This window comes from Marmota marmota, unplaced genomic scaffold, assembly GCF_001458135.2.
Source record: "Marmota marmota marmota unplaced genomic scaffold, marMar, whole genome shotgun sequence".
NCBI lineage: Eukaryota > Metazoa > Chordata > Mammalia > Rodentia > Sciuridae > Marmota > Marmota marmota.
In genome coordinates this window covers 11,637,597-11,705,064 of record NW_025999880.1, presented here as the reverse complement: position 1 = coordinate 11,705,064, position 67,468 = coordinate 11,637,597, and the positions used below count along the sequence as shown (strand labels likewise).

Genomic DNA, 67,468 nt, shown 5'->3' with positions numbered 1-67,468 from the left:
CGGACACACTCATGCACACACACACTCCCCAATCAGCAGGTGACAATGAGTGAGGATCTGGAAAATTCAATTTGGAAGGGAGAGGAGGCAAATAAAAGAGCAGGGGGCCGGGGTTGTGGCTCAGTGGCAGAGAGCTCGCCTAGCACGGGTGAGGCACTGGGTTCGATCCTCAGCACCACAGAAAAATAAATAAAATAAAGGTATAAAAAAAAAAGAGCAGGGACTGTCACCCTTTCTGTTCTCTGTCCCTCTCCATGCCACCAGGGCCACAACAAGCAGAAACCCTCTGAATGGGGAACTAGGTTCTACCAACATGACCCCAAGGTCAGCCAGCCCTCACAAAGACACCTGCTCATCTGTCACAGGAGAGGGTCTGGGTTTGGGGGTGCCACCACCAAGGACTCCTGATGCCAAGCTCTCACTTACAGTCTCCCTTGGGGGTGCCAACAGCACTGCTCACCTACACCCTACCTCCCCACTGCAGCATAAGCACAGGAGAAGAGCTGGCACAGGTGTGACCCTGTTGGCCCAGAGCTTCATGAAACCCTCCCTGGTCCCTCTGGCCCACAGAACTTACCCTCCACCACAGATGCTCTGCACAGGCACACACGACACAGACAAAGAGCAGCCCCACCCCCAGAGCGCACCCCAGCTGGTCTCATCACACCAACACCAGGATCCCCCTGCCTGCCTTCTGCTCTCCTGCCTGGAACTTCCTGCCCTTGCTGGGCCTAGCCAACTCCCGTCCAGCCTTCAGCTCTCAGCTCCCATGTCACTTCCTCCAGGAGGCCTTCCCTGACTCCCAGAGAAATCAAGCCTCCTGTGTTCTATCTTTATGTAATGTTCTCCATTCTGCCACTTTCTCTGTGTCCCTTGTCTGGTGTCCCCTTTACTACACTGCCTGCTTCCTGAGGGCAAGGCTGTCAACACTGACCACGTGGGGCCAGGCACCAGCCCACGGACAGCCAGGCACACTGTATTTATTTGGTGAAAGAAATGCCCCAACATACCCAGAAAAACAGCCCATGCTCCCGGTACAATGCCAATACACACAAGAAGACACACAGTCACCATCTTCACTACACCTCCTCTAGAATGCCAGCACCATAAGCGAGGGGTTCCCATCTGTTTGTCCACTGCGCATCCCTGGGGCCGGGCACAGCACCTGGCAGCGCAGCGCTCCACAAACATCTGAACCACACAGAGCACACAAGCTCCCAGGAACAGCCTGTCCCCCCACACAGTGGCTTGTTTCACAGATGACATTGGGGAGGGGGTTTAAGAGGAGTGGGGAGGTTGGGGGTGGTACCTGCCATCCCGATGGGCTGCGCCACCTTCCGTCACAGTTTTGACGAAGATGCCCAGCTTCTCCAGGCCCATGTCGGCCCCAGCCCCCATGCCGATGATGCTGATGCCCAGACCTTCAGAGTCTGCTGGACAGAAGGGCAAGATGTCAGGGACAGCAGGACATCCTTCAACCTGAACCCTCACTTTAGGGAACAGCTCCCCTCCAGGAGGCAGTCCTCAAGCTTAGAGGATGACCCCCAACTGGGAAAGGGGCATGGTTCTGTCCACCCCTCTTTGCCAGGACACCAAGAATAGCACTTGGCTCATTCGCTCCCCTTTGCCCCTTTTAAAGAGCTCACAGGCAACAGAGTATGCCAAGGGCAGTGGGAGTGAGAGACTACTACACATGCAGATAAGAGCACATGGCCGGATACTACAGTGATGCAGCCACGTCATGCTTAGAGCAGCACAACACACAAGAGCTAAGCTATGGAGCCAACCTAGTGCCCTTCAACAGATGAACGGATTGTGATATATACACACAGTGGAGTGTTACTCAACCAGAGAGGACTGGAATTTTGGCATTTGCTGATAAATTGATGGATCTGAAGACTATGATGCTAACAAAATAAGCCAAGACCCCAAAAGTCAAAGACTGCATGTTTTCTCTGATATGTGGAAGCTAGTCCAAAGAGAGTCGGGGGAACTCGGGGATTCCATTAAATACAAGAGAGATGGGTGGACTAGATGATGGGGATTGAGTTGGAAGGAGGAGGAACGGGATAAGGGAAGAATAATGGAATGAATCTGACCTAACCTTCCTAAGTTCCTATATGAATAGACAACAGTGAATTTCACCATTGTATGTACCCACAAGACACTATTTAAAAAACACTAAAATTAAATACAGAAAGATTAGTAAAGGGAAGAGAATAGGGAAAAGGAGGGAAGAGGGAAGGGAAAGGGCAAGTACTGGGAACTTAATAGAGCAAATTGTATTCCATGCTTTTACTATTATATCAAAGTGAGTCCTAATGTTATGCATAATTAAAAAGACCCAATAAAAAGAGAGAAAGTGTGTGGCTGGAATGGGGTCTGTGACAGGACTTGGCCTTAATCCTTTGGTCCCTCTCCAAGCAGTCTCATCTATACCCAGAGCTTCACTGACCAAAAACCTTGTTTTCTCTTGCCTACTTCCTCAGCCACATTGGTCCGGTCTACCTCATGGGCCTCTGATATCCAAACTGGTGACCTTCCCTCCCTCAGACACTCCTCCAGGGGCTGGCACCACCACCCTCCTACTGCCAGACCTGGGAAGCACCCCACTCCCTCATAGCCTCCGATGAGCCAAATCCCACCAGGCCCTGTTGATCCCCCACCCCTGCTCTGCCGACACCTGGTCCACACCACAGTGGTCTCTCCATTCACTGCTGATCCTGCATCACAGCCTGATGTGGTCTTCCTTCTAGAATACCTTCCCCATGCCCTGCAATAGCTCCCAGTCCATCTCAGGGAAAAGGCATGGTCTGGGGGCCCTGTCTTCACACCCTTCCTGCTTTCACTGTGAAAATGCATCCAAGCCCCTCTTCTCTCTCCCTCACCCCCTGAGTTCCTTCTCTTCAAGCTCACTCAAGTGTTGCTCCCTTAGGCACTGCCCGCTCTCTGGTCAGGTTCTGTTAAATGCTTTTACAGTAGCAACCCTCTCTTTCCACACCTGTTACGATTCCTAAGGACACAGTGGCTGCTCATCTATGTCTACTCCCTGTTGTCTCCCTGAGGGGACACCTCCCTGAGAGAGGGAGCCTGGTTTGGCACCAACCCTCCAACAGAGCCCAGGGCCTAGCACAGGGTGGTTTGTTAACTGGATGAGTGGGGCAGGGAGCACCCCTGCTGGGCTGGAGTGCATGAGCAGCTGTGGGGCACTCGTGAGGGAGGCAAGATAGGGCTGCCAAGGGTCCAAGTTGCAGGAGAAGCCCAGCATGTTTGTGAGAGCCCCGGAGTGCTCCTCGGAGGCTGGCACCAGAGAGGAGCCTAGGTGAGCCCAGGTGGCCTAGACCAGGCCTCTCACCCTTCTCCAGCTCCACAGGGAACAGCTCCAACCTCTCCACCCGCTTCTCCAGTTCATATTCTGCAGAGGCCGCCATGGGATCCACATCCTCATTGCGCCGGTCATAGTCCTCGTTGGAGTAGGTGCTGAATACCTGGGGAAGGGCAGCTTGTCAGAGGCTCCAAGAGGGCAAGGGCAGAGCTGGCATGAAGAGGCTGAGCCCCACTGATGCCCCCTGCTCCCCTCCTGCCACAGGCCTTTCCCTTATCCTCATCCCCCAGTCCTGGGATGACCCCGGCTCTGAGCAAAGTTCTTGGGCCTGCAGCAGGGGCAAAAAAGAAAGGCACCCAGCCTGCCTCAGCCACACTGCAGCCAGAGCTAGCGCAGCAGGTCTGTGCAGAGCAGACGGGCACTACTGGAGGGACTGTCAGGCTCAAGAACCTAGATACCCAGAGCAGAGCGAGAGAGTGAAGGACAAGACCCAAGGGTCAGACAGGTGAGGGTGGACATTAAGACAGAAAGATGGGAACAGCTGAGCAAAGAGGGAGAGGAGCGGGATAAAGGATGGCGACTGTGCTGGAGGATGCCAGGTGTGGGGTGGGGGCAGGAGGGAGTGATGGGAGAGGCAGACAGGACCCCACTCTGCCCTGCACCTGAGGTGGACTGGGGGTAGGGGAGGGAAGCAGGAAGGATCCTCTCTACTCCTATGGAGAAGGGCAGGCCCTCCAACCCCAGGGGCACCTCAGGGGCAACAGCAAAGGCAAAAGCTGGCCCTTATGCCCAGGCCTGTGTCCCTCTGGATTGGCTGCTGAGTTGTGCCTCCTGTAACCAGGAGACCCAGGGAGAGACCCTAGGACCCATGCCCTGAGAGGACCAGGGATCCTGGGGAAGGGGCAGCCTCTCTGCCTCTGCCATGGTATCCTCGGTATCTCTTGGCTGTCCCCCTCCTCCTGGGTATCTCTGTCAAGGGGAACTCCCCAGCTCCCCCCTTCCCTCAAAGGACCAGAGAAGATGGGGCAGGAGCTCTGTGGGAGTGCTTGGTTCTGGTCACAGGCAGGGTGCCCCCATGGGAGTGTAATGAGCACTGTTTGGGGTTCCATGACTTGCTTGGCTTCACTGCCTGTGTTGACAGGTTGGCACTACTTGGAGCCAAGTGGGGACAGGGGAGGGAAGGAGCAGCTCTAGCAGCTGGCTGGGCCTGAGGAGCTGCAGTGGGACAGCGTTTCCCCCAAGAACCCTGCCAGGGCCCCCTCTGCTCTAGGAGCCGGCCCCATGGGCACTCTTGTGTCCCAGCCTTTGTTTGGGCTTGCTCCATGTCATCCCCACCCCCAACCACAGAGGCTCCCTGGCATGGTGGAAGGGGGAGGGGCACTTATAGGACTAAATAGAAGCATAGCTGGGAGGGGCCTATGTGGTCACTTAGTCCAATGCCCTCAATTTTACAGCCTGAAAGGCACTCAGGATCAGGCCCATGGGGATCATCTGGCACTGTGCAGTGGTAAGTGGGCTGTTTTCCCAACATCTGTCAGAATCCCAAGCCCCTTGGAGGAAAAGGACACCCATTCCACATATAATCCAAGACGCTGGGTCCGCTGGCCAATTCACAAGGGTTAGTCAGTGGCTGGGCAGGGTGGGACCATACCAGCTGGGCTCTGGCAGGTGGGTGACCAGTGACTTTGTTCCCATCGCACAAGTGCTCCAGGCCTTGGGACAAGGGCTGCGGTAAACCTAGACTCACTTTTGCATCTGAGGAACCTTCACCTCTGCTCCAGGGTAGAAGGTCTTCCATTCCTTTCCTGGTTACCCCACTACCACCACAGACATCCCACTGCAACCCCTAACACACCTTTCCATCTTGTCATGGGTCTTGCCCTCCCGTCTTTCCTCAGCTCATCAAACCTGTTCATTTTTCTTTTTTTCTTTCTTTCTTTTTTTTTAACTGGGGATTGAATCCAGGAGCATTTTACCACTGAGACATATCTCCAGTCCTTTTTTATTTTTTGAGACAGGGTCTCCCTAAATTGCTGACAGTCTCACTAAGTTGTTGAGCCTGGCCTCCAATTTACCATCCTCCTGTCTCAACCTCCCGAGTTGCTGGGATTACAGACATGTGCCACAGTTCCCAGTGCCTGTTCACCTTTCAAATCCTGCCCCCTGCAGGAATTCCAGGCCTCAGGTTCAGAGGCCCCAACCCAATAACCCCTCCTATCAAATGGCCCTGGGCCCAGTCCCACCACCCAGGTGACAGTCTGAAACTACATTCTCTGTAGTCCATGGAATACTCTGCTTCCATAAGGGCAACAACTGGGTCACTGGAGGGAGAGGGAACCCTGGACTCAGGATCAATGCAGGGTTGGGGGCAGGGAGAAGGAACCTGCGGCCCCTGCATCAGGGTGGGTAGGAGGAAATCCCCAGCATAGCCAAAAGTCACTCAGCGCCTACATAGTGCCCTGGCTCTCATGCGGGGCGGCCAGTCTCACAGTCACTAGGGAGTCGGGAAGCACTGCTCTAAATCATGTGCTATTTTTTACCAAAAAATCAGGGTAAGGTGTCAGATATAGACAGGCCCAGACCTCACTCCATCTCTGAGGGCTTCCAACTGCTGGTGGGGGCAGGGGTGGGGGCCTCCTGACTCCCTCCCAAGAATACCACATCTTTCACACACTTCAGGATCCCACTGCCTTCAGAGGGGACAGGGGATGGAAAAGGTTCCTAAGGTCCGAGCCAGGGCAAGGGGCAAGCCTGGGAGGAGAATAACAGCCACTCTCCCTTAACCTTTTACTTAGGCTAGGAGGTGAGAGAGGGCAGAGGGTGAGAACCCTGGGCAGGGAGAAAAACTTGGGCAGCTTCAGTGTCCAGGAGTAGTTATGGAAACTGCAAGCAAACAGATGGGGCTTGGCTGGGGAAGGTTAAAAACTGGGCAGGGTCCAGGCCAAGGAGAGTCCCAGGACTTGGATACTTCCACTGGGCAGACCTGGGGCCAGGCATAGATGAGTCTGGGGTGGTGAGAAACATCAAGGCTGAATGTGCCAGTCAAAAGTGGAGGGCAGTGGGGTGGGGGGCTCAGGTTCTTACTTCTTCCCAAGAGACATCCCCTCCTCACCAGCACTACTTTGAGGATCTCAGAGCACAGGCACAGGCCACAAACCAATTACCAACAGTGGTGGTGAGGATGGGAGTGCAAATTGAGACCCCCAAAAGGGGAAGTTCCCATCCTCTTTCAGGGTACTCAAAGAATGTGGCAAGAGCATTTGGGGCCTGCTAAGGCCACTGGAGTCTGTTCTATGGAGCAGCCAAGAGCAAAGGCTTGTGGGCCTCTGCCAGGCACCCTGGGGATCTCCCAGCCCCACCCCTTCTCCTTCATGGTCTGCAGAAGGCCTTCCCCCTCAAGGGTAACAGGAAGTTTCCCTTCCCTATGCAATGAGGGACCTGGGAAGCCAGCCCAGCATAGACCCCAGGGAGCAGAGCCCTAGCGCCAGGGTCTTTCCCTCAGCCTCAGTCACATGTCCATGGCCCTGTTCACCCTCACGACCTGCTTCCCTCTTTCACTTCTGCAAAGTTGGGGTGGGAGTACAGACGAGGAGGAGGGAGGCACACCGTCCAGTCCCCTGCACCTTTGTTTTGGGAAGTTTCTGACTCCCTACTCCCTCACCAGACCTAGCTCCCCTATGGGGGACAGCAGCAAGTGTTTCTAAGCCCCCTGACCCCTCTTTCTCCGAATGGAACAAGTCATCTGTGGGGAGTGACTCCTGAGGACACCCACGCCCTTTCACACCATCCAAGTCCCAGCCTCTGGAAGGCTCTGGAGGAAGGAATGTTTGGGAGAGGAAGGGAAAGCAGGTGTCCCATAGCCCACACGGGGCAGGGCCGGTTCTGCTGGTGCTAGGCGGGGCAGCAAGGCAGAGGAACCTGAGGGCAGGTCGGGGCAGGTCGCCAGGTCACAGACCCGAAAATCGAAAATCGCCTCCCTCTGACAAACAGCTGGAACTCCCCCACGCCCCCCTCAGGGTGGGAACTTCTGGGAAGGGGGCTGGGTGGCAGGGGCTGACTCAGCCTGCCAAACCCCCGCAAGGCGAGGCGGGGGCGACCGCGTGCACGTGGCAGGGGCGGCGCGGGCAGCAGGGGATTCACTCACTTGGATCGGCGCGGTGCTGAAATGGATCTTCCGGCTCGGGGCCGGGTCCTCCTCCTCCGAGAGCCCCGGAATCTCCACGCACCCCGACTCGGGCTCATAGGGGGGCTCCGCGTCTTCCTCGTCTTCTTCATCGTCCTCCTCCAGGGCACTACCCCCAGAGTCCTCCCCGAGCCCACTGTAGGCGCTCACGTCCACCAAGTCCGCCTCCGAGAAGTCCTCCTTCTTGGACTCCTCTGCCTCCTCTGGGGCCACGTCCGGGACCCGCCCATTGCCCACTCCCCTCTCTGGCGCTGCCACTGTAACCGCCTCCTCCTCGGGGGCCGCTTGGGCCTTGGGTTCCTCGGGTGCCGGGCTGGCTGTGGTTCCCGAGGTGCTGCCATTCTCCAGGGCCGCATGGACCGTCACCTCGGCCTGGATCACTTCCCCGGGCGCTGATTCGGCCTCCGACTCCCCGCTCTCCTCCACCTCCACCGGCTTAATCTTGCGCACCTCCCGGGGCTTTGGGGGCGGCCGGGCGGGGGCCACTCGGTGCTGCGGAGGCTGCTGCCCTCCCGGGCCGCGCTCTTTTTCGGCAGGGGCATCCCCCGACGGGGCGGGCGGCNGGAGACCGAGCGGCTGCCCTTCTCGCCGCCGCCGCTGGGGGACTGGCACCTCTGGGTCCTAAAGGGATCGGATTTCCGGGGCCGGAGCCTGTGAGCCCTCCCCTTTCCCTCCACCCCAGCGTCTCGCTTCCCCTGCCTATGGTTGGCTGGGAACCTTCCGCTGTCCCCAGACCATGACCAGTTCTCTTTAGCCTTTCCATCCCGATCTCTGCGGCTTATCTCGACCCGCATAGGCGCACTCCCATTTAAGTTGGGGAGAGGCAACTCAGCCATGGTGGTCTCAGTGCGGCCCCTCTCTTTCCTCAAAGGGAGGGAATGGTGGGGAGGGGCAAAGGATCATTTCTTTGAACGTCTTAGGGCTCCTCAAAGTGCTTCAGGGCTATCAGCATCAAAATCGCTGGGCGACTGGTAAAAATACTGATTTCTAGGCCCTTCTCCAAATCTTGTGAAAGAGAATCTCAGAGACTGGACCCTGGGATCTGCATTTTAACAATTTCCCAAAGAGAATCTTTTTTTTTTTTTTATCTTCGAAGGTGTAAAACCTTGACCCACCGTTTTTGACCTTGCAGTGGTGGAGGAGGAATAATAAAAGGGGGTGGCCCCTTTACCTAAGTGGCAAGGGATCCTTAAACCTGGCCTTTACTCTTGGAAAGTCTGAAGAGAGTGTCCTGTTACCTGCCTGCTCTGCACCGAAATCGAATTCGTGTGTAAATACCCAGACCAGGATACTCTTGTCTCTCAAACAGGAAGAAGGGGTTTGGGAGGAGGAATTCTAGAGGCCTGGGGCCAAAGTTTCCCCAAAGAGAGTTCTAACTTGGCTCTGATTTAAAGGATCCTGGCCACTGCCTGCAAAGGGAGGAGGGGTGACAGTGACCTACACATGCCCTGTCCTGGAAACCCAGAAAGGTGCCTTGAAGATCCCCCATTCCTCACATTCACCACTAGTGGCCTAGGGTTGCCTTTTATCTCTCCACAGCTGTCTGAGTCCTGGAGGTGAAGGTCCACCCTCTGGACAAATCCAGATGTGTTGATCCAGTCTGCAGATCCCAGACGAACAGAGTGGACTCTAGGACCCAGAGAACAACCCAGGCACAAAGCCTCCCCCCCTCTCCTGGCTGCTTCCTGCATCTCGGGCCTTCCTGCAGCCTCTGCCTGCCTCCCCCCCTTCCCTTCCATCCTCTTCCTAATCTCCCACTGGCTCAGTCTTGGCCTGGTAGGGCTGGCGGAGGGAGCTCTGGTACCCCTCCACTATAGGTGTGGGTTTTGCGGGATACTGACCCGTCAGCACGTGCTTAAGAGCTCTGCATGTGGGGGATGGGGTGTGGGGAAGCCGCCTGGGAACCCTGAATATTGGGATGGGAAGGGGCCAGGAACCACAAGAGTGGATCTCAAGACTGGTGCCAAGGGGGAGGAAAGATGTGGGTTCTGAGCTGGAGCCGGAAATGAACCCAGACTTCAGGCTTTCCAATGCCATCTACATCTTTGTCCCATCATACAGGAGATGATCCCCTCCCCAGTTTTGCACTTCCAGATGGTGCAGAGTGAGGACGCCCACCTCAGGCTCCCATCAGTACCACCTTTTTAATGCTTTTTAGAAGGCCTCTTTCTGGAGAAAGCTTTGGGTCTTGGGTTTCCAAGCTTAAGTTTGGGACTTGAACCCCTACCTCAAACCAGCTCTGGCAGTTGGGAGAGGACTAAAAGCTTACCCAGGTGGGGGCTGGGAATTTGGGCAGTGTCCTTAGAAGCTCTTTTGTGGATTGGAGGAGGGCGAAGGCCCCTGGGTGTTCTGCCCAGAATCTCCCACACCCTTTGTAGTGAGTCATCTTAACTAGTCCCAGCCCAAGGGGTCTGTGCCCACGCTTCTGGCCAGGTGGGGGAGCCCCCAGCTTCTGAGGGTGGGAGGAGGAAATGAAAACCAACTGTCAGATGCAGGCACCCTGGGACCCCCAACAACATCTCTGCAGCAGCTTGGAGTGAAATAGAATTACTAGGATGCTCGGGTCTTCCTTGTCCAGAGATTTATGAGGGTGAAACCCCTTTAAGGGCTTTGGGATGCAAGAGGGTGGAGCCAGCCCTGACCTTGGGTGACTGAGACTAATGAGCTGGATTCTTATTTCATGGGCTCCTGGTTAGCTGAGCAACCTCCAGCTAGGATTCCTGAAGAAGCTTTTAGGGAGCTTTAAGTGCTTCCCCATCACTCTTCCCTGAGGTCAGGCACCAAGCTGCTGGATTGTAAGATGGGTGGGGAATGGGTGTCATGATCTCCTTCATCCTCTCTGGGATCAGTGATCCCACCGTGAGGAGAGGGCTACATTTGGGAGAGTTACCGTCCAACTGAAGGCTTTATACCCTACTTCACTTCTCAGGCTCTGATGCCCACCTGTTCCCTCTCGCTCAGCACCCCAGGGTAACTCAGCACCCTATTCTTCCCATGCTCCTAGTGGAAGAGACCTTGATGGTCAAGGTGCCTGGTGGTCTTCTGATGGACATTCTTTCATTTCCTTTGTGCCTTGGGAGTGGCTCCCAAGGTTCTGACTTTGGCTTTACAACTTACTAGCTCTGTGATCTTGGACAAGTCATGTAATCCCTCTGTTCTCCGAGAGGATAAATCAAGTTCCAGGAGAGGTGACAATGACTGCAACCCAGACAACTAGATACATGGGAAAGGTGAAGCTTTCCCAGAACTTGCTAAAAGGCCAACGGCAGATATAATTCACCCCAACTCCCTCCCACCTTCCCACACACCCTCATATGATGAGAGCCTTTGGGAAGATGCTCTTTGAGGACTGTTCCTTGAGGCTTGCTTGCTTTAAACATGGGGTGTAGCTGCAAAAACAGCAATACAGGCAGGGAGAGGCACGATGTGTGATAAGTCCCGAGACTTCAGCGCCCTGGGCTGAGGCCCAGGCTGGGTGCCAAGACTGGCTTCTCTTCCCAGCCCTGGGGCCTTGAGACAGCCTCCAAAAGTGTTTTTTCCCTGGGCACGGTCATCTGAGCAGAGACAGGTCTAGACTCTGTCCTTCAGATGTTTTGTGGTAAGCCAATAGTCCTTGCCCCAATTTCTTCCTTTATCTGCCGGGGCACTGGGAAGGTGTACTTGTGTGTGTACACTGACATAGAGCAGAGCTCAACTTCAGCATATCAGTGTTAGTGGGGCCTTTAGAAGCCCCTGTCTGACCCTTTCACAGGGGAGTGAGGAGGGCTGAGCAGTGGCTTACTCATTTTGAGGAAAGAGACCAGGCTAGGGTTCACAAGGGTCACCCATTTGGTAGGTGACCTTGGATTACTCATTTCCCCTCCCTACGCCTCAATTTCCTCAACTGGCCTAACTTGAATGTCTGATCATCTCCTGAGTATGGGTGATCCTGAGTGTTCCACAATCTGTGTGTGGAACAGAGCAGGACGTGAGATTTGAAGCCACACCATTTTTGTTAAAATCCCCAAGCTGCCACTTTCAAACTAAGGGACTTAAATGTAATGTACCAAGCTCAGAGAGTTGTTGTGAGGATTAGTGGTGCTAAATGCATAAAGCACAGAGGAGCTGGGGGTGTTCGCTGTTATTGACGGCACATATATCTGGGGGTGTGTGTATGCACACACATGCACACATATGGGCAGGTGTGACCAAGAATGAAAATTGGTATCTGCAGCTCTAAATCTGTTTTCATGGAACTTTGGGCCTCTAATTTTTTTTTTAAGGCCTCTTTCGTGAAATTCTGAAATACAAGTACCCCCTGCCTGCAGTTCCTCCAAGTCTCTTGGGATCATTCTTGCAGTGAAGGTCACCTCCTTTTTCTACTTCCCAAAGGGTCTTTCATTCCTGTTTGTCCATGCATCTGCAAGGAGAGGGGTGGTGAGGACCTCCTGTAGCTGAGAGACTCCTCCTGCCTCTTCTTTCTGGTTTGCCCCCTTTCTTTCCATCAGTCTCCCACACTTCAGTCTAGTGCCCCTTGGAAAGTTCAATACATTTGGAGACTGGCAAGAGGAACTGAGAAGGAGTTAGTGTGTGTGTGTGTGTGTGTGTGTGTGTGTGTGTGTGGTGTGTGTGTTGGGGGGAGAGGGTGGGACAGAGGAAAGATTTCTCCAAATCATCAGTTGTTTTAAAGGAAAGCCTATATTTAGCTTGGCTTGGAGGGCCTGTAAATATGTATTTTGCAGCGCAGACAGCCGTAGCCATGGGCACTCCAGAGACACGCAGGGAGGTCAAAAAAGAAAAAGAACCGGAAAGATTAGGCAATATATTTTGTCATCAGCAGATTCGAAGAACTCTTTCTAACTGCCTGCTCCAACTGCTAATAATACACATTTCTATGTTTTGATGGTTTCTATTTTTCATCTGCTCTCTGGATCTTGTGCAGTGGGTGCCTGAGGAGGCGACTGACTCTCAGAGTCACCTTCTTCTGCCAGTTTTTTCATTACCTGCCCTGGATCCTGCCATCTTCCATCTTGACTGGGTTAATGTGGCATCCAGCACATATATAGCCTCTGGCACTGTCCAGATATGGGTCCCCCAAACCCAGCTCCTTGCACTTCAGATGGCCTCAGTCCCAGGATGAGAGATTCAGATACTTCAGGACAGTTCTACTTCAGAGAGGGAGAGAGAGAGAGGGAGAGAGAGAGAGAGAGAGGTGTGTAGGGGGAGTTCTACTTCAGAGAAAGAGAAACTTTCTAATTAAAAAATAACGTATTAGTCCTTATTTTTTAACGTTTAGTTTAAAAAGTTTCTTTATATGTATATATTTTTTAGTTGTGGGTGGACACAATACCTTTCTTTTATTTATTTATTTATTTTTTAATGTGGTGCCAAGGATCAAACCCAGTGCTTCACATGTATTAGGCAAGCGCTCTACTACTGAGCCACAACTCCAGCCCCTGAAAAGTTTCTTTAAAGATAAGAAAAGTGCAGAAAATCAGAATCAGAATTAACAAATGCTAGCGGTGTGACATTTTTTGCTTCAGGTTTTTTCCCTGTAATACAAAGTGACCATTCCAGTTTGAATGAAGTTCCGGTTCCTTTTCCCCTAGCCTTGCTTGCCTGTCCTTTCTACTCTCCCAAACTTGGAACACATCCTTGGTAGATCCCAATTTTGTATTATCACTTTTTAATAGTAGCAAACTAACATAAAATTCACCATTTTAACCATTTGCAAGTATACAAGTCAGTGGCATTAAGTACATTGACATTGTGTAACCATCACTACCATCTCCAACCTTTTTTTCATCTTCCCAAACTGTGACTCCGTATCGGTCCAACAGTAACTCTCCCAGCTGCCCTGGCAACCACCATTCTACTTGCTCTATGAATTTGACCACTCTTGGTACCTCATATAAGCAGAACCATACAGAAATTGTCTTTTTGTGACTAGCTCATTTCACTTAGCGTCATGTCTTCAAGATTCATGAGTGTTACCACATGTGTCAGAATTTTCTTCTTTTTAAAGAATAGACTTGCTGGTCCTGCTGGTGCACGTCTGTAATTCGAGTGGTTCAGAAGGCTGAGACAGGAGGATCACAAATTCAAAGCCAGCCTCAGCAACTTAGCGAGGCCCTAAGCAACTTAGGGAGACCCTATCTCTAAGTAAAATATAAAAAGGTCTGGGGCTGGGCCTAGGGTTGTGGCTCAGCGGTAGAGCACTCGCCTCACATGTGTAAGGCCCTGGGTTAGATCCTTAGCACCACATAAAAATAAATAAATAAAATAAAGGCATTGTGTCCAACTACAATTACAAAAAAAGGGTGGGGGGCTGGGGGTGTGGCTCAGTGGTTAAGTGACCCCAGGTTCAGTCCCTGGCACCATGAAAATAAAATAGCCCATAATTTCATATTTTTTCTACACATTTAAATTTCATAAAACAGTAGTGCTTTCTGTCATTTCACAATTAAGGTGATAACCATCATACTGTGTGTATGGATTTGTGCCTTTTCTGTCTGAGATGTTTTTCACAATTCAGCCATGTTAATGCTTCTGGCTTTGATTTGTCCATTTTAATTTCTGTTTGTTATTTTATAATGTGAATGAGCCACAATTTCTGTATCAGTTCCTCCACGGAATGGTTGTTTAGATCATTTCCATGTTTTGCTGCAATGAACATCCTCAGACAGTTCTCTCAACCGTCTTTAGAGTGTCTCTTAGAAGCAGAGCTGGGGCAGGCACGCTGTCCACCTGACTAGTATTGCCAAACATCTCTACAGCAGCTGAACCTATTGGTTTTTCCATCACCAGCATTTGTACAAGATGTCCTGTCTGGCCTCATCCTTGCCAACTTTTGCTCTTGTTAGATTTTTTATCTTTGCCAATCTGATGGATGTGAAGTGGTATCTCATTTGAGTCTGCATTCCCTGCCTATGAGGTCAAGCTTCTTATCATGTTCTTTGGCCCTCTGAATTTCCTCCGGATGAATCACTTATGTTCATATCCTTCTCTGTCCTTTATAGCTTTTGATACAAGTTACAGAAAGCCCAACTAGAAGTGGTTTCAGCAAAAAGGATTCTCTTATATAACAGGAAGTCTTTGAGTTGGTTCATTCTGAGATTCAACTGTGACTTCAAGGACCAGGTTCTCCCATTTCTCCATTTTTCTTTCATGAGGATAATCCCACCCTCATCATGTTTGCTTGTCTCTTAAACCAGCTCCCTCATGATCCCAAAATTGCTGCCTCAGCTCATGTATCTTATATAGGCAGCAATATCCAAGGCAGAAGAAAGTGAACGCTTTCTTCTTAGACTCTTTTCCAGAAGCCCTCCCACCACCACCACCACCAAGGAAATCTCCATCTTGTCTTGGTGACCAGAATCACATACATGTCTACACCGAACCCAATCACTGACCAGAGAAATGAATTTTTTTGGCTGTATTTAGACTAACAGTTTACTGCTGAGACCAGGCAAGGCTCATTCTTCCCCAAAGCCCAAACTCCTGAATCAGACCAAGATTCTAGTGTGGAGAAGGGAAAGTGGCATTCAAAAGGCTTGCCTTTTCCTTATTGGTTTCTGGGAGGTCTTTATATATTCTGAATACTAACCTTTGATCTGTTTCATGTGCTGCCAACATCGCCACCCAGGCTGTTATTTGTCATTTTAATAGCAGAAGGCTTTTCAGGGGGTCCTGTAATAAAATCAGACCATCTTTTATAACTTGTGTCTTTTGTCTAAGAAATGCTGCTTTCCTATCCATGGATCTCCTACATTTCCCCCTAATTACCTTAAAGTTTTGTTTTTCACTAGCAGATATTTAATCCATCTGGAATTAATATTTATGGATGATGTGAAGAGTTTTCATATGAAAAGCCAATTGTCCCAATACTCTTCATTGAATAGTCTGTTCCTCTCTCACTGGGCTGCAATGCCGCTGCCATCATAAATCAAATCCCCACATATGCTTGCATTTGTTTCTGGGCCCTCTATTCTATTGATCCCTTTGTCTAGCCGGGCACCAATACCACACTGTTTTAATTACTATGGCTTTCAAAAAAAATCCTGGTATCTGTTAGGTTTAGGACCCCGTCCTGTTCTTCTTTGGACTTGTTTAGCTCTTTATTAGCCCTTTGCTCTTCCATCTGAATTTTAGAATTTGTCTACCCAGCTCTGGGGAACATCCTGTTGGGATATTTATTGGACATTCATTGAATCAACAGATTAATGCGGAGAGCACTTTTTTTTTTTTTTTGTGCTAGGGTTTAAACCCAGGGCATTCAACCATTGAGCCACATCCACAGCCCTTTTTTTAAGAATTTTCTTTATAAACAGGGTCTCACTGAGTTGCCCAGGGCCTCCCTAAATTGCTGAGGCTGGCTTCAAACCTGTGGTCCTCCTGCTTCCTGCCAGGAAACTCAGTCCGGGGATGGACACTGGGATTACAAGACTTCGACACCCAGACTAGTGAGAGAATCATTGAATGAAAACGACATTGAGGAGTCTGGTCCCTAAACTCAACCATACTCTACTTCTCTCCATTTATTACTTTTATAGGCTACAATAACTTTTTTTCCCCACAAATACTTGAAATTGTGTAAGGTTTTCTTCTGGATTTTCTTTCTTTCTTTTTTCCTTTGGTACCAGGGTTTGAACTCAGGGGTATTTGACCACTGAGCCACATTCCCAGCCCTGTTTTGTATTTTATTTAGAGACAGGGTCTCACTGAGTTGCTCAGTGCCTCTTCTTTGCTGAGACTGGCTTTGAACTTGCAATTCTCCTGTCTCAGCTCCCTGAGCTGCTGAGATTACAGGCGTGAGCCACCACAGCAGGCTTCTTCTGGATTTTCCATCATTTAATTTTTTTGTGAATGATTTATTTTTTTAAAATGTATAATTTCTAATAAATTATTGCTAGTAGAAACACTAGAGTTTTGTATTTTATTTGCAGCTGGATGCTGATCTTTGTCCAGCAACCCTGCTGAGCTCCCTTAGTAACACTAATAATAATAATCCATGTAGAAATCCCTTGGGTTTTCTATGTAAATAACCATACCGTCTACAAAAGATGTCAGAGATTGTGTCTCTTTTATGTTCCCAATACTTTTATCAGTGAGTGCTGGCTTCTAAATTTGACCTGCCCCAGCTCTCAGGCCCTGCCAGTGGCCTGGCCCTGGGCAGCTTTGCCTTGCACTGTCCGCTATAAATAAATAAAAGACCCCTTACTTTCTCTAGAGCTTTACAGTTTACAAAGTACTTTGGCTTCCATTATCTCATTGATCCTTCTTACGCCCCTTTACAGAGAGGGAGTGCCTCCGTAGAAATGGCTATGGCACTGACCTCCGACAGTCTCTCCCCTACTCCGTTTCTCCTGGAAGCTAAAAAGTTTGGGCAGGAAGAGTCTCTAGCATTCTCGAACTCAGTGATGATGGCTTGGGTGGAGGGTGGGGGTGTCAGAGATTCAAGAAACCCCTTAGAGGGCTGGAATCCACTGGTAAATACGGGGAGAAGATTCTGGGTGGATGTAAGTCTTTAGGCTGGTGCTCCAGAGTGCCTGCAGGGTTAGGGGGATATGGAAATGTCTTTGGAAGTCGTCGGATTGACACAGATGATGGGTGGGTGGGGGACAGGTGGGGAAGAGATCATTCTGCCCAGCCTCCTGCTTCCGTGCAGGTTCTCTTCTCCGTAGGGAAGAACATTCTCTGAATTGGGAAGAGGAGGACGACATGGGGCGCGCGGCCTTGGGTGCCCTTCTGCGTCGCCCCTTCAACCATCGCGTTCTGCACGCATGCACCACGATCGCGTATCCTCAACCCGGGGCGGGGCGCCCTGCCGCCCTCCTCCTCCCTCTCGCCCCCGGGCTCTCCGCTCAGCTCTCGGTTCCGCCTCACCAATGCGCAGGCGCAGGGCTGGCTGGAGCTGGCGAACGCGCCCTCTCGTGGCTAACTGACGAGTCGCACCCTTTGTTGTTGCGCTGGGGGCGACGAAGAGGATGGGGGAGAAAGATGTGGGTGGAGCCTGGGAAGCAGATGCGAGAATCAGATCACAGTGACGAAAATGCCTTTCCTTTGTCCCTCACCACCACGTATAATCCCCTGTTTTAGATGCAGATAAAGAAAATATGGTCCTCAAAGATCAAGAGACTTAGGGAGACAGGCTCATGGATCCTGGAGTGGGATGAGAGAGTTGGGGATATCGCGCATGCATTCATTCATGCAGGGTTCGTTGGGAGGGAAGAGACAGGGTAGGAAGCTGGGGAGATGGACGCGGATGGCAAAGAAGCGAGGACAGAAAACCAGCTAGGCCAGGGCAGGACTGGGGTCGCAGTAGAGAAGCAGAGGCTATGGAAGCTCTGGCTGAGCCTGCAGAGACAAGGCTGAGAAACACACAGGCAGAGACCTGACCCTTCTGTATGGTCCCTCCGCTCCTGGCCGGATGCTCCCACTGGTGAGGAGAGCTAAACCGAGAGCTAAAGACCGGCAAAGTGGACACCAGGAGGGACACTAGTCACATGGGTTAAAGCAAATATATTTAAACCATAAATTCACAATTAAACTAATAGTGAAAAGAAAGCTAATTAGTCACAGTTTGGAGGATGCTAGGAAATCAGCCTATTATTGTGAAACTGGTCAATACAGGAAACAAATCAAGCATTTACCCTGTTTTTTATGTTTTTTTTTTTTTCTATATGAACTGTGCCATTCAGGTAACCAAATCATTAGTGAAGGGCAGTATCATGATGATGATGATGATTAATTTAAGTACCCATGGGCACTCTACCACTGAGCTATATCCCCAACCCTTTTTATTTTTTTATTTTGAGATAGGGTCTCACTAAATTGCTGAGGCTGACCTCGAACTTGAGACCCTCCTGCCTCAGTCTTCCTAGTTGCTGGGATTACAGGTGTGTGCCACCACACCTGGCTCAGTTTCTGTACCTAGAAGTATTCCAGCTAGTAAAGAAAAGAAAGATCAAATTTTAATATCATCATTTTCCAAGGGGGAGGAAAAAACATCTAAACTAAAAAAGCTGATGGTGCATGATCTGCCTCCAGATGGAAGACACTTGCAGCACCTATAAAGTGGTTCTGCAAAAGAAAATTGAACCTAAATCTGATCAGGCTTCTGGATCCAGCTACAATGTACAGGAAATACCATTTACAGAAAGTGCAGAGGTCAGAGGAACATGTTAAAGAACACCAGAGAGTTGCAATCAGCAAAATCAGAAAACTGCAGAAGAGCTGACTCTTTCAAGGAATGAGAGAGTGCTAGGGAAAGGAGGGAAGGAAGAAGAGAAGCCAGGAGGAAGGAGGAGGGAGGGTGGAGAAGAGAAAGAGATGGACAAGGAACTTATGGATTGGAGGGGTTTTTGTTTTTGAGCTTGCATTTATTTATTTATTTAGGTGGTACTGGGGATTGAATCCAGGGCCTCACTCATGCCAGGAATTTGGAGATACTTAAAAGACACTATCAATCAGTTGTATGTCCATCTTATTTAGGTTCTATTTCAAACAAATACATTGTAAAAAAAAAAAAAAAAAAAAGAAAAAAGAAAAAAAAAAGAAGAAGAACATAGCTGGGTCCCTAGGCATGTGCCCTTAGTCTCAGCTACTTAGGAGGCTGAGGTAGGAGGATGGCTTGAGCCCAGGAGTTTGAGACCAGCCTGGGCCACATAGTGAGACCTTATCTCTTGAAAACAAACACATGAAATTTGTATGAAATTGAACATTGAAAGTTTGATATTGGGCTGGGGATGTGGCTCAAGCGGTAGCGCGCTCGCCTGGCATGCGTGCGGCCCGGGTTCGATCCTCAGCACCACATACAAACAAAGATGTTGTGTCCGCCGAAAACTAAAAAAGCAAAATAAATATTAAAATTCTCTCTCTCTCTCTCTTTAAAAAAAGAAAAGAAAGTTTGATATTAAGGGGATTGTTGATTATATTAATAATTTATTATGTTTTGTGATTATGTTAAAAGGAGCCACTATCTTTTACAGATATGTACTGGAACATTGACAGATGAAATCAAATGGGAGAGGGCAATTGGAAGGAGCATAGATGACAGTAGATTGGCCACAAGTCGATAAATACATAGACGCTATTATATTATTCTGTATACTTCTTTTTTGGGGGAGGTACTAAGGATGGAACTCAGGGGCACTCCACCACTGAGTCACATCCACAGCCCTGTTTTGTATTTTATTTAGAGACATAGTCTCACTGAGTTGCTTAGCACCTCACTTTTGTTGAGGCTGGCTTTGAACTTGCCATCCTCCTGTCTCAGCCTCACAAGCCACTGGGATTATAGGCTTCCACCACCCAAGCCCAGCTCCGTATACTTTTTTAAAACTCCCCAAATAAGAAGTTTAAAGACCCTATGACCCCGCCCATTCCAGCCCTAGGCTTCAACAGAAAGTGCTATGTGTTACCACAGCAAGTTGGGATTCAGGCAGCTCTGAGGGTAGGGAATCCATCTGGTAATCTAAGGGACTGAGGAGGCTTCCTGGTTACTTTTAGCTGGCTCCAGAACAGTCTCTGGCTCTTCTGAAAGAGGGCAGTCTTGGGGAGGATCAGAGGGGAGTTGGCTACAGCTTTTCCATTGAGGTAGGGTGACCTCCTCAGGCCTGGTGACCCTGGGTGCAGGCACTTCTGCCTTAAGACAGCTGAGGGTGTGAGTGTGTGGCTCCAAAAATAGCAGGGGCGGCAGCAGGGGGGAGGGAGAAGAGTCACATGGGGAAGCTCAGGGGCTGAGGCTTGGGCAGCTGCCCAGCTCGGGCACCTCCGCCTGCCCCAATGGCCCTCTGCCTCCAGAAGCGCTCTTCCTCTCTGCCTTCATCTTTGAGAAGTCAGAGAGATGTCAAGGTGATTCAGGGACAAACACCTGCCTGAGATCCACAGCAGTTGCTGACTCTGGAATTTGGTAGCTCTCCAGAGACAGGTGAGGTGGTCAGGTGGAAAGAGAGAGGACAAAGATGAAGCAACCTACCTGCCAGTCCACACGCCAAGCCCATCTGCAGGCCCACACCTGGAGGCCCAATCCAGGGCAAATCCAGACGTCCTTGCCCGGGTTGCTAGGTTGTGGGGTGAGGTGGGAAGCACCTTTCACTTTGAGGCCTGCAGGCTTGCTTACCTGAATACCAAGGACAGTGGAACACTGGCAGCCCTGGGGTCCTGCCTCCTTCTCCAGCACCTGGAGAGGGGGGGGGGCCCTCAGCCTTCTCTGAATGCAAGGCTTTGGGAAAGAAGAGCCCCCTGGACCAAGGTCCTTTGGCAGATACCGGAGGAAGGAAGCATGCCCTGCCAGCAAGCACCTCAATGGCTGCTTTGATGGAGCTGGGCACTGGGCTAAGCACCTACCATACATTCAACTCATCAGCAGCATGTCTTGGGAAGTAATACAGTGCTGTGCCTTAGTATTACCATCTGTAAAGTGGAGGCAGTAGTAATGCTGCCTCATAGAACCACCATGGTATGCAACAGGGTAATGGTTGTAAACCTATGTGAACCCTCTAGCACAGAGGCAGGCAGTTCAGCTCTCCTGACTTTGTGTGCAAGTGTCACACAGCCTGGACTTTGCTCAGCTCTGCCTCTTCGGCAGCTGGTACCTGGTAGATCCGGTGTCACAGATGTGCTGCAAACATGATCATGCAGAAGTTCCACAATGACGCTGAGAGGCGAGCACTATTCATGCAGGCTTGTACTTGTGGACAGAGGCCTAAGAGGGCAAGTGACTCACTCAAGGCCACATCTCGGGGAGCCTCAAGGTGGGGCATATGCCCAGACAAGCATGCCTCCAAGCCCATTCAGGTAGCCCCAGCTGCATGAACCAGAGAGGGCGCCTCCTCTGCTCAGAGACAGGCTCCATGCAAAGCTTGCTCCTCCCAGACCTCCACACTGGGGATGCTTGGCCAGGAAATGAGCACAGGGTGAACAGACACTTCCATTTGCTGTTTAGAAAGCTGTCACCCTGTCCCTTACACATACTAGTTGCTCAGACCTGTGTCAGGTCAGGGATAGGAAAGCACAGTGATCACAGTCCCCTAGGAGCCCAGAGCACCCATATCACCCCAGCTGTGACCTTGGATTGGACACAGGGATGCACACAGGAGCTAAGGGGAACCTTGCCTCAGAGAGGAGGGAACTCGTGCATTGAGCCAAAGTTGGCTGGTTTGGATGGTGAGGTGGAGGGAGGGAGGGAATTTCAGGCAGAAATTCCCTGGAGGAGCCTGTGTGTGTGTGTGTGTGTGTGTGTGTGTGTCTATAGTGTAGTGGAGAGATTTAGACAGGATGGACCTGAAAGCTACTAGGAACTCAAGAACAATGGGGGCCACTAGGATTTTAGAAGATCTCAAGTAGGCAGGTGGGTGGTTTAGAAATCACTGTGGCTACGGGGAGGGGGCTACCGACTGGAAGGACACTGTGAGGAGGGTGTCCACCCTAGATTCAGTGCCTGCTCTAGGTGGTAATGGGGAGGGCCCCCGAGGCTGAGGCTGGGACCCAGCTGCTCTGGGCCACCTCCCTTCGTCCCTCCCCCCTCCCTCCCTCTTTCCCTCTCTCCCTCCCTCCTCTTCTCCCTGCCTCTGTCTCTGTCACTCACAGGGGCCAGCCAGCCTGGGGCAGCCATGGTAGCAGCACTAATCTGGATTCCTCTCCTTGTGGGCAAGTTGGGGACTTTCTCAGGGGGAGGTCCAGGATGAAGGGTGGGTTTTCGGATGATGAGATGGAAGAATGGGGGTCCTTAGGGGAGGATCTGTGGAGGGCAAGGTAGGGCCTGAAGGGCTCTGGGGTGCTGGCATCAAGGCAGGCCAGTATCCAGGGGCTGGGAGCTGGCTCCGGGGTGTAGGGCCTGGGAGGTCTGAGGCCTGAAGTTGTCCGGGGGCTGAGGTGGGCCTGAGTGCAGAGGCCATAGGGTCATGCATGGGCCCTTTAATGGGCTGGCTGGGCTACCGCTTCTTCCAGGCCCAGGCTAAATTTGGCCCTAAGAGGGAGGGTAGGGCAGCTGAGGCATGTCCTCTTTGTTAGATTTCCCATGGCCTCTAGTGTAAGCCCTGATCTTCCCTGCATATTAGGGAAGGCAGGTGGGGGTTCGGGGTTCCAGATGGCTCCTTTGAAGGCTCCTTCATCCCACTGTCCCTACCAGCCTCCTAGACATTCAGCATGGGGTTCATTTCCAAGTGTCATTAACAGATGCACCCCACATACCCCTCCCAGTCAAACACTAGTCCCTGCCCACTGCAACCCCAACAGGGGCCTAGATTGTTGAGGGGGGAGCCCTCCCGTCAATCCAACACGTCTTCCTTTGCTCAGAGACAGCAGAGGCAAGGGCTTGGTGGGGAATGGAGCTTATGCTCTGACAGGACTGAGGCCATCCGTGTGTTTGGGGTTTGTGGGGTGCCCTCAGGTCTCCTGGCAGGACTGGGGGGCACGGAGGCCCAGCAGACCACACTTCACCCGCTGGTGGGTCGTGTCTTTGTGCACACACTGGATCATGCCACCTTCCTGCGTCTTCCGGAGCACATCGGTGAGAGACCTGGTGGGCACCTGACGGGCTGGGGGGTGCCTGGCCCTGGGCTCTGGTCAGGCATCCAATCCCCTCTTCTTTCCTCCACCAGCTGTCCCGCCCACCGTCCGCATCACCTACCACGCCCACCTGCAGGGACACCCAGATCTGCCCCGGTGGCTCCGCTACACCCAGCGCAGCCCCTACAACCCTGGCTTCCTCTATGGTACCGCCACCCCAGAAGATCGTGGGCGCCAGGTCATCGAGGTGCCAGCAGGGACCCCCAGAACCTCCCGGGGGGCGGGTCACCTTGGCCTCCTAGGGGCAGCCTTACCCACAGGAATTGAGTTCCTTCATGGTCACTGACATAGAATTTCTATTACCTCTAACTGAGTTTCCTTATCAGTCTTCTCTGCCAGGCCCAGCTGTGCCATGGTCCCCGATTAACCCCACATCCCCCTTTCTACCCCCCAGGTCACAGCCTACAACCGGGACAGCTTTGATACCACTCGGCAGAGGCTGGTGCTGCTGATTGGGGACCCGGAAGGTATGGTCAGCTTCCCAGCTAATGCCAGTCTTGAGGAACCTCCTGGGAGGAGTGGTGGTTGTGGAAGGGAGAGGCTTGGACAGTAGGAGAGAGTGGGGGGCCAGGAAGGATGTGACATTGGTAGCTTTCAGGGAATGAGTGCTGGCTGGGGGTCCAGTCTCAGGCGGTGCTATTGTCCACGCTGCCCACAGACGGTGAGGCTGGGTGAGTCATTGAGGCCATGGGGGTCGGGCCAGGGCGTTTGGCACCTATGAGGTTCAGGGTGCTGGGGGCAGGAAGGCGTGTGTGGGGATGTGGGAAGGAGCTTAGGGGAGGCTTGGGAAAGATGTGGGGGTGCAGAACCGGGGGCTAGGGCAGCCTAAAGTGTTCACCTGGCTTCCCAGGCCCCCGGCTGCCTTACCAAGCTGAGTTCCTGGTGCGTAGCCATGATGTGGAGGAGGTGCTGCCCTCGACGCCTGCCCACCGCTTCCTCACAGCCTTGGCAGGGCTCTGGGAGCCCGGGGAGCTGCAGCTGCTCAACATCACTTCTGCCTTAGACCGTGGGGGCCGTGTCCCTCTTCCCATTGAGGGCCGGAAGGAAGGGTCAGTGTGCAGTCCAGCAGGGCTTCCTAAAGGACAGGCTGTCCACTTGGGATCAGGGTGATGGGCATGAAGCAGGGACTCCCCCTAATTTCCAGGTAGGTCTTTGTCCCCACTACACATCCTCGCCATGTCCGTCCATCTCCTCCTGGAGTCACACGGCCATCCACTCCCCTCCAGCCAACCCTTGCTTCCTTCTTGTCCTTCGTGGGCCTAAACCCCAGTTACCCTGAATCCTGCACTTCCTGCAGGTCCATCCAAGAACATCCCTGGGGGAATAGAGTGGGGTGCTCTATGTCCTGTCACCGTTACCCCAGATCTCAGGGAGAGGAGGCTGGGACCTCTCCTGCTGGGCCCCAGCTGCACCATGCTTCTGCCCCACCCTCCATCCCATCCCCAGGTCCCAGCCTACAATCAGGTCAGCTTCAACACCCCCAGCAGAGTGGTGCCCAGGTGCCCCCCCCACCACCACTCTGCTGACTTTGGCTTTCACTTGTGCCCAGGGTGTACATCAAGGTGGGCTCTGCCTCACCCTTCTCTACCTGCCTGAAGATGGTTGCCTCCCCTGACAGCCACGCCCGCTGTGCCCAGGGCCAGCCTCCACTTCTATCCTGCTACGACAACCTGGCACCTCACTTCCGTGTTGACTGGTGCAATGTGTCCCTGGTGAGGAGTGGGTCATTTATTTCCATTTTTATTCAGGTGGTTAAAACCAAGCTTCTGCTAAATCAAGAAGAGATAGCTCCCTCTTGCTGGATTCCCCTGCATGCCAACTCTGTGCCAGGTATCTTACACTGTCTCTCCTCTTAGACAAATGCAAACTATCCTGGAGTTATCATGCTCAAGACACAGAAGCTCATCATTTGCCTAGATGATAGCTTCTTAGGGATTTGAGTACCTATATGGATGAAAGAATAACCCCTTTGATTTGAGGTAAAGAGGAGATCTAGTGTAGAAAAACCAGGGGGCCTAAAGTGTTCACCAATTAACAAGGTTTCACAAGCCTTCCCAAATGTCTGTTAAGAAAGGTGCTCCATTAATCCCAATGATCCTGCACCCAGGTAAGCAGTGAACTAGCTCCAGGCCTGGGGCTGGGGCATGGTCCCCTCAAGTTTCTCCCTCCATTCCTGCTGCTTCTCACTCCAGCCTTTCTGACTTCTCCAGCTCGGTGTGTATTGTATATCCCTGGTCTCAGTCTCAACTTTAGTTTGTGCTCTGTCTTGTTCACACCACACAAACACACACACACACACACACACACACACACACACACCCTGAAGTTCTACCTTCTGCCACAAGAGAGCGACAGAGTCTACGATCCACATCTGGAGTCTCCAGCTCCTAGTGTCCAGATCTGCCCAGCCCAAAAGCTAAATCCAGTAATGACTCCCCACAGGGGAGTCCCCAAACCCTTTGCCCACTGAGAGCTTCTGTGTGACAGCTTTGTCTGCTTCCCTCTGAGGTGCCTCTTTGCATACACACCTGCAACAGAAGCAGAGAGTTTCCAAGTAATAAACCAGGGAGGCTCACTACAGTGCTTTGGCATGTTAAGGGTCCCTAGAGATGCCAATTCAGGCTAGAAACCACTGGTGCTCTCTGTTCCTGGGAGTGGACCAATAGACAGGGACTCATTCATGGTCCCACAATCAGGGACTTGTCATTGATGACATCTGAGCACTCAGTGTGTGCTGGGCATTGTACACTAAGCATGATTCAGCCTGTTACCCCGGGAGGCAGGTACACTGTGATCACTCTGAGTTTACAGATGAGGAACCCAGGAACAGAGGCAAACCTCCCCAGTGAACCACCAGACTGAGTCAGGATTCAAACCCAGGCAGTCAGACCCTAGAACTGGACGCTAACCATTGTATAATCCTACTTCTCCTAGCATTGGCCTCTCGTCTCCTGGTCAAGTGTTTGTCCTGCTAGTCACATGAGCTAGGAGCAGCAGGCTGGAAGAATCCTTGTGGTTGCATAGGGGCATATAGAGTAGAGCCCTGTAACCTCTGACCTGTCCCCTGGAGGTTGCTATGTCCAGCCAGCAGCTCCTGGGTCAGCTGTGGGCTCTCTGTGCAGGTGGATAAGTCAGTGCCAGAGCCGGTGGATGAGGTGACCACCCCAGGCGACGGAATTCTGGAGTATGACCCATTCTTCTGTCCACCTACGGAGGCCACAGCCCAAGAGTTCCTGGCAGATTTCCTGGTCACTCTCCTGCTGCCTTTGCTGGTGGCCCTTCTGCTTACCTTGCTGCTGGCCTATGTCATGTGTTGCCGGCGAGAAGGACGGTGAGTGTGGGGAAAAATGGAGGGCAGGGTGGCACTCACATCCAAGGGGCCCCTGTGGCTCTTGGGCTGTGTGGGACCCTCTCAAAGAGTGAGGTTCTGAGCTAGAGGAAGAGTGAGGGGCCCCTTTCTGGGCAGCTGGGACTCTAGGCCTGCCTAGCCTGGGACCAGATTATGATGAACACCCACATTGCAGCCCTGGGGACACCAGGGGTGAGCTCAGAGCAGGACTAACCCTCTCCCTTATTCTTCCACAGATTGAAGAGAGACCTGGCCACCTCTGAGTAAGTAGGAGAAAGCTGGGGGCTGGGTGGGAACCCCCCTTGACTGTCCCATTGGGCTCCCCAACCTCCATAAGCAACAGAGACAAACTAGATTACTCTTGAGATGGAGGGGGTTGCCCTTGACCTTGGAGCCCTGGCCCCAGGCTGAGTGGGTGCTGGGCCTGATCTGGCATTATTTCTGGTCATAGAAGAGTCTGCTATAACAAAGGGCAGGGGGACCTGTTACTGTCCTGGGGAAAGTGCTTGAGAATCTCTCAGGTGGGCGCGCACACACACACACACACACACTCTCCAGGCTGCACTCCACTACACAATCACTCCATCAGTCTTTCTAGCCTCAGATTCTCCCCGTGCAAGGAACTAGATGCAACTGTGACAGCTATGGACGCTTTCGGTTCTGCCTGTCCTTCCCCAATCCATCTCATTTTGTCCCTGGTCCCCCTACACAGCTTTGCCCCTCCTTCCCAAACCCCAGCCCTCTTCCCCTCTTGCTCCCTGAGCCCCAGAGAGTCCAGGAGGCCAGAGAGGAGTAAGTTGGGATTCCTTTTTATTCTCACTGCCCTGAGCCTGTGGCACCGGGCACTCCTGCCTGCTTGGCTGGCCTGCCCTGTTAATGGCGGCGGCATTTGGCCACCCTGCGAACCCCTTTGAAAAGCCGCTTGTGGCCCTGTTTGGAGCCCAGTAGCGACCTGCGCTGCCCAGACTGGCGCTGCCCAGATCTGCCGTGCCCCGGCCGCCGCCGCCGCCGCCGCCGCTGCTGCTGCCGTCTCTTGGCCTTAAGCTTGGAGGCCCGCTTCTTGCCCAGGCGGAAGGAGCCCGAGGTTCCCCTGCCGGTCACCCGCTGGAGCATGCCGTTGTCCACCAGCTTCTTGAGCTCACGCTTGAAACGCCAGATGTTGTGGGCCATGTTGTAGCCGTTGTTGGTGACAGCCTTCTTCAGAGCCGCCAGGGATACGCGACGGCGTGTCCCCTTTTCTGCCATAGCCCTCATGATCACCTTGGACATGCTGAGCTTCCGGTGGCCTTTGGGGGAGGTGCAGTGTGCGTTCTCACTCTTGTTAGGGGCTCCTGATGCGCTGGCCTGCTGGCCTCCACCCATGGCAGCGTTTGAAGCCGAGGGTACGGATGGGGACTGCAGCAAGGTGACTTTCTGCATCTCTCCCTGGGATGGCTGAAGGGAGCTAGGTGCAGGGACCTCCAGGGTGGCGGCTGGAAGTCTCCACTGTGCCGCTCTCGATGGTGGGTGAGCTGTGTCCTGGCTCCTGTTCTCCTCAGAGGCTTTCTTGAAGGGCTTTGGCTTCACCTTGCCCTGGGTGGCTAGAAGGAGGACCAAGGATGATCACCCACGGTTGGCCTCCGCAGTCTTGTGCTGTGGGGTCAGGGGGTGGTGGGTTTATCTCTGTGGTGACCTCAGGGAGGCATTGTGAGGCCACCAGAATCCTGCAGAGGTCACAGTGGCCCCATAGTTCCCTCCTGGGCAGGGTAGACAGGAGGAGAGCCTGAAGTGTGGGTATTTGACATTCCAGGTGCCCTGTGGGTGAGGGCTGTGTCTTCTGGGGACCACATGGAAGGGTCCAGCCCAGATTTGCACGCTTATGTACCTGTGCCCGAGAGGACTGCAGGGTGTCCTCAGCCCTCAGCTTTAAACCACCGGCTTGATCTCACCATCTCTGCTCACTGGGTCTTTGTTCCTCTGAGTCGGGAGAATACAAACATTTAAACATCAGAATTATACCAACATAATTTTTATGGGGAATGTGCTTTCCAGTGTAAGCAGAAATGAAAATCCTTGATCTATGTAAGTCGATTTTATTCCTCAAACAACTTTCTATGCAAAGCAGTCAAAGGGCTTTGCTTTTATTTTCTGTGTTCATTGTTATTTTACAGACTCCCCCCCAACCCGGTAGTTGAGATCAATGATTTTCCATATAAATTTCACAGGGAGGATTTCATTCCTCAGTTTTGGTGGCGGGGGGTGGTGATGGTGGTGCCAAATTTGATTAATTGTCTCTGTTGTGATTTTGTCTTGTGACCCGTCTTTTCTTTGCTTTCTGCTTTGGGTCAATTATGTAGCTCTGATATTGTCGGGGAAATCTGCTTCCCTGGTCAATCTGGAATCAATAACCAATTTTGCCAAGTGTGATATTAGCCTTTATCATCTTGGGTTTTGTGCTGATTTATTTCCACAAAATTCCATTTTTCCGCTTTGTTCAATGTCTGCCATTTTTCCAAATTATCCACAAATTGTGATTCTGCGGCCTATTTTTCACCTCTATCAGATTTAACTGGTAACAAATTCCTCCAGGCCCCAAAGACACTGTGCCGGATGCACAGCATACAGGGTCACGTGTCAGCTGGGTGAGACCTCGGGCCACGTGTGTGAATGCCGGTCTACACGTCCCTCTGTTCTAGTGCTGATGTGGAAGGCCTGGGGGGGAAGGCACCGAGGGGCCTGGCATCTGCTTTGGCTCTAAGAAAATATCCCCAGAATATTTTTCCACCTGTGTGTTGCCAGAGTAAGGAGCGTCACTAAGTGGCTCTCTACCTCAGCACCCACACACGTCTTGTCTTGCTCTCTCCCCTCAGCCTCTCCTTGCTCAGGAATGGAAAATTGTGTTTTGGAGAACTCCATTTGCCAAATTCCAGACTCAAGAGCTCACCTTAACCTTCCCCTGGCCTTAGACAGCACTTCTTCCCCTGACTGGGTCCCACTCCCCCCTGGGGACTGTGGCCCATTCTGTGTGAGGTGGCACACGTTTCTGTAACCTCTCAGGCTCTAACTGGGGCCCTCACTGAAACTAAAACAGGGCTGGGGACGATTTTCCCTCCCCCACCTGATCAGTAACTTGGTGGCAAGTGAGGTTTCGCTTCAGCCTGCCCAGGACCCCAGCCACCCTTAAGAAAATCAATTCTTATTGTTTAGAATGAGAAGTCCCTGCTCTGAACCAGCAGGAAACCAGGTAGTCCGGGGAAATGTCACCACGCTGGGCAGCCTGAGGAGCCAAGTGATGAGATGCCCGTGTCTCAGCAGGACATGGGGAAGGTGTTCCGGGAAGGGAGACAGGTTGGCAAAAGTAGGAAGTGAGAGAAAGCCAGGGAGACGGTAGGTTTACCAGACGGACAAAGAGACAGGAGGGAAGGGAGACGGTTAGAAGATCTGTGTTTGGAATGAGTACTGAGAGAAGGAGCTGAGTGCTAGAAGGGACCAGGAGTCATCAGAATACAAGAGCAGAATGCAGTCAGGCTTGGCAGAGCACACCTGCAATACCAGTAACTCAGGAGGCTGAGGCACGAGGATTACAAATTTGAGGCCAGTCTCAGCCATGTAACAAGTCCCTAAGCAACTGAGCGAGACCCTGTCTCAAAATAAAAAATAAAAAGGACTCAGGATGTAGTTCAGTGTCAGTGTACCCACAGGTTCAATTTCCAGTATGGAAAATAAAATAAAATATAACAACATTAAAAAAAAACAAACAACTAAAAAGCCAAAACAATATAAAGCCTAGAAAACACTGGCCTCTGCAAATATATATCCACTGTGGATGTATTTAAGCCTGTGTCTCATTATCTACCACTGAGACACAATCTCATTTAATCTTCAGAACAATTTAGAGGGTGGGCATTATTATCCCAGTTTACTGTTGGAGAAACTGAGGCACAGTGTGGTTAAACAACTTGCCAGGCACACACAGCTTTGAGTTCAGACTGTCGGCACCCAGAGCCTGTGCGCCCATCACTGGGCACAAACAGACATCATGGAATTTCCTGTTTGTTCCCTGATCCCACATGCTGTGTAAGCCCCCTTCCCACTCCCCACCAAGAAGTGGTGGGGCAGCCTGCAGGGTGGCTCAGAGGCAGTGCCAGGCCCTGGGGGACTAACCCTGACAGTGACTCCTTGCCCATGTCTCCAGCATCCAGATGGTCCACCATTACACCATCCACGGGAACACAGAGGAGCTGCGGCAGATGGCAGCCAGCCGCGAGGTGCCCCGGCCTCTCTCCACCCTGCCCATGTTCAACGTGCGCACGGGCCAGCGGCTGCCTCCCCGCGTGGACAGCGCCCAGGTGCCCCTCATCCTGGACCAGCACTGAGCACTCTGCCAGGTAGGTCCAGCCGGGCAGCGCCAGCCTCGTTTCTGGAAACAAGATGGCCTCTGTCTCAAAGATGGGGTGATGAGGTCAGGGCTAAGGCAGGGCCCAGAGACCAGCCAGTTCGTGGCAGGGGGCGCTCAGCAGGGTCAAGGTTATACCTCCCGCTGCTGCTGAGCACTCAGGGTCAGAGGTCAAGGTGGGGAAGCAGGCGACCCAAACCGGGGTTTGTCTCTCTCTGTCCTCCTGACTGTCTCCCCTGCTTCCGATTCCAGCCCTGATCTCAGACTCCCTTTTCTCTCCACTCAGAGAGCTGCAGACCCCTCCCACTGGCTGATTCTTGCTCCTGGCCCAGTTGGACCCCAGGCTCTGAACAAGCAGAGGGATGAGGTGGGGAGGGCTAAGGGTGTTTGGAGTCAGGACCCCCAGAATAAAATGCCTGCTGCCCTGCTCATCTGATGCTGCCAGCATGCTTTTCCCCACAGCCTCCTCCCAGCAGCCTCCTCCTAACAGCCTCCCAAGGTCCTCACTGTCTACATTTCCCTTTTGACCTTCTGGGAGTCCCCGGAGGCTGCCAGCCAACTCTGGGCTCCTAGCATTTTGCTGTTTGCTCAGATTTTCAGGAAGAGGGAAGGATCTGCTGCTATATGCAGCCCTCATATGAACCTGACAATGAGAGATTCCTGGATCATTACATCCGTTTTATAGATAAGAAAACTGAGAACTATGGAGAGGAAGTGATTGACCCAAGGTCCCAAAGCAAGCGGCTGGAGGACTGAGGGGCTCGCCAAGCAGAAGATCTCAGCTCTGATCTGGAAACTTAGTTAACACCTGTCACAGTCCCTTGGAGGGGGTCCCTTTGTAGGTTGTGTCGAGAGAGAAGCCAATCTAGAAATGGAGAGAGGTTAGGAGGCAGGACAGAATGCCCCAGGCTTGAGGGCTCCCCTCCTGGTGGCACCTCCAGAGAAAGGACAAGAGAATCTGCACAGCTTAGAATACTCGTTGAGTTGAGTGCCACAGAGTGCCTTTTCCCCAGGAGCCTGGGAGAGCTCAGCTGGCTGTGCAGGGGCCCGAGGTTATTTTTCCAGGTGGCTACAACCAAAGTGGGCCAGCTCACTGCCATCTGTGCCTCCTCCAGTCTCAAGTTTTACCACTCCCATGTGAGGGCAGGTCTGAGATCAAACCGGAGAGGTGACCCAGATAAAGCAGAAGAGCAGGGACAATGGCTCAGGCTTCTCTAGGTGGCAACTGCAAGAGAATCCAGCCAGGGCCTGGCACCCAGCACCCTGGCCCGCCTCACCCTTTCTCTGCTGGGGAACGCCAGCATTCCTTCACCCCAACACCTCCCTAAAGGCTGCAGTTCTGGTCTCTGCCCTAACGGCATGTTCTCAAAGAGGCCTCCCAGCCTGCCTTTGGCCTTGGGGCCCCCTCACAGTCCTCCTTGCTCTCTGAGAGATGCCCCCGTGGGCTCCCTGCTTCGCTCTGTGTGTGCTCAATGAGTGCTTGCTGACAGATGGCTCTAGGTGCCCCCTCTACCCACATGGGGGCACACACTGCGCCAGCTCTGTGCCTCTGCCAGCCTCAATGAATGCTTATGGACTCAGTGCTCAGTGCATTCATTAACTAGCTAATGGCCATGGGGCACTGGGGGTGGGGGAGGAGAGGCTTTAGATTGAGATTCCTGGATCATTACATCCGTTTTATAGATAAGAAAACTGAGAACTATGCTCAGCCCTTTGCCCAGAGAGAAGGAACAGCCTCCTTAAGAACTAGGCGCAAACCCAGACAGACCAGGGCGCCTCTGTTTCCCCTGGGCCCATCATCTGATGGAGAGCTCAGGAGTTGCAGGGAATCTGCTCAGACCAGAGGCTTGGAGCAGCCAGCCTGCTGCCTGGGCTGGCTCCCTCCCGCCCTGGCCCCCTGAGGAGGGGGCTGCAGTCTCCCCAGTCACCGTCTGGCCCCAGCGGCAGGCAGACCTTGGGCCTCCTCTGTGCTCTTCCTGTGCTGGCCAGGGATGGGGGAATGCGAGGCCAGCTCCCCGCCCCCTGTTTCCCCGGCCTGGTCTTGGGGTCTTGGCAGCACCTTCCTCCCCGCTCAGCTCCAAGGAGCACACGGGAGTCTGGCCGCCTGCCTGAGAGGAAGTGGCCCAGACAAGTAGCCGGAGGATGGCGTGACTGCAGAGGACGGAGAGCCGTGCCCAGGCACACACACGCGACAGCCAGCTGCCCAGCGGCGCACAGGGAAGACTCAGTCACACTCAGTGCTGCGCTGCCAGCCCCTCCCAGAAGGGCAAGAGTCTACCACAGTCACACCCCACTCCCCACAAACCCTGGCAGAGGGGCAACTGCCCCCAAGCCCCACCTCCACCCCCAGACAGCCCCACACTCTGCTTCCCATCTCCAGTCCCACTGTTGGCTGGGCCTGACGACACGTGGCCTGACTCTCCACATTTCCTCAGCCCCTTCAATGGGCCAGACCTGTGGACACACCACCTACAGTAGGCCTCAGCCCCTGGAGGCACACTTCCCCTGAGCAGGACTGGATGGGGCTTTGCCACACCTTGTTCACTCATGAAACAATGATCATACCTGCCTTGAGCTGTTGGGGGACTTCATGAGGACAAGGGCACCCTCATGGCTCCCAGGAGTTGGGGACCTGATTATACACAAGCCCTCTGCAGTCTCTCCAAGGCCAGCTGTCCTTGAGGTCTCCCTGCCTCCCTTAAGACCCAGGCTAAATGGACTCCATGTCCACCTAGGCCTTCTGAAAAGTTCAGCTTCTCCCTGTGAATTAGGGCGGACGCCTAAATTCGCACCCTCCTTGGTACAGAACTGCTATGTGGTGTGGCGCTGTCCTGCCCACTTGAAATGTGCCCGGTCCAAACTAAAGAGGTGCTGTTAAGTAGAAGGAAGAAATTATATTTGGGGAGATACTGGGCTCAATAAAAAACAATATTAAAAGTAATTTTGCTTGTTTCTTTTTTTTATTTTTTTAACGTGGCCACTAGGAAATAAAAAATGACATGTGTGGCTCACATTCTATTTTTAGGGGAAAGTGCAGGTTCCATGACTCCAGATTACTTTATCTCTGCTCCAGATCGACTCCGGCTCAGAACTCAGTCATGCTTTCTATTGAACCTGCTCACTCAGCCCTCCTGCTTGCATCCGGGGAACCCTGGTGGGGAGTGAAAGAGTTTGTCCCACAGAAGTGAGTCCCCTAGAACTTGGATGTTAGCCTCCTTGCTCTAGAATATGCTTGGGTCCTGACAATGACCTTCATCGTCCTCCTTTTTTTATAATTTTTTTACTTTATGGATGGACACAGTGCCTTTATTTACTTACTTACTTAATTAATTTATTTGTGTGCGGTGCTGAGGCTTGAGCCCAGTGCCTCACCCGTGCTAGACAAGGGCACTCACTACTACCACTGAGCCCCAACCTCCGCTCACCATTGTCCCCTTCCTTGCTTCTCTGCCCTTCTCTTTCAGTAGCTCTTCTTCTTGGTCCCTCATGGTCCTATGCGAGGAGAATACCAATTTTTCCTGCACCCGTGGGTATCAAACTCATCTCCTCCCTGGCTTGGTCTCGCACAGCCTCTGCTCAGTGTTGTAATTTCCAAGGGTCTAAGGATCTGTCACCTTCCCAGATAAAGGCCAGCCCTCTTCCCCGGGTCTTGCCTCTTGGGCCATCCACATGCCCCCCAGCCCAACTTGGTACCTTCCAGAGCACACACCCAGAGGGCCACAGAGACACGGCTTCTCACTAGCACCAGAGCTCCCACTGGTGCTGGGACTTCAAGGTGATAGTCTGTCCCCACACTCACCCTCTCCTCATCTCCCCACACCCTCCCTACTCATATCCCGTCTATCCTTCTTCACACAGGAGGACCCTCCTATGCCTATGGACACATATGTCCCAAATGCTATGACCCATGCCTTCCACAGCTCACATGGCATCTCCTCCACTGCCCCACATGCGACAAAGCTGCCCTCATTGTGTACAGACCCCCCCCCGCATACCTCTCCACCACACACCCCTCCACACATGTGTGGGACCTCATGCCATGGATAGGACACCTGTGGGTGGGCAGAGCGAGGCACATTCCCATTCATGGGCACCTACCAGGAGACCCAAGTAGGGACCCCCAGAGGCACCTGCCTCACCCCCTCACATCATTGCTCAGGCCTCCCCAAGTGGGTATTGGTTTTGTGAACAGCCCCACGTTGTCCCACATGCAGCCCCCACCCCCATGCCAAGGCTTCCACACTCCAGCGAGTCAGCCCTCCCCCCACCCCTCCTCCCCGTCAAGAGCTCCAATGTCTAGGAAAGTCAGAGGACCTGGAAAACTAAGGGGTGAGATGCTGCGGGGAGGAAAAAAGAGGGAAAACCTACCAGATTCCGGATATAGAAAATCCTGCCAGGAGATGGATGGGATCAGGCCTCCGAAGGGACCCAGGGTTCCAGGACAGTGGTGAAAATAAAAAATTCAACTGAAGGCTCCTCCTTTTCTAGAGTTTTCCATCTGGATTTGACTGAAAAGTTAGCCATAGGAACTTAGTTTTCCTGCTCACAGAGAGGACCAAGGCAAATCCTGCGGAGCAGAGCTGAGAGCAGGCACCATGCCACCATGCAGGACACAGTGAGGGTCCCCAGACAGGGTCTGGCAGCTGTATTTAGGGCAGCTGTGATGTCAGCGGAAAGGAGGGCTTGAGTTGGCAGTGTGGTACAATGGCTCCATTGTCCCCCTCCCCTTCTGTCCTGAACACACACTGAAACCACACACCATCCCTATACCACGTGACACAGACATGAGGTCGCAAGGTGGGGCACTGCCACGCGGGCCTGCCACCTCTACAGCCCACAGATGGGTACACACAGGTACACACACGCAATAACACATCCACAAGTAGATTTGCAGGCATGTAGGCGAGAGGCACGGTCACTCTCTCAGAGCTATGCTGCCTGACACAGTAGTCACCAACCCACAGAGTTACTTATATTAATGACAGTTAATAAAAGTAAGAATTGCATCCCTCAGTCACTAGTCACATTTCAAATGCTTGGTAGCCCAGGGGTTCCCGGCTACTCTATGGCACTGCCCAGGTAGAGGACCTGTCTGTCATTGCCTTCGGCTCCCCTGCCCCGGGCGGTTTTCACTGCTCTTTCTCACACTTAGTACGCCTGCGCACAGGTAAGGGGCGCCTCTCTCACATTCTTACTATTCCTTCTCCCTAATATCTACAGACTATGCACAGGGACCTGGCCTCTGGCCTGGGGAGAACAGGGTGGGATGTGGTGACATGGATGTGGAAGCAGCCTCTGGGAGCTCAGAGGGCCAATCTCAGCCTGGAGTGGACAGGGGAATGGGCAGGGACAATGGGACATTTGAACCTGGCTTGGAGCAAACAGAGAGAAGGAACATCATGTCAGGCAAAGAAAAGCCATAAAACGGGTAGTGGGTGCATATGTGGGAATCGTGGTCACCCTTTCTGGCTTGTGTGACAGATGTGGGCTGTGGAGGAGACAGTGATCCTGTTCAGGTAGGTACTGGCCAGGTAGAGTCTTGGATGTTGAGCTCAGGAAGCTTTCAGATCCCCATGGGGCCAGATGGGGATGGAGCCTGGACAGCAAGAGTCGTGGGCACCAAAGGTTTAGTTAGGTGGGGTTGCCTGGGCAGCGTGTCAGGCAGACCGACATCACCAAGCAAATGCATCGATAAACTGATCAGTAGGACCCATGCACCTCTGGATATTTTGTATGTGAGTAAGGCTTCATTTATAGGCCGTATTTTTAATTTCGTTTTTACACTGTTCTTCTATAGTAGAGGTGCTAATGATGAATTATTAAAGGCCATCATTAATGGCCATGGATACTCAATGACAGACACAGTATTGGCATTGCCAATGGATGGCCTCTGAGGACTTGTGCCTCTCTCCATAGACCTGAGGGAGGTGCACAGGTCAGCCTTCTCTTTCCTTTGAGGTTTGGGCTCTGGGATGTTGGGCGGGGGTGGGGGCAGCTGTCATCTCCCTGTCTCCCCATCTCTGGACATCCTGTTTGCTGCAGGCTTCCGACTCTCTGGATTCTCTGCTCCCCAATGATCACACGCCACTGTCCCTATTCCCCGAGATGCGGGAGCTGGCCGGCCACCTTCCCTTCAGGTTGTAAGGCAAGGGCAGCCAGGGGCAGGCAGAGGTGAGGGAAAAGAGAAGGGAGGAAGGAGAAGGAGGAAGAGAAAGCAAGAATTTGGGGAAAGCAGAGAGAGAGAGAGAGAGAGAGAGGAAGAAAAGGGCCAGAGGCAGGGCCGGGCACCTCCACAGGCTGCCAGCTCCCTACCATCTTGCATTCTGGGCATGCAGAAAACCAAGAGGGCCCTACACTGTCCTGGGGGGTAACACCTGCAGGAGTCTTAACTGAGACTCTCCAAGACCCCCAGGAGAGCAAGCAAGAGCCTTCCTTTCCCACTGTCCCCTCCCAGGTGTCCTAGCAGGCTCGGCAGACCCCTTCCTGTGCTGAACTGCTGGCTCCTTGGCGTGAAGAGGGGGTAGAGGCCAGATGTCCCTTTTCTGTTTGTCCAGGGAAAGGGTGTGCAGAGGGGCTCCCAGGTCCCCCTCAGCAGTCCCATGTCTCTCCCCCTCCTAGAACCCACAGGCAGCACCTCCTTCAGCCCAGCCCCGCAGCCCGCCCACAGTGTAGAAAGCAGATGGGTGTTCATGGGAGGGTGGGCATGAGGCCGTGCGACCCAGGATCTGAAGGGGCGTGTGCTTGTGTGTGTGTGTGTGTGTGTGTGTGCGCGTGCACACGTGCACATGTGCGTGTGTCGCTGACCTATGTAGGCTACCTGTTCAGCATTGCAGGGAAGAAGAGGAATTGGAAACCTGCAAAGAAGATTGCAAGAGAGAGAGAAATACAAGAGGAAAGAAAAAGGCTTAAGGCAGGAGAAAGGCAAGAGAGGAGGGTGAAGGGCAGGATGTAGCAGGAGTGGGCGGAGAGTAAGGGCAGGGGATGGGAGATGGGCCCACCCACTCCACCCCCTCCCCCAGGCCACCCCCTCCCCCAGCTCCCAGGGAGGAAATTAGGAGACCACTGCTGAGGTGTTTGGGTCATTTCCACATGCTTTATTCCAGCAATCAAAATAATTAAAAACATCTCAAATTATTATACACATACAAAATAGGTACAGAGTCTCATTTCCTCCCTTGCTTCCTCCCACCCTATTGGGAAAAACTGTTTTGTGCTTTGGGAAGTTGTGCTCTGAAACCCGGATGCAGGACAGACCAGTGGAGAGGTGGGGAGGATGGGGCACGGCTGCAGAAGGGGGAGGGTTTCAGAGGAGGGACAGGTCAGAGAGCGGCAGACCCAGAAGCCAGTGGAGAGAAGGCGAGAGGGAGCAGGCTGGAGCCTGGCGCTCTCTCCCTCCATGTTAAATAGCACCGTCAGAAAAAAAAAAATTCACATGAGTCCCCATCCACAAAAAAAGAAAAGGAAAAGAAAAAGAATGAGAACAAAGAATTAAAAAAGACTGAGCCAAAGGAATATTTGCTGGTCTAGGAGGCATCTCAACTTCTATAGCACCAGAGATTCCTTCCCCACCCCACCCCATCACATAGATGTAGCACCTTTGATATAAAATGGGGAGCTGCTGCCGCCCTGCCCCCATCCCTGTCCCCACACAGTTGCCCCGGTGACACAAAGACAAGAACGAGGTAGTCTTTCAGCAACACAGTTACAAGGAACAGAACAATCTCTCCCACCCAGCCCTGCGCGCATGCGTGGGGAGATTGGCATGATGTCTCTGTTCTGTTGTGGCCCTGCCTGACTCTCCTCCAAACCCAGTGAGGGGCTAGGGGCTCCCCCCCGCATGGCCCCCTTGAAAACAAAGTGGGGCGTGCTGCAGGGGACAGGGGATGCCAGAGGGTAAGGTTCCTTTGGCAGTCTGAGAACCCCAGGTCCCCCCAGGGTTTGGGGGTGCTGGGTGGGAGAAATGGGCTGGGGGCTCAGGGCCACTTAGATGTTTCCGCATTGCCTTTGGTTGCTGGGTAGACAATGCATTGTTTTCTGTGTCTTTGGGGGAGACCTGGATATGGGGAGCAGTGGAAGAGAGGCCCCAAGATGGGGTGGAGAAAGGAGTAGAAAGGGCAGCCTTGGGGTATCATAAGCCCAATGGGCAGAAAAGGACTTACCCCCACATGGGTCTTCAAGCAAGTGGACCAAGCTTCCTTTTTTAAAAACTTATTTATTTATTCTTTTTTTTTTTTTTCCCTTTGGTAAGGTTGAATGCACTTTTGGTTTTTGGTCATGTTCAGTTGGTCAAAGATAAAAACTAAGTTTGAGAGATGAATGCAAAGGAAAAAAAATATTTTCCAAAGTCCATGTGAAATTGTCTCCCATTTTTTGAATTTTGGAGGGATTTCAGTTTGGGTTGTTTGTCTGTTTCCAGAATGGGGAGAAAGTGGGCTGGGTGGGAGGGAGCCAGGTTGGAGTGGAGGGAGTTTACACGAAGCAGGCAGGGCCAATGTCCATGCCGAATTCCTGGTCTGGGGCGCCAATGTCCAAGGGGGCCACATCGATGATGGGCAGGCGGGAGGTCTTGGTGGTTTTGTATTCGATGATTGTCTTGCCCCAGGCTCCGGTGTGACTCTGGAGTGAGGGGAGGTAAAGGGAGAGGGCCATTACACATGGGGACAATGGACGGAGGGGAGCCACCCTGCCCCCAAAGTCAAGGCCCAAAGGGGCGGGGCCCTGCCAGAGCCTGGGGTCTTACCGTGCAGCCGTCATAGATGGTGCTGTAGGTGAAGCGGCTGTTGCCCTCGCCCCGGAGTTCGATCTCGTTGGAGCCCTGGAGGAGCAGGGACTTCTTGAGGTTGCCAGTCTGCTGGTCCATGTAGGCCACGCTGTTCTTGCAGTGGTAGGTGATGTTCTGGGAGGCCTCCGTGGACATCAGGCGCAGGAAGGTCAGTTGGATGGCCACATCAGCAGGGTCGGAGCCCTCGCTGCCATACTCGAACTGTGGGGCAGGAGAGAGAGTGAAGAGTGAGTGACCACATGGGGGCCTCTAGTCCCTGGCCTCCCTGCTCCTGAGTCTTTTCCCAGAGTATTCCCAACTAACTCCCTCCATCCTCCTACCCTTGAGAACTAGGGATTGAACCCAAGAGTGATACCCCCAGCCCTTTTTAAAAAATTTAATTATGACTCAGGGTCTTGCTAATTCCCCAGGCTGCTCTCAAACTTAGAATCCTCCTGCCTCAGCCTCCTGAGTCTCTGGGATTATAGGTGTGCAACATGGCACCCAGTCCAACTAACTTTTCTGTCAAGAAGGGTGTCACTTGCCCCTGGGGAAGACTTTGTCCACTCCAGGATTTCTCCCTCCTAACTTGGCTAGCCCATCTCCTGAAAGTGGTTCTAGGGTCCAGCTCACGCACCTGGAATCCACCGGTCATGCTCTCGCCGAACCAGACATGCCTCTTTTCCTTGTGGTTGTTGCTGATGTACCAGTTCTTCTGGGCCACGGTGGGCTGGGTGGGGTACACACAGGTCTCACCTGTCTCCATGTTGCAGAAGACCTTAATGGCATCCAGGTTGCAGCCTTGGTTGGGGTCAATCCAGTACTCTCCTGCAGTGGGGCAGGACAAATAGTTAGGGGAGGTGGGTGGCCAGTAACATATGGGAGGTGGGACACAGATGGCAGGAGACAGAGATAATGGGCAGCCGGGGCTCTCACCGCTCTTCCAGTCAGAGTGGCACATCTTGAGGTCCCGGCAGGTGCGGGCAGGGTTCTTGCGGCTGCCTTCAGGGCTGCGGATGTTCTCGATCTGCTGGCTCAGGCTCTTGAGGGTTGTGTCCACTTCAAGATCACGGTCACGGACCACATTGGCATCATCAGCCCGGTAGTAGCGGCCATCACCAGCCTTCTCTTGAGGTGGCTGGGGCATGAAGCTGAAGTCAAAACCACCGCTGGGAGGACCAGGGGGACCAGGGGGTCCAGGAGGGCCGGGGGGACCCTGCACAGAAACAGAGGAGATCAGCCGTTACCAGTGTGTCCGGGGACTCTTGGGGCTGGAGAACCATGAGGCAGAGAGGGTGGGGCTACTTACAACAGGACCAGCATCACCAGTGCGACCGCGAGGTCCAGGGGGACCAATTGGGCCTGGAAGACCGTTGAGTCCATCTTTGCCAGGAGAACCAGCAGAGCCGGGGGGACCCTGGAGGGGGAGAAAACCATTGCAGAAAACCGGCTGGAGAGCCCAGGGCCACCCCACCAAGAAGCCCGCCACTGTCCCTGCTGGCTCTGATTCCCGTGGCTCACAGGGCCAGTCTCACCTCTGACCCTAAGCAGCAGCCTCACTGGTTTCCACGGCTGTGCCAGGAGACAATATGTGGGGGACGGAGTGAGCAGTGGGGAGAAGACTTTCAGGATCCTTTTCCCTCCCCCATTCCTTGTCCCTGGGGAACTCAGGGATGCCTATGTCCCTGGCAAAGGGCCCCGAGGTGAGCCTGGACTGGGGTTCCAGGCGGAGGAAATGAAAAGCATGACTTACACGAGGACCAGCAGGACCAGAAGCTCCAGAGGGACCTTGTTCACCAGGAGAGCCCTGAAAGGTAGAAGCAAGGGAGGTTCGGGCCCCGCGTGGATCACAGGCCACCTGGTGTGTGGCTGGGGAGGTGAGGGGCAGTGTGGGCAGCCCCTTCCGCATTCTGGAAGTCTAGCCCCAGGCTGTCCCCGTATGCTGAGACCTCTCCCACAATCCCTCTCTGTGCACCTCTCTCCCTCCGGGAAGCTACTTGGAAATGCCCCAAATCTTCAAACTTGAGTCCTCACTAGGGAGGTAACAGAATGTCTATCCAGAGGGAGAGAGTGGGGCACAGGTTTCCTGGCTCCCATCACTCAGTACAGCCTGGGCAGATGACAGAGGAGGTGCAAAGGCAGCGGGGGACTGGGGGTGGGGGCCGTTGTGCATACTCACAGGAGGGCCAGGAGGACCCTGGAGACCGGAGAAGCCACGGTGACCCTTTATGCCTCTGTCGCCCTGTTCGCCTGTCTCACCCTTGTCACCACGGGGGCCTTGAGGTCCCTAGGAGAGAGGAGGGGCCAGGCCGTCAGGTGGAAGTTCTGTTGGTGCTCAGTGAGGGCATTGTCCATATCCGGGCGAGGGTACGGAGGGCATGGGGGTTGTCATGGTACTTACAGCGGGACCACGGGCACCAGCGGGGCCGATGGGACCAGCAGGACCAGCAGGACCCTGGGGAGAGCAGAGAGAGCATTAGATGCTGGCCAGGAGATGCCGAGGCTGAGACCTCCCCTCAGCTGGGTCCCTCCACTGTGGCTCTCTCTCTTGACTCCCAGACGAACCTCCCCAGAGCCAGGCTTCGTGTGAGCTGGGGTAAACCCCATTCCTCGGGGGAGACGGGGGTCTTGTCTGGAGAGGGGTCTCGAGGTCAGTTTTTCCAGGGAGGCTGGGGGCCTAGACATCTTACAAGACCTCTCTTCCCGCAGCCCAAGGAAGGGAGCTGTCTATCCCCAGGCCTGGAAGGCCCTGGCCTGAGCTGAGCCCAGCTACTTACAGTCTCACCACGATCGCCACTCTTGCCAGCAGGGCCAACGGGGCCGGGAGCACCAGGAGCACCAGGAGCACCAGGGGGTCCAGCAGGGCCAGTCTCACCACGGTCACCCTAGGAGGGGAGAGCAGGGGCATGTGGCCCAGTCCCAGCTGAAGGGGCCAGGCTGGGCGGGTCAGTGGCAGGGGCGGCAGGCAGGGCTGCAGCTCTCTTACCTTGGGGCCAGGAGAGCCATCTCGACCAGGGGATCCTTCAGCACCAGGAGCTCCCTGAAGAGAAAGGGGAGAGAGGTGAGTCCACCAGGAAGAAAGCTCAGGACAGACCCACAGGCCCTGCTGTGGACACTGGCTCAGAGGCTAGGGACTGCTCACCTCACGTCCAGATTCACCAGGGGGTCCAGCTAATCCAGGGGGTCCCATGGGGCCAGGGGGGCCACGTTCACCACTTGCTCCAGAAGGACCTTGTTTGCCGGGCTCACCCTAAGAGAAAGGAAAGAGTCAGGCCAGAGACAGGGTGTGGGGGCTGAGACCATCTCTGTCAGATCTGTCTTCCTTGGTCCCCACCCCTACCCAGTACCCTTCAAGTCCTAGGATGGTTCTTGAGGACTCTAAGATGAGGGGGCACTTACCGAGGGGCCAGGAAGACCAGGGAAGCCTCTTTCTCCTCTTTGACCAGGCAGACCAACCACACCACGCTGTCCAGCAATACCCTGAGGTCCAGGGGTACCAGGAGCACCCTGTGGGAGGCAGAGGTGGGTGAGGTGCCTCACGGAGACACAGGGTCCACTCCCCAGCTCTGGACACGCCCCAGAGCCTCAGAATTCTTAGCTGGCACTCACAGCAGGTCCGTCAGCACCAGGGGATCCTTTTTCACCAGCAGGGCCAGGGGGACCAGGGGGACCAACTTCACCAGGACGTCCAGCGGGACCAGTCTCACCACGGGGACCTTTGCCGCCTTCTTTGCCAGCAGGGCCAGGAGGACCAGGGGGTCCAGCATTTCCCTGGATGAGGACAGGAGGGGCTGTCAGACTCCTGTGACTTCTGAAGCATCAGAGAGGCCTCAGTGGAGCCCGCCATCCTCCTGACAGAGTGCCCCTGCCGCCCCGGCTCCACACGGATACTCACAGAGGGGCCAGGGGGACCGACTCGGCCAGCAGCACCAGGGAAACCAGTAGCACCCTGGTAAGAAAGAACACAGCACAGTCAGGAGAACTGTCACCTCACCTGGCCCAGCCCCCTCGGAACACTGGCTCTGGGGAGGCTCCGTGGAGAGGCTGGTGATACTCACAGGGGGACCCGCGCTGCCGCGAGCACCTTTGGGTCCAGGAGCACCAACGTTACCCTGCAAGAAAGAGCAGAGGTGTGAGGTCCACGCCAGCCTCGGGTCCAAGGCTGCTGGCAGCTTCACTAGCAGGGTGTAAGGTACTCACAATGGGGCCGGGGGGCCCAGCGGGTCCAGCAGGGCCAGGAGGACCGGCATCGCCTTTAGCACCAGCATCTCCAGGTTCACCTTTAGCACCAGGTTGACCATCAGCACCCTAGGGAAGAGAGAGAGCAGTGAGCGGAGAAGATACAGCCACAGCGGGGCAGGGAGGGCCTCTGGGCTGGCGGGGACAGCGACGAGAGCAGGGAGATGCTTGGGCGGGAGATGATCCCTCTCCACCTTTCTCCTCGGACTCTCTGTCCTCATTCAGTCACCCAGGGTCCCATGATCCATGTCCCAGTTGGTGATAGGGAATGAAGGGGATCTTGATACTCACAGGGGGGCCAGCGAAGCCAGCAGGACCAGGGGGACCAGGTTCACCACGATCTCCCTGGAAGGAAAGGAGGCGAATGGGAAAGATGTCACAACGTGGGGAAAGGTGGAAAGTAGAAAAGGGAGGGGACCGTGAAGAGGGACAAAAAGAAGGCAGATGGCAGAGGGCTGAGCACGGGTCTTAACAGGTGCTTCTGTACTTACAGGGGCGCCACGGGCTCCGGTGGGGCCAGCAGGGCCGCTGGGACCAGTTTCACCCTGAGAGGCAAAGACAAGAAGCTCATGGTCAGGGGCCATACAGAGTGCTCCCGGCAGAGGAGCCCAGGAGAGCCTCCCCCCACTGGTCCCTCCAGCTTCCTAGGCCACTCACTTGGTACAGCAGGACCTGCCTACCCCTCAGAGCCCTGCCCAGGCTTGCTGGGGAAGGTGTGTTAGGAAAGAAGAGGAAGAGGTGGCCACTCACCTTGTCACCAGGAGCACCAGCGGGACCAGGAGGACCAATGGGGCCAGTCAGACCACGGACGCCATCTTTGCCAGGAGAACCATCAGCACCTTTGGGACCAGCATCACCCTAAAGACAGGGAAAAGCCTGAGACTTCCAGTGTGGGGCCAGGAGGTACGTGTAGCATTCTGCTTTTGTCCGGGAGCCCTGAGAGGCCCTAGCCAGCTCTGCACCACTCTGCCCGTGCTGAGGATACAAGATTCATTCTGGGGGGCGGGGAGGGCCTGTCTGTGGATGTGGGCAGAACGTAGGTGAAGAGGCCCCTGACTCACTCAGGGGATGAATAAGGAGGCCTCCATCAAGGACATGTCCCACCTGTCATCACTATAGTGACTCATGGGGAAAAGGGACAGGATTGAAGTCAGAGGATTTGCCAGTAAAGGAGAGAGAGGGGAAGGAGGGAGAATTAAGGGCAAGAGGGAAAGACCCCAGGAGAAGGAGAGATGCTGAGGGATCCAAAGCAGGAGGAGAGACGGGAGCCAGGAGGCTCACGGGAAGTGGAAGCTGAACTTACTCTGTCTCCCTTGGGGCCTGGAAGACCAGCTGCACCACGTTCGCCAGGCATTCCCTGAAGACCAGGGGCACCCTGGCTTCCGGGAGCTCCAGGAGCACCAGCATCACCCTAAATGACAACCAAGAAGACTGGAGTGAGACCCAGTGCCCCAAAATGGGTCACAAGCCCTGAGCCCCTCTTGACATCTCCCAGACTTGGTCCTAAGGCCAAAGACAGGCGTCAGCTAAGAGGAAAGACTCAGAGCTGAGGCTGGAGGCTGAGTGCAGCACCCCCACTCCCATATCCCAGTGTCACCCTGCCCTCACCTTGGCACCATCGTTGCCAGGAGCACCGTTGGACCCACGAGGACCAGCAGGACCAGGGGGACCTTGCACACCACGCTCACCAGGGAAACCTCTCTCGCCCTAGAGGGGAAGGAAGGCCATGAGATGGCTGCTCCAGAGACAGGCCCAGCCCAGGCCCAGCGCATGGAGGCAGGAGCAGGGAGAGAGAGTCTACTTACTCTTGCTCCAGAGGGACCAGGGGCACCAAGATCTCCAGGAACACCCTGAGGGAGAGAGGGAGAGTGACAGTGAGCACAACCCACTAGGGTTCTCCCCACAAGAAAGAACTCCTGTCCCTGTTCCTGGAGGCTGGCCCTTGGGGCCCTTGAGTAGAGATGAACTTCTCAGTATGGAACTGGGAGTTTCCCCAAGATTTGTCAAAGACCTCCCTTCTTCCCAGAATGGCAATCAGAAGGCTTGAGGGAAAGCCAGAGTGTTCCAGCAACTCATTAAAAATGTCACCCAGCCTAGGAGCCATGCAGCTCCTTATAGACTATATCATATAGCACCCACATCCCTCTGTGTAGCTCCCTTCAAGATAGGAAGTCCTTTTGGGTATTTACCCTTAATCCCTCTAGCCTCTGGTCATCTAATTTAGCTAGGGGCTGTGGCCTATTCCTCTGTATTTCCTGCATTCCTCATACCTCTGGCCAGTTGCTACTACTTACCTGTTCACCAGGTTTGCCTGCTTCACCGGGAGGACCAGCGGGGCCAGGGAGACCCTGTAAGTGGGAAATAGAGAGGGAAGAAGAAGGTTTAGAGTCTGGAAAAGAACAAGGAGGCCCCCCTCACCAAATCCCTTTTACCACCATGTGGCCTCACCTGGAATCCAGGGGAGCCAGCAGGACCTTGTTCACCTCTCTCACCAGCGGGACCCTGTCATGGAGGGAACACTGTGGTCATGGGAAGGCCGAGAAGAGGAGGGGTCTCCTTTCCCTATCCCTAGGCCTCCCAGTCAGGGACACTTACAGCAGGGCCGGGGGGTCCCTGAGCTCCTGCTTCTCCATCTTTGCCAGCAGGACCCTGTGGGGAGAAGGTGAAGAACTCAGGTGGCAGCAGCCGGAAAGGGTGTAGTGGGCAGTGGGCAGTGGGCGGGGCCTGGGGCTCCCAGACACAGCAGTCTCCCTAGGGGCTCATAGATCAGCCAGGTGACTGGCTGCGGGTACAGACTTCTGTGTCCCTCCTGCGGGGAGGGGCAGGGATGGGAAGGAGCTAGAGACTGAAAGGAGAGACTTACAACAGCGCCAGGGGGTCCAGGAACACCACGCTCTCCAGCTTTGCCAGGTTCTCCCTGTGCAGAAGGGGGTCAGAGTTGAGGCCCAAGGAGGGGAAACTTTTTTGTATCAGGGATTGAACTCAGGGGTGCTTAACCACTGAGCCACATCCCCAGCCCTTTTTATCTTTTATTTAGAGACAGGGTCTTGCTAAGTTGCTTAGGGCCTTACTAAATTGCTGAGGCTGGCTTTGAACTTGTGATCCTCCTGCTTCAGCCTCATGAGCCACTGGGATTATAGACATGCATCTATAATCCTTTTCTAAGGGGTTTTCTTTTTGAAAAGGCCAACAGGCAGGCTCTGTTCACAGGTGGCGGTCCCCTGGGGAGTGCTTTGCTGGTTTTTAGTGCTTGGTCCCTTAGCTCCCTGCCACTCCCCAAGATGCCCTCTCAGTCCCCTCCTTTTCCCCCTTGCTTTCCTTCTCCCTGTTATATGCTTGCCGTGATCTGAACTGCAAAGGGCTTTTATCTCCTCTGGGATCTCCTTATGAACCCCCCAAAAGATCAAATTTTGGGGCCACTATCATAAAAGGACCATGCTTTCTGTGGAGCGAAGGCACCAATGATACTTATTTCCAGGGGCAGAGCAATGCTCGAGGTGCCAGGATGAGTCACTCTACGTCACACAGCAAGTCATCAGAGTTGGGCCTAGAGTCCAAGGCTCTTGCCTCTGGGGTGTGTCTGTCCCTGGCACTGAATACTTACAGCAGCACCTTTAGGTCCAGGGAATCCCATCACACCAGCCTGACCACGGGCACCAGGGGGACCTGGGGGTCCAGGACGACCATCTTGACCAGCGGGACCCTGAGGGTGGGAAACATGGTGGTGTTGAGGACAGAACGGAGGCAGACGGGAGGCTGGAGATGGGTAGAGGCCTCAGGGGTGGCATACTTACAGGGGGGCCAGTTTTGCCATCAGGACCAGGGCTGCCAGGGCTTCCAGTCAGACCCTAGTGGGAAAGCAGAGGTGTGAATGGTGGGAGGAAGGACACCAAGAGCCGGCCAGGGGGGCTCCTCCAGAGTGCTCCTCCCAGACCCTATAGAAGGCAGGGTCCTGGCTGAGCTGGGCTGGAGGGCTGGGGTCTCACCTTGGCACCAGGCAGGCCAGCTTCACCAGGGCGACCAGCTTCACCAGGAGAACCTTTGGGACCAGCAGGGCCAGGAGAACCACGTTCACCAGCAGGACCCTGGTGGGGAGGAAGTCACAGGAAGCATGAGGTCTTGAGCTGGGCCTGGTTCCTATGGGCCAGTGGGTGCTTCCTTCCAGCAGGGGCGGGCAGGTGGGCTTTGAGGGGCATTGCTTGGGAAGGGGCAGCAGCCACAGTGGGGAGATCATGACCATGGGGTGGCGCTGGGAGGGAGGTGATGGCCAGGGAGTGGTGGGCCAGCCTCCCAGCAGTGAAGAGAGGTTACCTTGGGACCAGCGACACCATCTGCACCAGGGAAACCACGGCTACCAGGTCCACCCTGCAGAAGGAGAAGAGGCCGGTGAGCCCAGAGTCACAGTCCAGGGCACCAGCTGGGCGCTGGGGGCAGAGAAGGGGAAAGCACTTACACGCTCGCCAGGGGGTCCAGGCAGGCCAGCAGGTCCAGGTTCACCTCGGGCTCCTCGCTTTCCTTCTTCTCCAGCAGGGCCAGGGGGTCCTTGAACACCAGTGGGGCCCTGGAGCAGGCAGGGAAGGTGACGTTGATGAGGAGCCATCCTGGTGCCAGCCCTGGAGCCTGAGGCTGAGCCTCCAGCACCAGGGCCTCCCCAACAGACAAGGGGCACCCGCCCTGCCCGGATCTCCCTCAAGGGGTCGCAGGGCAGGAGTGTTGGTGTGGGACTTACGGGTTCTCCTTTGGCACCAGTGTCTCCTTTGTTGCCAGGAGCACCAGGTTCACCCTGTGTGGGAGAAGGAGAGGATGAGCTGAGGGCCAAGTGGCGTGCGTCTTCATGCTCCCCACAGGGGGTGCTCTGGAGTCAGTGCTCTGGAGAGGTGTGGACTTACGCTGTTACCCTTGGGACCAGGAGGACCGCTGGGGCCCTGGGGTCCAGAGGGGCCTCGGGCACCAGGGAAGCCAGGAGCGCCAGCAATACCGGGAGCACCCTGTGAAAGGCAAGACACACAGTTGAGTAAAGGACTGGAGGGCAGAGGCGGGGGGAGGTGGGCGTCAGGGGAGCCCTGAGACCTGGCAGGATACTTACGTTGGCACCTTTAGCACCAGGTTGTCCATCAGCACCAGGGTTTCCCTGTGGCACAGAGAAAGGAGGGTGAGCAAGAGGAAATGTCTCTAAGGTTGGAAAATGGCTCAGGGGACACTAAGAGGTGACACTTACAGCGGGACCAGCAGCACCAGCAGGGCCAGGGGGGCCAGGCTCACCACGAACACCCTGGGGACCTTCAGAGCCTCGGGCTCCTTGGGGACCAGCTTCACCCTGGATCAGAGGGAAGGTCACATCAGAGACCATACAGGGGAACCCAACCTTACCTCTGGATGGTGAGGGGCAGGGGGCAGGGCAGGGGGAGGAGAGACAGGGACAGGAGACCAAGAATGAGGACTCTAGGATCTGGGAAGTGGACATCAGGACAAAGGTGTTGATATTGTTTCCCTCTTGCTTCTCTGGATTCCTCTGGTTTGGGGAGCAGGGAGACAGCCATCCCTTGGCCAGTGAGAATAGTGTTCAGAGGAGGGCAGGGGTCTCACCTTAGCACCAACAGCACCAGGGAAACCAGGAGGACCAGCGGGGCCAGTGGGACCCTGTGAATGAAACGGAGGCATTAGCAAGAGGAAGAGTCAAATGCTGGGACAGAAGAGGTGTCAGACCCTCACGGCCCACTGCTGGTTCCAGAACCAAGAGCCAACACAGAGACCCTCCCTGTTCCCAGGCCTTAAGTCCAAGGGCCATACTCACAGGAGGACCAGCAGCACCAGTAGCACCATCATTTCCACGTGCACCCTGCAAGAGAGAGGGGAAGCCCCGGTTATGTCCACTGAGTGCTGGCCAGTCCCTGTAGATTTGGGGGAACACTGTCCACAGCCTAGGGAATCCCCCAAGGATCCAGGAATACTTACAGCAGGGCCAGGGGCTCCAGGGCGACCTCTCTCACCAGGCAGACCACGGGGGCCCTAACAACCAAACCAAGAGAAGCCGAGTGAGATGGAAGTCAACCTCCTGGCCCCCCAAGCCGCCATCTTTCCCCAGTACCCAGCTCCTCTTCCCTCGAGAACTGTACACATTCACTCACCATCTGGCCAGGGGCTCCATTTTCACCAGGGCTACCAGGCTCACCCTACAGGACAGAGAATAGAGTGAGGAATTCATGCATGGTGGGACTGGGAAGGGGAGGCAGGGGACCTGGACATTCCCACAGCCTCTTACCTTGGGACCAGCAGGACCAGCATCTCCCTTGGCACCATCCAAACCACTGAAACCCTAATATAGGAAAGAGGCCCAAAGTGAGATCCTGTGGAGGAGGTAGACCACCTTGACACCCACCCAGATCTGAAAAGGAGCTTCAGGAGGCCACCAGAGCCATTCCTCTGTCTCTGAGCTAGACTAAACCCCAAATGGCCCAATATCCCTCCAGTTTCTTTACTGGGATTTCATCCCCATGGAAGGAAATTCTTTCACATATCTACCCCCCACACCCCTTGGGATTTCTGTAGCTGCCACCCACCAAGATGCACACCAGGATCTGTTGGGGAAGGGGCAGGAATGATAGAAGGTCCAGGACTTTGGGAGCTTAGATGACCCAAAGGGGACTTACTCTGTGTCCCTTCATTCCAGGGAGGCCAGCTGTTCCAGGCAATCCACGAGCACCCTGGAGAGAAAAGCAAAGGAGATAAGGAAAAACCATTAGAATAACTTTCATAACACTGAAAGTTTTCCAAAGGCACAGATGCAGTGATGTGGAGGGGTCTGGCCTCAACCCCTTACTCACTCACCTGAGGCCCAGGAGGTCCACGCTCACCAGGACGACCAGGTTTGCCAGCTTCACCCTGGAGGGAGAGAAAAGACCGTCATGCCAAGGTCCTGGGGCTGAGAAAGTGTGGAAGGTCTCAGTCTTCTTGAGATTGCTGAAGGTCAGGTTAGGGGTCCCAAATCTTTCTTTGAATCTAGAGCTCAGTTTAGATCTACCATGAACACCTTTCTTTGGTGACATTTGGGTCCCTCCAGAACTTTTTTTTTTTTTTTCTGAAACCAGCATTTTAATCTCATCTTCTTTGCCCCCAGATCACTTAAACCTGAGAAAGTCAGAGGGATAGGGGGATCCCTTTAAAATGACTGGGGGAGGGGAGGAAGAGTCACCCATTCTAGGGAAAGCATCATTAAAATGTAAGTCATTGTTCAAGAGCAATCTTGGGCATGACAGTGGAGGGTGGCAGGGGACTTGTCTTTCTTCCTCTGGGCATTAGCCCCAAAGGTGATGGGGGGCACCCTGGTAGAGATTACAGGACCCAACCCATGGAGGCCATGGGGTCAGATGGCATCTTCTCACTAGGGCTACTTACATCATCTCCGTTCTTGCCAGGGGGGCCAGGGGGACCTCGGGGACCCATGGGACCCTAGAAGAGATAGAAGGAGAGGTGGTTAGAATCTCCAGGACAAGGAAAAAAAAGAAGGGGAAGGTTCAGATTAGAAGGAGGTGATGAGGTGGTCCCCAGGTGAGGGTCGTTTTAAGGGAGAAGTCCGTGTTGGCAGAGGAGGGTGTGTCGGTGGGGAGAGTGCTTACTGAAGCTCCAGGCTCGCCGGGCTCACCAGGGGGGCCTTGGAAACCTTGGGGACCCTGGAGAATAAGGAGAGAGGGATGAGGTCAGAAGGGCAGGTGTCTGCCAAGCTGTCCCCATGTCACCAAAAACTCTCTGAGCCCCTTCTCTGCCCTCATCCAAATCTCCCCACCAAAAGTCCAAAGCCCAAGATGGAATATGAAGATCTCTTGGATACTCACAGGTGCGCCAGGAGGGCCAGGGAGACCACGAGGACCAGAGGGACCCTAGAAGAAAGGAGGCTGTGGTGAGACTTCTGTAGGAAAACACAATGTGGAAGAAGTCTTGCTATCCCCCTTTTGCCCCATTGGGAGCATAGTTGTCATGTAGCCTTTCTAGACGCTGAGGCCCCAAAGGTGGTAGCCTTTACTTCCCAAGCCTTCTTGCCACCCCCATATGCCTATATCTCTGGCCCATCTCCTCTGGATCCCAGTCCTCTTCTGTCATCTCTGCTCCCCCTGGTGGCTCACCATGGGGCCAGGCACGGACACTCCAGCTGATTTTTCATCATAGCCATAAGACATTTGGGAAGCGAAGTTCTGGAAAAAATAAAAGAGAGAGAGAGAATGCATGAGAAATCAGCACAGGACAGGAAACTGAAAAGCAGAAAACACATCCAATAATGGGACAAACTGACAACATGTGCTTCCCCTTGTGATGTTCTGTCAGACAACAACATTGCTTATGAGATTTTCCTACCCAAAATGCATCTCCAGAATCTAATATAATCATACAAATTAGGGGGACAGATTAACAAAATGACTGGCCTTTAGAAAACTTTCAGTGTTATGAAAGACCCAGGAAATAGTCTCAGGAATAGTCTACATTCATGGGAATTAAAGAGATATGATGATTAAGTGCAATTCATGATCCTGGAGAAAAAAAAATGCTATAAAAGACATTGTTGGGATATTGGTAAAAATTGGACTGTATATGAGATAATCATTTTGGATCGATGTTAAATTTAATCATTGTGCTATGGTCACATAAGAAAATGTTCTTGTTGAGAAAATAGCTCTGGAATATTTAGAAGCAAAGGGACATCATGTCAGCAACCTATCCTCAAATGGTTCAGAAAAAAATACTGACATTATGTATATATGGAAATTGATAAAGCAGATGTGACTAAGTGTGATAGTTATATGAAAATTCTCTGCACTAATCTTGCAATTCTTCTGTTAAGTTTGAGACTATCTCAAAATACAAAGTTATGTCATCTGCCAACAACAACAACAAAATAGTAGGGAGGGGGGCACATGTGGCCTTCGGGGAGAGACTTGATTCTCCACTTACTCCTCCAAGGCCAGGGGGTCCAGGGGGTCCAGGGGGTCCGGGAGGCCCGGGAAGTCCAGGATTTCCAGGGATGCCATCTCGTCCAGGGGGGCCTGCGGGTCCCTGTAAGGGGACAAGGGCGGGGCCGGGGTGAGCGCAGGCAGAAGCCACGCCCACTCTAGCCTCCCGAAGCCCAGGGAATCCACCGGCTTACCCTTGGGCCGCGGGGGCCAGTGTCTCCCTTGGGTCCCTGTGGGGTTGGGAGAGAAGAAACAAGAGGCCGGTTAGAAAGGAGAGGACAGTGAGGATGGACAGATGGACTTGACGGCAACAGTAAAGAGCCCAGGATTACCTCAACTCCTGTGAGGTCTTGGTCCGTGGGTGATGCTGGGGGAGAAGAGGCACAGTTAGAGGTGGTTTGCCAACGATGCTCCCGGTGGCAAAAGCCTCCGAGAAGCAGAGCGAGGGAGTGGCCCAGACCTCCCCTAGGCCAAGGCCTGAACCATACCGGCGTCGTCGGGGCAGACAGGACAGCACTCGCCAGGGGGGATTTGGCCTCCCGGACACTTGGCGTCATTAGGACAGACCACTTCGTCGCACATCACTTCGCCGTTGTGGCACAGGCAGATCTGGCAGGGCGTGGGTTTCCAGACATCGTTATGAGCGCGCCTGAGGCCGTTCTGTATGCAGTCGACTCCTGGGACTGGATAAGGGGGAGAAGACGCGGGCTGTCAGCGGCACCCGAGACCCTTGCCTCTCATCTCGGGGCACCAGGGACCCCAGATCTACACGCCCTTTCCCTCTACGAAGCACATTTCGATTTTCCATTCCCGCCTCCTTCCCCCTACCCCACTGTCTCCCAAGTTCTTAAAAGCTCCGCATCAGCGTCGGTGACAGCGCGAGGCCCCCTGGCCAGGGCGGCTAGCCAGTAACTCTTTCCAGTTCTCAGGAATTTAAACAAAGCTCGAGGCCGGGGTTGCTTCCAACTCCAACCTCAGTCCACGGGCGCTGAAGCCAAGTGAAATAAAAAGCCATGGCGGGGGGTGGGGGCGGGTAGTTGGGGCCGCATCCAGAGGGCAGGCTGTGGGGAGTGGTTTGGCGTAGAGACCAGAAGAGGGGGTGGGAGGAGAGAAGGGAGGTCCAGCCCTCATTCCGCCCTCATTCCTTGGGCAGGTGGGATGGCGTAGGCGGAGCCAGAGTAGGGTGGGGCGACTTTTAGCGGCGTCCCGCCCAGAGACTTGAAATGTTCCCCTAAAAGTAGGATACATCCTAACCCCCGGCTCTCAAATATCTTAAAATCTTGTTTTCGGGGCTAACATCAACCCCCCCAAAACCAACCAGTGCTTCCGGGTCACTCTTTAGCCACAGAACCCAAAGATCTCAAATAATGAAATTAGCCAGGCCCATCGCGCTAGCATCTACTTAGACGGTCACTAGGTGGCGGGCAACGCTAAGCAAAGGGAACGGGGAGGGGCCAATTTCCCTGGACTGGCTACTTGTTTTAGAAGCAGGGGTTACCCATCACTAGATTTATTTTCCAGTTCTAGAACTGGGGTCTACGCCTGGCAATAACCCAGTTTCTTCCAACTCCCTCTCCCTTGCGGGAAAGTGCGGGACCCAGAAGCGCAGCGTTTAGCATTAATCAGCAGGGGGCGCAAGGACGCCGCCCTGCCAAGTCCGCGCCAAACTTTCTGTCCTCCAACCCGCCCACTCCGCACATCCCATCCCCCAGCAGCCCAGCACCCCCGCGGTCCCAGGAAAACTGTCTAGCCTGTGCAGAAGGCAAACAATCTTTCCTTATGAATCATCCCACCGCCTTCCCGATCGCTTTTACATCTTGGGCTCCAAACCTTAGTTCGGCATCCCTATCTCACCTTCCCCATCTTCGACGTGATCTGCCCGTACCCGCGCCCAGATCCCCACTTTCCCCGTTGTGCTCCACAGTGCACGCTCGGGATTTCCTCCTGTACCGTCTCAAAACGTGCTCTATTCTCACGTTCCACTCCCGGGAAGTGTTCATCCCAACCTCCACCCCAGGGTAAAGTCCCTCTTCTCCCAGGGTGCTGAAGAAGAGCCCCCGCCATGTCCCTTCTATCTCTGAGTTTCCAAAGCATCCCGAGTCTCTGTTTAAGCCCTGGATCAGGCTTAGGGCGCGGTACCAAGTAGCCTTGGACTCCCAAAAGTTTGGAACTTACTGTCTCCCTCTTGGTCATTGACCTCGCCTTCCGTTTGGCCGTGCGTCAGGAGGGCGGTGGCCGCTAAGAGGAGCAGGAGCCGGAGGTCCACAAAGCTGAACATGTCTAGACCCTAGACATGTAGACTCTTTGCGGCTGGGGTGGGGGGTTAGCGACGGCTCATGCGTGGCCTCACACTCCGCGTGCCTCCTGCTCCGACCCCAAGGAGAAACTCCCGTCTGCTCCGACAACTGGCCCGGGCCCCTTTTATACGGTCCTGATGGAGTGCTGGGAGGAACCCTGCCCCTTAGAGAGGGGGAGCGGGCCGCCCGTCCCCCAGCCAATCAGAGCCGCCTGGCCCGGCCCCCAATTTGGAACGAAGAGGGGGAGGAGGAGGGAAACGAAAGGAAGGGAGTCCACCCGACGTCTCCCCCCTTTGCAGCTCTGCCTCCCCAGCCCCCCAGCCCAGCCTGGGCCAGAGGTGCTGCTGCTGGAGTGTTGCTGGGTCCTCAGTAGAGTGGGGGCTAAAGAATGGATAGGGATGCCCCTTGCCTTTCTTCCCAGGACCTCCAATCTGGAGGAAGTTGAACTGGAAAGCTGAGTGGGGAGCCTTCCAAAGGTGGAGGGGTTGGGGGTGTTTAGGAGAGGGTCTTCCTGACCATACCTCATTAACTCTCCTCCTAGCCTTGGCAAGAGCTAAGGAATGGGTCTAGAGTGGCTAGCGAGGAGCCTCTACTGAACAGAAGAAACAGGGAATACAAAATATGGGCCCGTTATGGGGGTACCTCCTGGTGTGTCTGAGGGTATGGAAGTTAGGAATATTTGAGGACTAAATTAGATATTCCTTTATAGACTTTAGGAATCAGATACTTGGAGGGGATGCTGGCAAGGTATTTTAAAAAATGTTTTTACATTTATTTATTTATTTATAGGGTGTCGGTTCTTCCTCCATGTCTGAAGTTCCAAGACAGCCTAAGACGACCATCCTCCTTTCCCCAGGCATGATGGAGTGGGTTGGGGTGGAGAGGCTGAGGTGCAGGGTGAGAAACTTGGCTGTGTCTCTCCAGAAGGAAGTTTGGTGTTGGGTGATGGGGCAGGGCAGCAGGGTAGGGGTGGGGGAGTACTTGGGACTCAGAGGTGTGGAGAAGGCTTTGCAGTCCCTTACAACTCACTCCCCTGGCTGGAACTGGGGGATGAGTATGTAGGGAAACGAGGCCTATGATCATTGATAACTTAGAAAAGGGTCTTGTGTCTGCCATGACTGTGGCCAGAGGCTAGTAAGCGACCCCTCCCCTCTGTACAGTCAATTCAGAGAGTTTGAGTGGAGGGCACTTGGCCAGGGAATGTGTCCTGGTAGCTGCGTAAAGCCTCTTCTCTGGAAGTACTTGACGTACTCGGGGTTGGGGACACATAGAAGAATTTGGGTGCCTGGGGAACCCAGCCTTTAGGGCTTGAGATGGAGGTACGGGGGAAGTTGAGTGATCTTATTTCAGAGGTTACTTCTCATTGCCTCACCGCTTTCCTGAAAGCTCTGACCATTGCTCTCTGTTCCTAGGAAGCAGGGACCCTGGGAACAAGGGCAAATATTTGGAAATTAGCATCCTTCCTTCCCCTAGGTCTCCAACTCCTAACAGTACTCTGCCTCAACCCAATCTATCAGGGCCCTCATCTGCCAAAATCTATGGGTCTGAAAGGAGGCAACGGGGTCTCCTCATTGTGCCCCAAAAGCTCCCCTCCCTCCTATACCACTCCCCCACCCTCGTTGGTCTAGAGCTGCAAACGTGGAAGCAGGGAGTCCCTCCTCCCCCAAACCATCCAAGATTCCATTGCCTCCCCCCGCCCCTCTCCACGCCCTCCCCCGGCTGGTTTTGTGCAACGAAGGCAAAGGAAAAAAAAAAAATAAAGACCAAGGGAACAGAAGGGGAGGGAGCCACGTCGTCGGCTGCCGTGGGCAGCTAGGAGCAGTGCGGGTGGGGCAGCGGAGGGAGACAGCAGGGGCTATAATTAAAGGGAAAATATAGAGTTTCCAGAGAGGCAGGGCTGGAGACAGCAATGGAGGGACGGGACTTCATCAATTATCCCAACCATGTGGCAGTAACTTGTGGCCCACGATCTGCCCCCGCCTAGTGCCAGCAACTACAGGGCAGATTGGGGGCTGAGGTGCTGAGATGGCAATTCCTAGACCCACCAAAGTTCTGAGCTCCACTTGGTCAGTTCCAAGCCCCCTCCTCAACAGAGGTCAAGGGCCCCATTCCCAGAAGGAACATTTGAAGTAGTTGTCCAGGGAAAGGTATGGCAGGACTCAAAGTAAGGGTTGGTGTGACTTGCCCACCTCCCTGCTTGGCGAGTTTACTTCCTGGAAAGGGCTTCTGCCCACAGCCCCCTCCCCACTTACTTCCTGTCTAGCCTCCTGTCCCAGGTACACCTTGGAGGAGAGGTGAAGCCTCACAGGTATGGATGGGAGTTGCTGTACCATGCACCTGGGGTTCTGCCAGATATTCAGGGACCCCTGGCATTGGGGCTTTGTGTGTGTGGTGGATGACAGCAGCTACCCCCAATGTCCAGGGTTTCCAAGCATCCTTTACACGTGGCACAGAGCTGAGGCCCAGGTCCTCCTCTGCCACTTCTTGACTTGAAACGCTTGGCGGGCACCCAGCCCAAAGATGTGTCTTTAATTTCTGCAGCATGACAGTGAGAGGAAGAATGTGCTTGGGGTCTCCTCCCAGCCTGGCTGGGCCTCCCTGGCCAGGGCTGAGGGCTGGAGACTGGGGGAGGGGGAGCTTGGGCTACAAGGGGAGGAGACGCCACCTCATCTTTAGGAAACTCTGAAGCTCTGGCTTCGTGTGGAATGTAGGATTTTTGTCCGGCACTTGGAGTTGGGGGGGGGAGCAAAAGCCAGAATCTCCACACACCCCCCCCCGCCCCCAAGAATGGTAAAGTCATCAGCAGTTGGGGAAAAAAAATCCTCAAGAAGAAAAACAGAAAGAGGAAAGTGCTGAGCTCTTGAGTTCTCTCCCTCTCCAAATTTTCCCAAGTGCCCCCCCAAAAGGGAGGGGAAGGCCTCCGGAGCTCCTCAGACCCCTGTCTGGACTCCAGTGATGTGGGACAGTGGGAGGAGCATGTCTGAAAAGGCAATGTCAAGGCACCTAGTGGGGACACACCCCGGCCCCAGCACACCTCTGCAGCTGCTCTGGCCCCCATTTGAGGTTTTGTTGTCTTTCTTCCCCACTCTGACCCTCCACTGTCCCCAGACTAGTGATGGAGAGAGGGTACCTACGAGAGGAAAGAGGAGGCTGCAGCGAAGACCCCAGGCACGAAGCTCTCCAGAATCCCCACGTGAAGTTCTGCACAGTTGAGGGAACCTGAGTAGAGTCTGGGGACAGACCCCAGGTGTGTGGGTGCCCCTCTTCTTCCCTCTCTTCAATATGGCCTCATCTGAGCCCTTCATTACGTTCCTTTGCTCCCGGTACAGCTCTGCTCTTCCTATACCTCCAGCCCAAGGGCCTCAGCCTCCAGAGATTTCCCTCCCCTCTCTCCCTCTTTTCTAGGTTTAGGGGGAAGATAATGAATTAAGTTTTGCTCATGTTGATTGTTCAATGCCTGTGAGACCTCCCATGTGAAATGTGGGGGAAATACTGGCACCTGGGCCTGGGGTTCAGAGGAGAGAGAGATGTGGGACTCCCAGGACCACAGTCATGGAAGAGATGGTGTGGATGGAGGTATCTCCAGAGAGAAAGTATGGACGGGGAGAGCCAGGGCTGGAGTGAGCTTGGAGGACCCTCAGGTTAAAGGGCTGGGTAGAAAAGAAGGCCACACAGAAGACAGGACAAGAGTGGCCAGAGAAGAAGGACGGGGAGGCAAACCCTGCAGGGAGAGCTCGCTTGATGGGGACTGCAATGTTCCCTGGACTCAGCCACGCGGAGGTGACCCGTGCCCCTAGTGCGAGCTGTTTTGGTGAAGAGATGGGCTAGGAAGCCGACTTCAGTGGGCTGAGGGTGTGTGGGACACCAGGAAATGGTCAGAGGACACGCAGCTCAGAGGAGGAGCTGGGTGAAAGGAACAGACAGAGGGGAATCTCTCCCTCCCTCCCTCTTGTTCTTCCTTGTACTCTTCCCCACCCCAGTCTTCCATTTTGGTCCCCTGTCACCCACTCTCTCTCTCCCCTGTGAATTTGTCTTTCTCCGTGCTTCTCCTCTCTGGACCTCTTTTTCTGGGTCTCTTTGCCTTTTTGCTTCACCTCCTCCTTTCCTTTTCTTCCAGGTGACCTGAGCCCTCAGCTGTCCACTGGGAGGCCTGGCCCCCACCTCTCCTCCTGAGCAAGCCTTCAGTCCAGGCTCCTGAAGAGAAGGCTTGATTTCCCACCCCGCTCTCTGGAAGCACCCATTCAAGAGGGACAACTTGGGACAGAGGAATCAGGGAAGGATTTGGGACAGCTGAGAGAGTAGGGCTGCAGGGTGACCCCTGAGTGACACCAGCATTGCTTCCCAAGCCCACTCCAGCCCCTCCTCAAGTCCCAGCTGAGAGGGTGCTGGGTGGAGGATGTTGTCCGGCTTGGGGACCCCAGTCCCTGTTGCTCCTCTCTAGTCACCAAAACTGAGGGCCAGCCCCTGTCCTTCCTGCTGGAGTGGGAATCCACAGGGACAAGAGTCCTGTCGGCGTCTCAGTCTGAAGGCAGAATGGGGTCTCCTGAAGGCTAGGATGAGCCACGTGACTGCATGTGCATTTTCTCCTTTCTGGTTTGGGTCAGTTCTGGGTTTGTTTTACTCCATTTCTGCTCAACTCCTCCCTGCCTTTCTTTTTTCTATTCTTTTGCCTTTTCTCGTCTCTCCCCACCCTCAACCTTAACCGTTGTCTGCTTCGAGTAGTTTTCTTCTTTTTCTGTTTTCTCTCCCTCCACTTCTGCCCATGGTCCCACCCCTCCACCCACACACTCCTTTTTCTCCCTCCTTCTTTTCCTCTCATGTTCTCTTCCGGCGTCTGTCTGTGTTTCCGTGGCGGGCTCTGATTCTCTGGTGCTTCTACCCAGTCCTGGGGGGCGGTGCAAGGCCTGCAGCCTCCCCACGTAGGATGCAGGATGCCGGGCGGGCGGGCAGCTGCCTCCACCAGCAGCAAACTCAGAGGCAGGGCTGAGGGAAGGGTGGGGCAAGCCAGGAGGCCTGCATCACCACCAGATGTCCAGCTGAAGTGTAGGGGAATAAATGCAAAGGTTCCTTTGAAATCTAAATTGGAAAAATTTTTAAAAAGGGGAATAATGGGGTTGCCTCTGGGGCAGAGGTTCCGGTCCAGATATTGACCTCTTTCCTTCACCTGTGCCCTTCTCCCAAGCCCCCCGGAAGTCTCCTGTAGTTCACTTCTGCACCAGCTCAAAGGCTTCTTCCAGACAAACTTGGAATTGGGGAGTTTCTGGTGGGAGGGGTTAGGCTGGGGGTGGTGAGAAGTGGGGATCTTAGTCTGCTGACCTGCACCAGCCCTGAGCAGAGGCCCCTTTGGACAGACTCTGGCTTGAAAACAGAAAGAATCTAATGTGGATAAGATGGTCCTGCCTTCTCCCCCCAAAGCCTCCCCGACCCTCATCCATTTAACATGAGCATTTACTCATGAAGTCAACTCAACACTGCTTACAGTCCTGAGCACTGAGTGAGCCGTAAGGACCATGGGTGCCCCTCATGGACCTCTGCCTGGTAAAGAGGCAGCCAGGAATGAAACCCCATAAATAAACATGAAGTTGCAATCATAAAATTACAAAGCAGGGACTGTCCTAGTCCTGGGGACTTTGGATAGGTTGATGGCTAAGAGGAGATAACTTAGATAATGGGGTAGAGGATAGGGTGGGGAAGTGAGCTGACAAGAGTGGTTCTATATATGCAGAGGCTCTGGGGGGGACATGGAAGGTTCTGGATGCCCAAGGAATTCAGAGAAGACCAATGTGGCTAAAGCACAGAAAGCAGACTGGGCAGGCCATAGAAGCCTGATCAGGAGTTTTTGTCTGTCCTAGGAGCTATGCACTGTCCCCTCCCTGTAGAGGGTCGGAGGCAAGGGAGATCACAGTCAGATCTGCAAATGTGAGAGTTCACCGTGGTCCCTGGGTGGAATAGGTGCTGCAAGGAGGAGGTTAGGAGGGAGGTGGAGGACCAGCGGAGGCTGAAGGGCAATGCAATGCACAAGAAAAATGCTCCTTAGCCAAGGCAGCCCTGGGGGTGTGAGCAAATTACTTCAACTCTCTGAACCTTGTTTCCCTAATCTGTGAAATGGGGTAGTGGTCATTCACCTTGCTGGCCTATGTCTTGCTTGGTAAATGGAAGCCTCCAGAGAGATCCAGGGGAGAAGAAGAAGGCTGGCAGGAGATAAGGCAGGCTTCAGAGAGGAGGTGCATTTGAACTGAGCCTGGAGAGAAGGCAAAAGGGGTTAAAGGCAGGGTTCAAATAGGGGTGGGGGAGGTGGGGGGGCACTGCCAGGCCTGGAAGCCTGACACAGGTTCAGACAGACAGGGAATGGGGCAGAGGAAACATGGAAGGCTGGAAAAGTAGGCTGGGGCCAATTTCTAGAGGCCTGGGATTCTCAGTCTGGTGTCCATAAAGAGATGGAGACTGCTCTTGAGTAGCTATGCCTGGTTCTGATTCTTCTTCCAAGGACTTGTGCTGAGGATCTCAAATTTAGTGAAAAACAGAAAGATCCAAGTAAAAAGCTGGGGCTCTTGTGGGCAGAGGAAATTTTAAGGAAAGTGGTTGGGATTTGTGGACCTGGGGATCAATAAGAAAACGGAATGGGGGAAGGCTAAGGGGTGGAGACCAGATGACGCCTCCAAAGTAAAGTGCTCAATTTCTGTTAGGTTCCGGAATTTTAGGGTCTCAAGGTGGAAATATCATAGATTAAGAGATGTCCTGTTGGAAGGAAGTGTTGAGCTCATTCTACTCTTCCCTCCTTTCTACTCTTCCCTCCTTCTACGGATGAGAACATCGAGGTCCAGAGAAGGCAAGAGATTGTCTAAGGTCACATCGCTGGGACTAAGGGCTCAGAGGAAAGATTCCTGCTTCAATCTCTCGAATCTCCGACGCTGAGTGGCAGGGGGTGAAGAGCTGGCAGGAAGCAATCCGCCATGGTGGCCAGCATGAAACAGGGTCCCCATATCATGCTAATCCAAGCCTGCAGGGACAGTCCAAGAGAGCGATGCCCCAACTCTCTAAGCTAAGCCATGTGGCCAGAGGGGGAAGGGAGCCTGGTGGGCAGGGAGGAACTGCCACATGGAAAAGGCTTGATGCGAACCATCTGGCCTGGGCGGGAGTGTGGGTTTCAGGGAGGGAGGGGCAGGAGGCCACGGTGGGCGGGCGGATGGCGGGTTGGGGCTGGGCGTGGCCACCCGCAGGCCCCTACCTTCCAGCCTGCTGCAGCCCAGATGCCTTCCCTGCCGGCTGGGCTCATCCAACCCGCTGACCTCATTCCCAGCTCCCCTCCCTCGCAGGCCCCGTCGCCTGCCTGCCACGTCGACTGCAGGCTGAGCGGCATCCTTGGCTGGAGAGGAAGGGCAGGACACAGGCACCCTGAGCCCCAAGCCCTGCCCTGGCCAGAAGGGGCTGGGGAGTGGGCAGCTGCCACCACTCTGGGCCTCAGTCTCCCCTCCACAGTTAGAAGCCCAGTAAATGGAGAGGATTAGAGTTCTGGGAGGAGGGAGACTTGAAACAGCTTGGGGTGGGCAAGAGTCAGGCTCCCTAGAGGTCATCACAGCCATCCACCTGCCTCCTCAGGGTAGGAGGGTATTAGTCTCAGACCCAGGAACGGGCAGAGGGAGGCTATTCCTCCTTTTCTCAGCCATTCACAAGAAAGGGAGTTCTGGGAAGGCTGGGCTGGGGTTCCTCTGGGAGATCTAGCTTTCCTTTCTCTGGCCACATCACAATTGCAATTTGCAGCTAAGATACAGTGACCAGGCACATTGTGTCCCCTCCCCCAGACACCTCAGAAACCTTCCCTTCAGTCTCGTCCCTAAACTAGAAGTTGGCTCTGCCTCTGACCTCTGCCTCCTTCTTCTCTCCCTACCCCCCAGGTCCGGGTCTGCAGCTGCCCCCACTGGACCGGGGGCTGTCCCTGCAGGCTCTCAAGGCGTTCCGGGCCTGTGAGTCATCGGGAATGTCTGCTCTGGTGCAGCTTCCCACCCCTGGCCATGGACCCTCTTTCCCCTCCTCCCTCAAACTAAGGGCAGAAGGCTCTGGAGGGGGGAGGAGGCCAAATGTAAGACTGTGCTGAGGCCTCCCCTCACCCCACACCATCAGGAGGGATTGAGGGGACTTACCTCCCCGCCCCCAGACTCCACCTCCCCATCACAGAAGGAATTCCTGCCCTGTCTCCCATTTCCCAGGAGGGGCCTGTAGGGGAAGGCCGGGGCTTTGATGGGTTCAGGCTTCCCCCTCTTGTTTTAGGGCTCAACTTTGTGGAACTGGGAGCCCACCCAAGCGTCTTCGGAAGGGCCCTCCCCGCATTCAAGGCTGGATCTGGCAGGAACGCTGGAGAGGCCACAGCAGCTCCAAGGATGACACGTCCTGGCTGGGGTGGGGAGTCCACGTCTGCAGAAGAGGGGGAGGCCCTGGGCTGAGCCTCCTCCCACGGACCCCCTGTGCCCTGCAAGCTGCCCCTCACCTCTTCCTCGCCTGGGTCTTCTCAGCAGCCCTCCAGCCTGAAGCTGGAGGGTGGAGGGGACATCATGGGGAAGGACAGGCCTGGGGGAAAGTTCCTGGTCCTCCATGGGTCACCTCACCCCTCACTTCCCTCTCCCTCTCCCTCCTTCCCACCCCAACCCCAGCCCTGGATTATTAGTTCTCTAGAGATTAAAGTCTGGGGCCTGACTTGCCCAGTGACCTTGGGCATTTCGATCCCAACACTGTGTCTCAGTTTCCTCATCTGTAAAATAAAGAGGGTGAACAGAAAGAGTTACTGTGCTGGGTTGGCCAATGATTTCACGTCTTTGCAGTAAGATAAACAGATTCTCTGGGCCCTCACAAGCTCACTCATACCCAGGGGCACTCCCTCCCCACCATGCGTGCACACACACACACACACACACACTCGTGGACGCACTCTTTCATACACATATTTGCACATGCACACGGCTCTCTGCCTATTTTGGGTGCAGCAGGCCCTCACAATTCTCCTCTCGCTCTTTCTGACAGCCCATGCCAGTTCTTCTCCTCTCACTCCAATCACACCCACCCACACTTTGCTATCCCTTTACATTCTCCTCCTTTGGAGGTCAGTGGCAGGGCAAGAACAAGGAAGGACAGAAAGCTCTGAGGTTTGAACTTCAGAGACCACTGCCCTCCCCACTCGGGGCCCTTGGCTCTTCTGAGGCTTTGGGACGGAGGGAGCAGGGGGGAATGGAAGAACAGAGCAGAGAAAGGCTCGCTCTTTCCGACTCCTCTGGGGACCCGTAGAAGGGATGCCCTTCACTTCTCTTCCCTGGACACCACTAGCATTCACTTTCAAAAAACCTGATCCTGCAGACATCCTGGGACTTCCTCTCAAGTGTGATCATTTTAGCAGCCTGCCCTGGCTGTTGCCCCAGGCTGCACCCTTCTAGGAACTTCCGCCTAAGGGAGACTGGTCAGAGCTCAGAAAGACCGTTCCAGGGGATGAGATAGCTGCTGGCCAGGAAAGGCGTGGGAATCAGGCAGCTGCACAGGAGAGAAAATGAACATCTGTACCAGGCTCTGCTGGGAGCCCTTCACTTCTCTGTACGCCTCACAGAGCCACCCCCCAGGTGGGTGCTGTCGTCCACTGCAATTTCACAGAAAGGAAGACAGACACAGAGAGGTTAAGTCAGCTGACCTAAGTCACAAAGCTAACAAGTGGCTGAGCTGGGATTCAAACCCTGACTCTGAGCCTTCATGCTCAACTGCTGCTCCAGACAGGTCCCCGCGACCCAGGATGGATGCCAAGGGATGCCACTCCACCTCTTCTGAATAAGTGGCTGTTTGTACAAATAAGCTCTCTCCATCTGTGCGCACACATGGGAAGAAGCGCAGTGCAACGTGGCTGGAGACCAACCCGGCCAGTCTCAGCAATCTGCCTCCTGCCCATCCACTGAGGCCTGTTGTGAGAGGACCTCACTGTGTATGCATCTCTCTCAGTTGAACCTTTTGCAGTTCTGGGAGCGCATCTTAGCACTTGCGTCTCGCAGATGGAGGTCTTGAGACCCAGGAGAGTGGAGACATTGCCCAAGACCCTCTCCCCAGAGCTGAGATAGGACCTAGGTGCCCGGCAGCCAGATCAACCTTCTTTCCCTTTCCCCAGGTGGCCCCTCTTGATAGACACATGCAGACCACGTTCATCCTGGAGAGAACCACAGCTCTCCATGGTGCGTCCAGCAGCGCTTTGTTCCTCCTCATTGCCAACCGCCTGAGGAAGATGTTCTGCCTGTTCTCTCCACCAGGGCACAGTGAAACTGTGACTAGAGCCCACGCCTGCCTGCACGGTGCCTTTCCCACTCTGTCACACCACCTGCTGCCCTCACCACCATCCAGGCCAGAAGCACCCTCTGCATCCACCATAGCCCCATGAGCACATGTGCATGGAACAGTCACAGGAAAACCACACCCTCAGAAGAGCACCCCTGAAATACAAGCTGAGGGATACAGGGTGTTTTCTGTATGCCCAGCACTGTTGTAAGTGACGCTTACACTGTAGCTCAGTAAATGGCTACAACAGTCGAATGATGTAGGTTCCCCTATGTTACAGATGTAAAGACGGAGGCTCAGAGAGGTTAAGTAACATGTCCAAGTTCACACAGCTAGGAAGCTGTAGAACTGAGATTGGAATGCAGGCTCTAGCCACTGAGATGCAGCCTGTTTTCTAATGTTGTGTGGGTATTACTGTTCAGTCAGCACTGACTGGCCTGCCGGGCCCATACTGCAGGTCCTTGGCACAGAGATGAACAGGCCCAGGGCCTCCCTGGCCTCCCTGCCCTCCTCTGCCTGCCCCTGCCTGGCCACAGCACATTGTATAAAGCTTTGCTCACTCTTGCCCCTCTTCTTCCCATGGAGCCTCCTCCCTATCATGCTGGGACTTGTGAATCTTGGCTCTGGCTCCCTCTGACACCCAGTGAGAGAAAATCCTGGGTGGGGAGTTTGGGGACAGGGTGATGCAGAGCAGGGGGAGGGGACCTTCTGGGGCCAAGGGGTGGGGCGTGTGAGGTGAGAACTCTGTGCTTCTGCCTTCATTTTTGTCTCATGCTGTCACCCATTCTGGATCTCTCCATCTCAGACCATCTCTCTCAATCTGTCTCTGTGTGTCTGTCTGTCTCTCTCTCTGCAGCCTTTCCATGTCCCCTCACTGCTTGTCAGCTGCTCTTAGCCCCTGTGGGGATCATGGATCAGGGCCTTGGTCACCCTTACCCCGAGTAGACATCCGTGTCTGAGCAGGACCCACTCCCCTGGGGCCCATCAGCTCTGCCCTGGGACCCTTCTTACAGGGGGCCCTCCTCCTCAAGCCTTCCTGGTCCCTGAGCATTCATGTCTGAAGGTCAGGGAGGTGTCATCAGTCTGTCGTCTGGGACTGAAGTCTGCTCTACTTTAATGTCCACCCCCGACTGCTTGTGAGCCCAACTTTCTCAAGTCTCTCTTTGCAAGATGGGTCCTTATTTTCCTGGGATAGCTGGAAACAAGGACGGGTAGGAATATAACTGTCCAGCATTCCCCAAAGAAATGTGTGGGCAGGGAGACTGGGCTACCAGTGTTCACTATCTCCAGTGTCCCAACATCCCAGTCCTACCCAAGATCAAATCATGGCCTTCTCCAGGAAGCCTTCTTGGATTAGCACAGTCTGCCTGGATAGATTCAGGGCTCATCTGTTTTATGATTCTCTGATGCTATTTTTTAAAATAACCTTTTTATTTTGAAATGACTTTTTTGGGGGGGGTGCTGGGGAATGAACCCAGGGCCCCAGCCCTGGAATGATTTTTAATTTACGGAAAAGTTGCAAAGAGGGTAGAGAAAGTTCCTGCACACCCCATTGTCCCACTACCCTACCTTTAACATCCTACATGATCCAGTGCATTGACTAAAACTGAGACACCAACACTGTGACATTTACTCTGAGTTAAATTCCAGGCACTATACAAACTTCACAAGTTTTTCTACTAATGTTCCTTTTCTGTTCCAGGATCCCACCCAGGATCTGACATTACATTTGGTATTTAGGTCTCCTTGATCTCCTTTGGTTTGTGACCATATCTCTGTCTTTACCTGTTTTTCGTGACTTTGATGGTTTTGGGAACTGGTCTGATATTCTGTTGAAGGTCCTACTGCTATTTTGTAGCAGTAAACATTTTCCTCAAATGAAACCTTCCTCCAAGCCTGATGATATGAATAGATATAAATGGAGTTGCCCTGGTCACAGCAGTGATGGAAGACGGTACCAGGCAAGCCAGATCACCTGAATATGACCACCATGGAGCCCCCTGAGAGTGCTAAGAAACCCCGTATTTGTTATGGAACCAAACTTGGAAACCATTAATTTAGGTCAAGCTCTGTTCGGTGCATGATTTTGTGCTATAAAAGCCTGACAGTTCATTACAAACTAAGTTTCATATATATCCAGTGACAG

The 67,468-nt window shown here is 54.0% G+C and overlaps 4 protein-coding genes across 12 annotated transcripts in view; 1 reads left to right on the top strand and 3 right to left on the bottom strand.

Annotated features, from left to right (window-relative positions):
- Window positions 1-8,302, bottom strand: part of Ppp1r9b (protein phosphatase 1 regulatory subunit 9B) — a 16,554-nt gene extending 8,252 nt beyond the window's left edge. Inside the window, exons 1-4 of the mRNA XM_048787294.1 lie at window positions 8,297-8,302; window positions 7,470-8,129; window positions 3,356-3,488; window positions 1,310-1,430 (exon numbers count right to left, since the gene is read on the bottom strand). Coding sequence (XP_048643251.1) covers window positions 1,310-1,430; window positions 3,356-3,488; window positions 7,470-8,129; window positions 8,297-8,302 — 920 coding nt within the window. The remainder of the gene's footprint in view (window positions 1-1,309; window positions 1,431-3,355; window positions 3,489-7,469; window positions 8,130-8,296) is intronic.
- Window positions 8,303-21,764: 13,462 nt separating this feature from the next.
- Window positions 21,765-33,725, top strand: Sgca (sarcoglycan alpha). Of its 5 annotated transcripts, XM_015495491.2 has the most exons (11): window positions 21,822-21,840; window positions 22,080-22,139; window positions 22,882-23,001; window positions 23,093-23,247; window positions 23,455-23,527; window positions 23,911-24,109; window positions 24,610-24,772; window positions 26,183-26,391; window positions 26,646-26,672; window positions 30,584-30,776; window positions 31,071-31,215. In XM_015495491.2, the coding sequence occupies exons 2-10, from the start codon at window positions 22,103-22,105 to the stop codon at window positions 30,762-30,764; spliced, it is 1,164 nt and encodes a 387-aa protein (XP_015350977.1). In that variant the 5' UTR covers window positions 21,822-21,840; window positions 22,080-22,102; the 3' UTR covers window positions 30,765-30,776; window positions 31,071-31,215. The 5 variants fall into 5 exon arrangements, with proteins under 5 accessions (XP_048645131.1, XP_015350977.1, XP_015350978.1 ...); XM_015495492.2 differs by lacking the exons at window positions 21,822-21,840; window positions 31,071-31,215 and adding an exon at window positions 32,860-33,725 and having other exon boundaries at window positions 22,010-22,139; XM_048789171.1 differs by lacking the exons at window positions 21,822-21,840; window positions 31,071-31,215 and adding an exon at window positions 31,470-32,853 and having other exon boundaries at window positions 22,010-22,139.
- Window positions 22,019-55,138, bottom strand: Col1a1 (collagen type I alpha 1 chain). Of its 5 annotated transcripts, none has more exons than XM_015495489.2 (51): window positions 54,902-55,136; window positions 53,215-53,409; window positions 53,059-53,093; window positions 52,921-52,956; window positions 52,728-52,829; window positions 51,905-51,973; window positions 51,617-51,661; window positions 51,401-51,454; window positions 51,180-51,233; window positions 50,613-50,666; window positions 50,435-50,488; window positions 50,047-50,100; window positions 49,913-49,957; window positions 49,740-49,793; window positions 49,579-49,623; window positions 49,371-49,424; window positions 49,003-49,101; window positions 48,871-48,915; window positions 48,674-48,772; window positions 48,514-48,567; window positions 48,238-48,345; window positions 48,096-48,149; window positions 47,771-47,869; window positions 47,579-47,632; window positions 47,389-47,487; window positions 46,648-46,701; window positions 46,380-46,433; window positions 46,233-46,286; window positions 46,079-46,132; window positions 45,590-45,634; window positions 45,393-45,491; window positions 45,088-45,195; window positions 44,535-44,642; window positions 44,276-44,329; window positions 44,076-44,129; window positions 43,746-43,853; window positions 43,604-43,657; window positions 43,441-43,494; window positions 43,155-43,316; window positions 42,945-43,052; window positions 42,688-42,795; window positions 42,532-42,585; window positions 42,323-42,430; window positions 41,947-42,000; window positions 41,725-41,832; window positions 41,299-41,352; window positions 40,855-40,962; window positions 40,482-40,761; window positions 40,183-40,373; window positions 39,525-39,767; window positions 38,977-39,400 (listed from the first exon to the last, which is right to left on the bottom strand). In XM_015495489.2, exons 1-51 carry the CDS (start codon window positions 55,002-55,004, stop codon window positions 39,254-39,256), a joined length of 4,389 nt encoding a protein of 1,462 aa, XP_015350975.1. In that variant the 5' UTR covers window positions 55,005-55,136; the 3' UTR covers window positions 38,977-39,253. The 5 variants fall into 5 exon arrangements, with proteins under 5 accessions (XP_048645122.1, XP_048645123.1, XP_015350975.1 ...); XM_048789164.1 differs by lacking the exon at window positions 54,902-55,136 and adding an exon at window positions 53,560-53,566; XM_048789165.1 differs by lacking the exons at window positions 38,977-39,400; window positions 39,525-39,767; window positions 40,183-40,373 and adding exons at window positions 22,019-22,032; window positions 29,230-29,235 and having other exon boundaries at window positions 54,902-55,138.
- Window positions 27,283-27,771, bottom strand: LOC107150460 (spermatid-specific linker histone H1-like protein). The gene has a single exon (XM_048787174.1). The coding sequence runs from the start codon at window positions 27,769-27,771 to the stop codon at window positions 27,283-27,285; it is 489 nt and encodes a 162-aa protein (XP_048643131.1).
- Window positions 55,139-67,468: the final 12,330 nt, after the last annotated feature.

What these genes read in the sequence shown, in the direction of transcription:
- Sgca (XM_015495492.2), top strand. Translation starts at nt 22,103, where the DNA reads ATGGTAGCAGCACTAATCTGGATTCCTCTCCTTGTGG. An exon ending in GCGTCTTCCGGAGCACATCG is followed by an intron (nt 23,002 to 23,092) that starts GTGAGAGACCTG and finishes TTCCTCCACCAG; the next exon opens with CTGTCCCGCCCACCGTCCGC. An exon ending in TGTTGCCGGCGAGAAGGACG is followed by an intron (nt 26,392 to 26,645) that starts GTGAGTGTGGGG and finishes ATTCTTCCACAG; the next exon opens with ATTGAAGAGAGACCTGGCCA.
- LOC107150460 (XM_048787174.1), bottom strand. Translation starts at nt 27,771, where the DNA reads ATGGGTGGAGGCCAGCAGGCCAGCGCATCAGGAGCCCCTAACAAGAGT.
- Col1a1 (XM_015495489.2), bottom strand. Translation starts at nt 55,004, where the DNA reads ATGTTCAGCTTTGTGGACCTCCGGCTCCTGCTCCTCTTAGCGGCCACC. An exon ending in CTGGCTCCCCTGGATTCCAG is followed by an intron (nt 46,133 to 46,232) that starts GTGAGGCCACAT and finishes TCCCACTTACAG; the next exon opens with GGTCTCCCTGGCCCCGCTGG. An exon ending in GCGGCAGCGCGGGTCCCCCT is followed by an intron (nt 43,495 to 43,603) that starts GTGAGTATCACC and finishes CTTTCTTACCAG; the next exon opens with GGTGCTACTGGTTTCCCTGG.